Here is a 72089-nt window from a genome sequence, read left to right as displayed (position 1 = left end):
ATATATATATATATATATATATATATTTTTAGTATGGATTTTATATCTTTTTTATCAAACTAAAGTAAAAGTGTGTGTGTATATATATATAGTATACTAGGTTAGAAACCCGTGTATTACACGGGGTTGTACATTAAAAACACTATAATTCAATTTTTTTTTACCAAACATCTCAACACCAAAATTACATATTGTTACATGTAATAATGGTAAAATAAAAGGTATACTAATATATCATAAAATTTAAATGCCTGTTTATATAAAATGCAATATATAGCTGGCTAAACTCATCAAGAAGCAATCTTTTATAACCTCCACGTAAAAAAAAAACTTTTTTACTTATAAAGTATGTTTCTAAAAGTATATCTTTGAAAAACAATTAAATAAAATTTAGAAAAAAGGTATAAAAGTATACCTCCACGTATTTTTCAAGCACCTCATTTGTATTTTTTTTAATTATTTTATTAGTCTCAAGTATATCTATAATATTACCGAGTTAAACTATACAACTTTTGGTGTACATTTGACGAGGTTTTGTTTTTATAAAAGGATGTAGTTGACAAAATTATTTATCAAAATCACTTGTTTCAAAAGTATTTATCAAAATGGGTTCTTTTATAAAAAAAAAATAAAGAAATACTAAAAAATCCCCTAACCATCCTATCTTCTTCCTTGTTAAATACGGGGACTCCATGGTTATCGCCACCAAATCACTACACCCTTTTGAAAAAAACTCTATGTATGTTGTTTTTTAACAATGAATATTTTGTTTTTTCGTAAGACTTGAACCCAAGATCTCACACTTAAGTGATCAAGATTGTAATGAACTAATGATTTTTCAACTAGGAGTGTTACTACAATATTTGCATGCATCATAATATCTTGAGATACATATTTAAAGATATACAACTGATTTATCATTTACTTGCAGTAAATGCATTAATTAAATCTAAATGTTGACCAGTTTACAAAGTACCTAAATTTTTTAAAGAAAAAACATTTCTTACTAAAAATTTAAAATCAATTAAATCAATCAATCAACAATCAATTATTAATTATTATTATTATTATTATTATTATTATTATTATTATTAATCATGAATAAATAAAAGAGCTAATAAAATGTAGGAATACTCACAACATGACACATGGCAAAAATAGTCCTAATAAATGACAAGTGGCAAAAATTAAAGAAAGAAGCCTAAGAATCATCCATGTGTACTTTATTTTTATTTATTAGTATAGAGATTCAACTAGGAGTGTTACTACAATATTTGCATGCATCATAATACCTTGAGATACACATTTAAAGATATACATAATTGAATTTAGGTAATTAACTGATTTATCATTTACTTGTAGTAAATGCATTAATTAAATCTAAATGTTGACCAGTTTACAAAGTTCCTAAATTTTTTGAAGAAAAAACATTTCTTACTAAAAATTTAAAATCAATTAAATCAATCAATCAACAATCAATTATTAATTATTATTATTATTATTATTATTATTATTATTATTATTATTATTATTATTAATCAAGAATAAATAAAAGAGCTAATAAAATGTAGGAATACTCACAACATGACACATGGCAAAAATAGCCCTAATAAATGACAAGTGGCAAAAATTAAAGAAAGAAGCCTAAGAATCATCCATGTGTACTTTATTTTTATTTATTAGTATAGAGATATTAGTATAGAGATTGGGTTTGTGGTTTCTCAGAACTGCATTTCTCTCTCGTCATATTTCCAGACGAGATTTTCTCCTATGCGGCGTATCCTGTTTCCTTCGGCAATCATTTCTTCGCCATAGTGGCGAAGTTCAGCTACATTTTCATGACTCATCGGTGGTAATATGGCTGGTATGGGTTCGTTGTAAGCTGGTATGGGTTCTCCATACGACATGTAGGGACGTGGGTCGTTCATCAGGTCTTGAAAGGCCCAGTCGTTGGTCCACCACTGTTCCAGTGGGTCCGGTGCTGGTAACTGGGTATTTCCTCAGGGTTGAACGCTGGTATTGGTAGTGGGTTTTCTGGTATTGGTTCCGGTTACATTGGTATTGGTGTTATGGGTTGTTCTGGATATAAGGGTAACAGTTGAGGTTCTGGTTCTGTTAAGAGATTAAGGTTAATTTCATTTTCTGCAGGTCGGAACATATCAAGATTAGTTAATCTCCTATCCAGTTCCTCCCACAGAGGTCTTGTCACAGGTATCTATGTAGTCCCTTCTACTAAGCTTATTGTTGCTTCTTTGTTTTACCGTTTTCTTCTCTTTTCCCTTTTTCCTTATTGAACCATCCCCTCTTCTTGGGTGGAAAGGCTCCCTGATTTTGCCTTAAAGACAAAAGATTCTTCGGTATCATCCTCGTATCCAGATGCCGTCTCAGATGGTCCTTCACCGATTTCAGAGTCGGTCATGTGACGATAGGCGTCAGATTTATTTTGATCACTCATACTGTGAACACAAAATTTGTTAAAGTAACATAAAATCATAATATAAATATTAAGATTTATTTACACAGAATAACACATAAGTTATTTACATTAATTTCCTAACATAATTGTTTAAGTTTTAGGTATTATAAGAACACCTAAATGGCTTAAACAAGTGGCTCTGATACCACCTTCTGTTGCAGCCCCCAACCCCACTCTGGGAGCGAGAGCCCGCGAGCCTAACGGTGGTATCGGTGTTTATTAAATTTGCAGCGGAATAAATCATCAGGATCGTAGTTAGAAAATAATTTCAGAGTTTGTAAACACCAAACTTTTTATATTAAACAAAATGGGCTAAAACCCATATTTCATTTCAAATGTATTTCTAGGGATAAACCCAAATTGCTGAAAAATATAAATTTCTTCTTTTATTCATGTAACTATAACCACTTTATTTAAGCCTTCAGTGCTCCATAGCTGGCTTCTTACCTTCACAGTGGGTTACCTGAAACGCGTTTGAAAAACATTTTATCAGCAAGAAATACTGGCGAGTTCATTCCAATTTATAAAAAGACACATTGTTATGACTTTACAGCATCAAGGGTTTTCACATTTGTTTATATCTATCAATTTCTCAACAGTATTGCGACACGGGCCCATTTCCATCGTGCTTGTGGTCATGCTACTATTGGATCTCATTACCCAATAATAACGAGTGTCAAGTAATTTATACAAAACTCCACATACCGGCAACAATTTATAGAATACAAAAACTTAATCACTGTAAGTATAACTGATAAACATTTAGGGTTTTGCAAAGCATTTTAAATAAAAAGAATGTCTCACAATAATGTGAGGAAAAGAAGAATGACTCAGGTTGCAAACTTAGGAGTTCTGGTGAATTTCCTAAGTTCCTAACAAAATATACAATGCACATGTGTTTGAGAATATTTGAGAGTGAAAGAAATTTTGAACGATTTGAAACTGTTGAATGAACGCTCAATTTATAGGAGTTCTGGTAGTCTATCGCGGCCCGTGATACCCTCAGGGTATCCTGTCGCGCCCCGCGGAACATTTTAACTAGGGCTTAGGTGTTAATAGTCACCAGTGTAGACTCGATACGTGTGGATGACACGTGTCCCAAGGTGTGCCCGGAAAGTCACAAGCCTTTTGCGACCCGCGATAGGTTTATATTATTCTGTTGCGGCCCGCGACGGACATGTAATTATTTTTTTTCATTTTTCAAGCTGAATGTCGTCATGCAAGTTCGGTTTTCGATTACGGGATGTTTTACGACATTTTTTATGGTTGTTATAGACTCCTTGGGAATCGGCGTCCCGAGGAAATCTATAATCAAATTAAAGAACTTGCACAAAATAGTTTTCAATGGCACACTCCTAGGGGCTCAAAATCTATAGCCCCGGGCGCCATAAAGTGGATGAAACCACTTCTTTGCAAGACCAAATCGAAGCCTTAACTTCTAAATAAAGAAACTTGAATTAAACAAAATGTCTTCGGTTATGGCTTGCGAAGGATGTGGCGGCCCCCATGAAAACTGGAGTTGTATGAGAGATTTATAAAATTAAACGAAAGTGGTAAATTACCTAAATAACCGGCCACGGCCACCGAGAGCTCTAAGTAACTCTTTCACTCCCGAGTGGCGTAATCATCCCAACTCTAGTTGGAGGGAATCAGGGGGTAATAACCAACAAAATCAAAATCAACGATCTAACTTTCAACTACAACCACGAAATGAGCAACAAGGTTTCCAAACACAACAACAAGGAGGAAGAGAAAGGCTTGAGGATATTATCACTCACCCCTTCTCTGAATCCGATAAAAGATACTCGGAAAGGTTCCTACAAACTTGCCCAAAATTTCGCCAAGAGACCGCAAGGAGCCTTACCAAGTAACACCGAAACAAACCCAAAAGCCCAAGTAAACATAATCAACCTAAGAAGCCAGAAGGTAGGGCCCGAGATTGAATCAACACCACAACAACCCGATCCAATCCCCACTAAAACACCTATTACCAATAACTAAGAAAATACTCAACCCCAAAATACAGACACAACCAAACCACCCCAGTCGTTTACTTCGGGAAAAGACCGACGAGCAATTCACTAAGTTCGTGAGCTTGCTTAAACAACTTCACATCAATCTCCCTTTTGTGGAAGTGCTCACTCAAATGCCAAAATACTCCAAGTTCATGAGAGACTTCCTCACTCACAATTAAAGATTGAATCCATTCAACATATCACCCTAAGTGAAGAATGCTCGGCGGCGCTCCTCAACAAGCTCCCCCAAAAGAAGATTGATCCCAGAAGCTTCACCATTCCTTGCTCTATTGGTGGATCTCCAATAAGCAATACACTAGCCGACTTGGGGGCTAGCATTAATCTAATGCCGGCCTCTATGTTCAACCGACTGGAGTTAGGTAAGCCACATCCTACAAGGTTGAGCATACAACTTGCGGACAGATCGGTAAAATACCCTCAAGGTGTCATAGAGAACCTATTGGTAAAAGTTGGAGAATTTGTTTTTGTGGCCGATTTTGTTATCTTAGACATGGAAGAAGACACTGAAATTCTGCTCATAATAGGAAGACCCTTCGTTGCCACCGCACGGGCTATGGTGGATATGAGCGACGGATAATTGACACTGAGGGTTGGTGAAATGGAGATCAAGTTTGAAGTGGGACAACGAGCAGAGGATGATCTGGTCAAATACCTCAAAGCGATTGACTCAAGCCTAGACGACGCCCAGCAACGATACAACTCAGGATGCGAGTCATCCCGCTCGGGTAACATTTGACCGACTTTGGGTCTAGCCAAGGACCCTTATAAACGTGGCGCACTATGGAGGCATTCCATGAACTATCCTTTAGTTAAGTAGTTTAAATCTTAGTTTAACCTTTAGTTTAATGTTTACTTTTTAAGTTTTATCTTTGTAGGAATAAAGCATGCTCAAAAGAGGATGATAGATGATGAAAAATGGAACCCATGCACGTAAACCAGAAGCCTCCCGACTCAAAAACTGCAAAACAATGTCTGCAGCACGGGGTCATGCCCACCAGGCACGCCCCCGTGCTCAACCTTCTGATGTCCAAAATTTTCTGCTGAGAAGGTGGCACGGGCCGTGCTCGCCCAGCACGCCCCCCGTGTCTACCATACTATAAGTCTTCTGTTTAAATTTGTTACTGGCACTTTGGACACGGGGCCGTGTCCCCATAGCACGCCCCAGTGCTGCAAGTGCCAGTAATAAAAAACTGCTATTTTTCACACACTTTCTACACATTTAACCAAAATAAATCCTATTTGGGACACATTGAGGGCAATGTGTAGCTTAAGTGTGGGGGGATGATAAAACCTTGGATCGTTTGTCCAAATAACAAGCCTTACACAAAACTCGCCTTGGAAAACCGCTAATCACCCCAAACTTTTTCAATTTTTTTTTATTTTTTTTTACTTATCTTTGTTTAGTTGGGTAAAATAAGTTCTAAAAATTATGTTTTTACAAATTTACACCTAATAGCGTCGTGATAAAAAGAATCAATTAAGAAAATTATGAAAACGGGCATAATAAATCTTTGTAAAATTTGATTATATATACATTTTTACACTACAACCCCTTTTCCCACAAAGGTGAGTTTTGAGCCTTTACCAAGTATACAAATACACATCTATACTAATTGCTCAATTTTCGTTTCTTGTGTGAATAGCCCGTTTGGTTCTTATGAATCTAGAACTTGCCAATGCAATACGTTCCAAGTCCTTACCGACACAAATCCAAGTAAGTAAATGATGGAGGCATTAGGATCAAACCATTTTTCACTTCAAAACCTTTATTCTTTTTTCTTTACCAAAAACATCCCCTAGATAAACCCTTTGAGTCTTAACCCTTTCATTTCTAAACCCACAAAAACACCCTCATCCGAAAACCTTTTATTTTCACCTTTTATTTTTGTAAAAATATCGATTATAAAATTACGATTATGGCTCAGTTTCAACTTTGGCAAAAAGAAAATCCAAAGTAATTTTTGCTAAGCCACAAAGCAATGGAAAAACCGATACTTTTTACGCCTTTCGCCAATTCAATAAAACACACCTACCTGGACCACAACCTACCCTTTAAAGCCATCTTGATATTTACAAGGATTAAAAGTCAAAAAGGAGGAGGTTTGATTGTTTGTCAAGCCTATGGTAGAAGTAAGTTCCAAAACCGGGCACGACCGTACTCGCTTACACAACTTCGGCCGAGTGTTGAGCAACCACTTGTGAGGTGTGTAAATTTGTATATAACTAAATGAAATTTTATAAAGGCATGTTATGCCCAAAACAAATAATTTTTCTTAAATTATGTTTTAAATAAATCATGACGAATAAGATTGTAAATAAAATAAAAACAAAATAAATTTAGAACTTGGATTCCTGACACTCTAAAGATAAGTCCAAAACCTTCTCTTCTTCCATTTGGGTGTGTAAGCCACATTATAGAGTTTTGCTTGAGGACAAGCAAAGATTCAAGTGTGGGGGTATTTGATGTACTTAAAATATAACATATAAATTGTATCAAATACGGCGTAAAATCAACCCCTTTTCGGTGCTAATGTTTGAAAAAGTTTGTTTCTTTGTTCCTTTTTAATTTACAGGGTCAAAGGAGCTTAAACGCACAAAAGGAGCAAAATAACAGCAAAAACCAACATAAATACAATAAAGGAGGATTGACACAACTCACCAAGCCCCCATCCATATCCAAACCAAGAAAATGGCAAGATCAGAAGCTCTGGCACGGGGCCGTGCTAAGCCGTGCCCAAGATAAGATTCTCTGTAGAAGAAAAGTCAGCGGCAAAGGACAAACCAGACAACCAACACGGGGCCGTGCTAAGGCAACACGGGGCGTGGTCAACTCTAAGATTCGCAGAATCTAAGATAATAAAACAAGTATATTGGACACGGGCCGTGCCGTTGACACCTGGGGCCGTGTTAGTACAAGACCTGACACTGCAGTTAATGAGGAAGATAGAGAAAGATGGCCACGGGGCCGTGCAAGGTGGGCACGGGCCGTGTTGATCGTCTGTCTTCAGCTATAAATAAGGGTGCTTGGTTCCATTCCAATCCATCTCTTGGCAAACCACTTCTTTCACACTTGCCACCACTCCACCACCACTACAACACCATCATCCACCACCATTATCCATCTTCCATCATTTAGAGTGTGTAGTAGTCTCGGGATTCAAGATCGATTGTAAGAGTTCTTGTCAAACAAAGGCCATGCTTGGCTAAACTCTTACATCACTTGGTGAAGATAAATCTTTTATGTATTACGTTTTGATTTCCAATCTTTGGCTCATTTTTATTTGGGTATGTATTAATGACTTTAATAACTAGTTTTTTATATTGAAGACGAATTTATCTAACCATTCTTCATATGTTGTTGATTTACATATTCGTGTCTTTACGGTCTATATAAAGCTCGTTAACTACTTGGAAGGGGGTTAGAAGGGTTGGGTAATTCTATGTATCGTTTAGTGTATAGATCCTGCGAGAACCTGGTTCAAGCTTAGTATTACTTCACGGTTTGGGCGGGAATGACTGCCCCGGAAGAAAGTAAGAAACCGCTTGAATCCCTTATCTATAAACTACTATTAAAACTTTAAACCAACCCTGCGAGGACTGTATCCCTGCTGACTCAGACCAAAGGGTTGAGGGTAACGCTGCCCGGAAGGGGGCCTACCACTTTTCGCGTTAATAACTTACTTAATTATCTTTCAATAATCCGACCTTGCGGGACTGTATCCCTGCTGACTCTAACCAATAGGTTGAGGGTAACACTGCCTGGAAGGGGGCCTAATGCTATAACTTAAAGATAATCTCTTAAAATTCCCAAAGTGCGGAAATCATTAATGGATACATAAAAGAGGAGTTAGAACCAAGTGATTCTTTCTTATCTATCTGTTTTTCATTATATTTTATTTTTGCTTTTTAGTTTATCTTTTTATAACTTTAAAACCTTTTTCGTCAAAATTTGGTTAGATTAGACGTTAACGATAAGCCAGTATTAAAAGCTCTTGTGTCCTTGGACGACCTTGGTATAGAGTGTGTGTAGAGTGATAGTATTATATCATGTTTTATAAATTTAAAACTTGAAATTGCGAGTAAAAAGAGCTAAAGTATATCTAAAAATATACCTACACCCACACACGTCAATGCTTGAAGTAGAGCCACCATGTGAAGATGGAGATGAATTAGCGATTAGGAGAGATGGAGATGAAAGAGACACTTGTAACTCTTTTTTTATTTAACAAAAATTACATGTTCCTGCGTATGTAATAGGTTTTTGTAAAATTAACCCTAAACTATTTCTAATATGTTTGTTTCTTTTTCTTTTTTATTTATTGAGTTATATTTTTTTTTTGGATAAATGAGCATATGCCCGGTAAATATATTCCAAAGAAAAGCGTGTTACAGGTTTTAGGGGGGCAAACCCCCCGAGACTCCTAAAAGAGGACACCCCAAAACAAGCTTTGGGAACCTCACAAAACGAGAAAGTTTTATAAGACCCGACTAAGCTATCAAAATAGAAAACTTAGTAGGATAAAATAAAACAAACTACCGCTAGAGATCACATTCCAACAAAACACCCATTACAATAAATACAAAGTAAAACCAACCAAAGAAAACAACCCAATGAAAGAGGGCCTTCAGCATAAAAAAAAAAACCAGCACACAACTGGTCCTTTAACTGGAACAAGTTGCAAACAAGGGCCGAGTGGGCAGGAGCCCAGTGCAGAAACATAGCAAAACAGTAGTGCCTGGAGATTAAATAATGGCAGTATAACCTCGGATACCTCAGAGACCCAAGAGCCAGTACAAAATCAACAGCAGCCATGAAGATAATCCACCACCAACCAAAGACTACAAAAATTGACAGCAAAAAAGAACCACTGTCCCGACAAAACCTCATAACGAGATACATAGTTACTTACGATGGGAGGATTTGACCACAACCGGGCCCTCATGAGGCCCGTGAAAAATTGAGCAGACCCGCTTGTATCTTTAGCAACAACTTCAATGCAGAAATCTGAATTTAACCCAAGTTCTAGGCACTGATCATGGAAAAAATCCCATTCCCCAGGTTCCCAATTCTAAGTATCTTCGGCCAACACCGTTTATTGAGTTATATTTGTTGTACCTATAGATCGGTTAGTTGTACATTAAGTGTATTATAGAGATTTTGTGCTTCTAAGGTTGTTATATAGGTTATTTAGATATTAACTGGTACAACGTTCCACATTATATGGTATATCATGCCAAAGCGATCCGAAATGAGCCTACCCCCATACCGAATATAAGGACCTAGCGAGTTGCGATCCTGTTCCACGTTTCCGTACCAGAGCGTACCATGAACCATGTGACTTTGAGCGAAACCATCAACAACCGCGGTTTCCGCCCATTGTACTGGCCATACGGACGATAAGGCCATGCCATACGGTTCATTTGAGACTTAATCAGGATCTATAAATTAAGACCAAGGGGACTCCACCTCTTGGTAAATTCTTTTCCCCTAGGGAGAGAAATCCACTTTTGGGAGTCTCTTTTCCTCTCTCGTATTCTAAACACTCTCTAAGGGTTAGAACAAGTTACTTTTGTTCATTGGATGTATGGCTAGCGGGCATGCTTAGTAACACAAGTGCACCCAAACAAATACTCTTGAAACATCAAAAGTTCCTCTTTAGGGGAGAGTTTGTATTATAGGAATATTTAGCATTAATATTACGATTAATCTCGATTACTAGGGCATGTGAATCACAAAGTGAGTTGCGATTGATTGATAAGTTGTAATCCTTTTCCATCGTGACCTAAGGTGAGTCTCTCACAATACTTCTCCTTTTTCACATGTTTTAGGGTGAAAATACATGCAAATGCTTTTATAAATGACGAATCACTTTGATTTGTGTTATATTACTAAATTATCTAACATATATGGGTATAGTCGGTACCATAACCATATGAAAGTTGGATTCAACACATGATTGGTCCCGAAAGGTTGTGTGTGTGACTGTATATGCTGTCATACATTCAAGTGTGCTGATGATCGCTCTATGGGATTTTATTTGACTTGTGTTTATGATATTTATAATACACTGACATCGCAAAACTTTTATATGTGTCAGTTTGTTGTGAACTTACTGCCTTTATGTTGCGTGTGTTTTTAGTAGTATTACATAATAACAATTGAGGTATGATCTTAGGAACAGTGCCGCTTTTGTTTTTAATGGTTTTTATCTTATTGCAAAGTTTATTTTAATTGTTTTTTAGTTAATTTAGTTAAAGTGGTTTATATAGTCTTCAAGTTTTGTCCTTTTTTTCTTTAGGTTAAAGCTTTTTCTGTCTAAATTCGAGGTTGTCTATGTTTTATTCCAACTCGCAACAAACTCGAATTTTGTACAGAAAAGGCTTTATATTTGTCTACATTTTACGGTGCGTAACGGTATAAATTCACATGGCAGTATAGATTAACTTTTTTGTTATATATTTCTCAATTTTGACCTTCGTTTGCTTACTACTTAGCATGGTTTTAAAAGTTTATTTTAATTGTTTTTTAGTTAATTTAGTTAAAGTGGTTTATATAGTCTTCAAGTTTTGTCCTTTTTTTCTTTAGGTTAAAGCTTTTTCTGTCTAAATTCAAGTTTGTCTATGTTTTATTCCAACTCGCAACAAACTCGAATTTTGTACAGAAAAGGCTTTATATTTGTCTACATTTTACGGTGCGGAACGGTATAAATTCACGTGGCAGTATAGATTAATTTTTTTTGTTATATATTTCTCAATTTTGACCTTCGTTTGCTTATACTTAGCATGGTTTTACGACTCACGTGCCCGCAACGCGGGTTTTAAAGACTAGTTTTCATAAAATTATAAGAGTTGTAGTGGTCACATTAATGGTCTTTAGGAGGCTTGGTTAAGTGGTGTAAGTGAAGTGAGAGAGTTTTTGTATTCCCATTTTGTTATTTCACTTTTAGGATTTATAAATATCTCGTGTGTTAAAAGACATCATTATGTTAATGACGAATGATGTATTGAACTAGTATTCATCTGTGAATATCATACTTTAATAGCTGCTGCGTATTTGATTGATAACAGTCGATCATATATTGACCTGCTAAGACAGGGTGTGAGATTATCTGTAATTTGGAGAGGACTGAATCAATTTTATTGAATGACCAAGTAATACAAGCCCTAATATATATATATACATAACATCAGCTCTCTAACAGATTACCAGCTCACTAACCAACTTATTAACAAACTAACTAATTAAATACATGAGGGGTAAAATAGTAAAAACATTATAAAGCTAGTCAAAATAGAAATTGACTTATATAAAGTCAACATCCCCCCTCAAGTTGGTGGTATAGTCATATAGAAACACCCAACTTGTGCAATAAATCGCGATGTTGTGGTGTAGCCAAACTCTTAGTAAAAATGTCTGCAACTTTGGTATTCGAGTGAGTATGAGATAAGGAAATCAAGCCTTCTTGCAATTTTTCGCGTACAAAATGACAATCAAGCTCGATGTGTTTAGTTCGCTCGTGGAAAACAGGATTCTTAGCAATGTAAATTGTAGCCTCATTGTCACATTTTAAAGGAATAGGAGTTCCTTTGGGGACATGAAACTCATGTAATTTGAAGAGGATTGAATCAATTTTATTGAATGACCAAGTAATACAAGCCCTATTGTGTATACGCATCATGAGCTCTTTAACAGATTACCAGCTCACTAACCAACTTATTAACAAACTAACTAATTAAATATATGAGGGGGAAAATAGTAAAAACACTATAAAGCTAGTTAAAATAGAAATTGACTTATATAAAGTCAACATCATCTCCTTTAATTTATCATATTACTAGGTTAGAACCCCGTGTATTACACGGGTTCAATAAATATAATTTTATATACTAAGTAATAAAATAGTTACATCTTTTAAAAACCCGTGTATTGCACGATTTGAATAAACACATGTCTTACACGAATAATGTAATCCGTTAAAACATTTAGTAATCAAGATGTGTTTTCTAACAAAAGGAACTTTGAGGTACTATTTACTTATAGTAACATCTCACTTCATTTTTAGGGGTAACTTTGTAGAATAGTAACCAAGTTTCAAAAGTGTTCCGATTAGGTCACTCAAATTTCAAAAGTGTTCCAATCAGGTCACTCAACATTCATTTCATTAAAATTAAGGGTATTTTTCATCCATTTCATAGGTAACTGTGGTGATGTGGATTTTTATTTTTTTTTTATCTTTTATTTGATGCTAACGTCAAGTGATGACGTGGACTGTAACTTGTTTTTTTTTAATTTTTCATGTAATTAAATGGTTTTTATTTTTAATAAATATAATTTCATATATTAAAAGATTCTTTTTTTTAACGGCTAACTGATTTCCACGTGTAAACCCACCCTTTCGGAGCTATGTCCAAAGGCCGACTACTCGACCACCGCTAGAAATGTATAAAAAATATATTTGTTCTACATGTATTGAATAAATCCTTTTAACAAAACAGTTGATTAGAATAAATATTTTTATTTTAATATGTGATTATTAGTTATCCTTGTCCTTATCATCAAAATATAAAAACAATTAAAGCAACCAATTAAATAAAATCTTTATCTTTATAAATATTTAAAACGCTAATATATTTTTTTAGATTTTAATAATTAATATATGATTATAATAATTAATATATTATTATCAGTTATCTTTGTCATTATCATTAAAATCTCTTCTAGAAGTTTTAAATTTAATATTATCAATAAATGATTTTCCATAATAAATATTTAGAAAAATAATTAGGACTGACTCATAGAACGCCATGTGTCCCTAATATGGTTTCTTTTATTATATGTATAGATATGACAAGGAATAGTATCTCCCTGCTATTTGTTATGGGCGGGGAAGGCTAGCTTGGGAGACGGTGAAGATATTAGCTTTTGGAAAGATATTTGGTATGGTACGGTTCCTCTTAAAGATCGATGGCCGAAGCTATTCTCTCTGGAAACGAACAAGGATTGCAAGGTTGCCGAGAGACTCTTCCTACAGAACGGGGAAATGTGGCTGCAACCAAGTTGGTCGAGAAGCCCATGCACTGTGGAGGAAATTTCCGAAGGACAGGATGTTATTTACATGCAGAACCGAGTCTCGTTCTCGGCTACTAGGGACAGATGGGTATGGATCGGTAGCAAAGATAACTCCTTTTCGGTTGCGCAGCTCAAAGATATGTTCAGAAAAGAAAGAGACACTCGGAGGAATCAGCTTATGAAGTGGGAGAATTGGGTTCCGGCTAAAATCAACCTGTTCATGTGGAGAGCGGAGATGGGCCGTATTCCTACTCGCGGCGCCTTGGCAAGAAGCCAGGTTAGATTAGATAATGTTTTGTGTGCTCTATGTGAAACAGCCGATGAGGACCATAACCATGTTCTCATAGGATGTGGTTTTGCTTTTGGGGTTTGGGACGCGATTGGGAAGTGGTGCAAAGTAGACCCAATTTTCGCTTTTGATCTTTCGGATGTATTGTTGCTGCACAAACATTTTGACGGTAATAAGTGGGCTAAGAAGATCATTAGAGGCATTGTTATGATCACGTGCTGGGCCATCTGGAAGGAACAAAATAAAAGGATCTTTGAGGGGCACATTCCTAGAGTAACCGAAGTTGTGGCTTGTATCAAAACTGTTTCTTTTCTTTGGCTGAAATGTCGATCTAGATTTAAATCTTTAGATTGGAAGGATTGGAGGGTAAACCCTTTGTATATGATGTAATTGTTTTTGTTGGCGGTCCTTGTATTGAGGTCGCGCCCTTTGTTTTTTTTAATGAAGTTCACAGTTCAAAAAAAAATTTGTTCAAATGGGTGGTCGGCCCTCTCTCATTAGACCAACCAGTTTATTATTTTATACACACTTTTAAATTACGTTTTTGCCCCGGAATATTGTTTACCTGCCATTGGTCCAAATTGGCGGCGAGCAATACCCAATGGACCAACCAGTTTATTATTTTATACTAATTTTAAAATTACGTTTTTGCCGCCAAGTAAAAAATACGGTTTTGCCCCATCTTCAAAATACGTTTACCCTTTTGCCCCGAGCTAAAAAATACGATTTCTCCCTCGGTAAAAAATACGCTTTACCCTCAGCCAAAATTACCTTTTCGCCCCAGTTCAAAATAAATTTTTGTTTCCTCCCCGGCTAAAAATTACGATTTTACACCAGTTTATTATTTTATACCCACTTTAAAATTACGGTTTTGCCCTCAGTTTAAAATTACGTCTTTGCCTCCGGTTTAAAATAAAATTATGCTTTTGCCCCAGCTAAAAGTTACGATTTTCCCCTCGGTTCAAAATTACGATATCACCCTCAATTCAAAATTACGTTTTTGCCTCCAGTACAAAATAAAAATATGGTTTTCCTTAGCTAAAAATTAGGATTTTACCCTCGGGGAAAAATCTGATTTTTCCCCCAAGTAAAAATAAAAATATGACTTAGCCCATAGCTAAAAGTCGTGTTAAGTACTTGCCTAACACTCTTTTTACTTTTTCCTTCTAGCAAAACTATAGTACTGTTTTTTTAGTTGGTTAAGAATTATTCGGTCATCGCCCCACAACGCCTAGTTGTATATATAACATTTGTAATTGTGAACAGTGTTTTATATTAGATTCTATGGCCTACAACTAAATTTGGAATTTTGTGTAATTTAATTAATATTTTATTTTTTTCGGTTTTGAGAAGATAAAAGCAAATACCATATTTCTTTACCCATAATTGTGTAATATAATGCCCCATGTATCGTAACTTTTTTTTTTTTGATTTTCCATTATATTATTAATTATCTATAAGAGAAGGCCTAATATAATGACAAGTGTCCTTAAAGTGTTTTCTTTTTTAAATAATTTTCCTTTGATAATGTTTTAATCCATTTTATGTGTTTAGCATGGTTATTTATTTTTTATCTCAACTTTTTAAAGTTATCTACTTTAGTTCTTTTTAACGCTTTCAAGCATACTTTTGCGACAAATTTTTTTTTCTGTACGTTTTCATATGAATTTTTATTCAAAATGGACGTGCGAATATACCGATGAGTATGTTGAAGTTTTTTTTTGTTTCGACATGAATTTGTCTTCGAAACCAGACCTTATAAATTACCCAACGATGCCGAATCGCACGGATTAATAAACAAAATGTGAATTCCTCAACTGCATAAACCTTTTGATTCTTAGATGATTGCAAGTCATTATCTTTTTCATTCAAATAGTAACATAACTATTGTATATTTAAATATATAAATGATCTTTTCACTTTATTTGAAAAGGTTTTTTTGCATAAAATAATAGTAATGTCATAAAGCAAGTGGATTTGGAATAGAATTTTTCATATGAAAAGGTGTTTAATCTTTATCTCTTTATAATCTTTTTTTATGCTTTACATACAATAACATTTTGTACGCAACCCACCTGTGTGTTTTGTCAAAACGACCCCACCAATGAGACGCCTTCACCAAGAAGATGATGTCCCGGACCCATGTGTGGATCAAAAAGCTCACCTTTTCTACTTTCTAGCTTTCTTGGCTGCTCCAAATATGGAATGGTTTTTCTTTTTCTCCTTTTTGGTGAGAAAAGCATATACAAGTAAGTGTTTAAAGTGTTCACGAACCACTCCAGTGCTTTAGATTTACTTTCACTTGCTTTTTGCTTTCATCTCTCCTCTCTCTCTCTCTCTTGTTGTATATATGCACAAACGGCCTCTTGCAACCAAATAGAACAACTTTCTTTCTTATGTAACATCAAACACAAGAGTTGTATTCATAAAGACTATTGTGTCTCTTTCTTTTAGTAGCTTGTTGGTCATCAAGATCACTCTCTCTCTCTCTCTCTCTCTCTCTCTAAAGCTTGCATGGCGGATGTTCATAAAGGGACACATGATGCTACACGTATCAAACTATTTGGAAAGATGATCAGCGTGCAAGTGATAAGAGAATTAAAAGAAGATCCAGTTAGCAAATCAGAGATGCATAATAATATTAATAATAATGCTGATGATCAAACCCTAGTTCACAAGAGGCCAGACAAGATCATACCTTGCCCTAGGTGCAAAAGCATGGAGACCAAGTTTTGTTACTTTAACAATTATAATGTTAACCAGCCTAGACACTTTTGTAAAGGGTGTCAAAGGTACTGGACAGCCGGTGGCGCCCTTCGCAATGTGCCGGTAGGGGCTGGTCGCCGGAAGGCGAAACCGCCATGCCATGGCCTACTTGGTGACAGTTTGTTCTCGGATGTTTCATATTATGATGAATCTGGTTCAACAAGTGGTGTCCACTTTGATGGGATGATGGAGTGGCACATGACGGCACATGGTAGTTTTCAGCATCTTTTTCCGGCGAAGAGGATGAGGAGTTCCACCGGTGACTTTTGATTTAGAATATATTTGTGTGTTAGGAAAGTAATTAATCTGTCTGGATTTGTAGGACCACTGTTTATTAATTACTAGATATTAATGAAGTAAGTATTGCCTAATAAACAATTACTTTGAATGAGTATACTTTCCTTTGATAGTAAAACAGTCTTTTTTGTACTTTAGTTCTGTTGTAGAAGGCGTTTATTCAATTGATCTGGTTGGCCTAACTAGCACAGACCTGCTGATGCAGTATCAAATACACACAACCATCAAAACACACACATGTATATCTTATGTAACATGTATATAATGAAGGTTGTTCATGCAAATTGCCATATTGCAGGTTACTTGATTCTCCTTTAATTAATTGTTTAATGCACATACATAAAATTAATTTATTGATAGCAATAGTACTTTTTACTTGATTATATTATACTTTTTTATGACTAATTTGTCAGCTTGATTAAGCAGGATTGGTTAGACGTGCATCGCTCTAGGAACATGATCGTTTTTATGACTAAGTTCAGTGGCGGGCCCAGGAATTTTTTCCTGGGGGTGCGGAATATTTTCAAAGATTTTAGGCTTCTAGCTAGCTGTATAAAAATATCGGTTTATAGCGGGTCGGGTGGATCATGTAAGACAAAAGAACATCAAACTAAAATTTATAAATCATGAAAAACACGTCAAACATCATTACAAATTACGAACGTATTTAACATTGTGCCCTACAGGTTTTTTTTTTTGAAATATATCCAAAATATCATCTAAAGATACTAAACACGCCATAAGTTTATTACATTCTTACTCATTGTTCCTAACACATATAATTTGCTCCATAAGTTCATAAAACAACACTAAACACTTAAACAAAATAAACAATCATGTTCAACCATAGCCCATAACTTTCAATTATATTTTTAAACATTCAAGCCCTAATATTAAATGTTGATTAACTGTAACTAATCATTTAAACAAACAAAGCTATAAATAAAACAACAAAATCGTTTAACTACAAGTCTAGAACAACAAAAAAATCAAAAAAATATAAAAAGATTAAACCCTTACACATCTATATTTTCTCCTAATCATCACATAAAACAAAACAAATAAATAAATAAATAAACCATACTAGTTCTATATTGGAATTCTGACGTAATATGGGTCGGTCCAACCGGAATTTTGGTTTTTCCGGTAAAAAAAGTCACCAGGTCGTGACGCTGGAAGTTTTTTTGGGGGCGGGATTTGGAAATGGAATGGGTGGATGGGTTTGGGTTACATTATTTAGTTCAAATTTCTTTAGGTTGGGTTTGGGTTTGTGTTAATAAAAAATGATTGTATTTTGGACTTTGATTGGATTAAATAATTAAGTGAATAAGTGGTTAATAATTATTATTTTTCTTAGTGGGGCGGTTGAAAATTTTCAAGGGGTGCGGGTGAAAAATTCCAAGGGGTGCGGGTGAAAAATTACAAGGGGTGCGATCGAAATTTCCGACGAAAAATAACACTAAAAATATTTTTTTATGGGGTGCGCCCGCCCACCCTTGGCTTAGGGTGCCCCTGACTAAGTTATGAGCTTGATTAAGCATGATTTGTTAGACTTGTATCGCTCTATGAACATGATCGGTTATAGCAGTTCTTCAAAACATTGGATAATGGTTAACAGTTTTAGGGATGTATAGACTTTGTCTTAGCTTGGGCCGGTGCTACTAATATCTACTTTATGTAACCAATATTTTTATACTGTATACAAAAAAAGGAGTTTTGAGTCAGGGGTCTAATTGGGATATGGTCTCGGATAGAGGTAATGGTTTGCCTTCATCTCACTCTTCTAACTTTCTGAGTCGGATATGAGTAGGTGTGTTTGTTTATTTGTTTCTGAGTTTGATACACGCTTACTAATATTCTATCGTAGTTCATAACTTTAGATGCATAGTTTTTTTTTTTTTTTTTTTTTTTTTGAAATGGTAAATTATTGATTCATATATATGAGCTTGAAAAGAATACAACAATAACATATAATATGCCTAAGTACAGAGACGGACCCAATGTAATGGGTCGTAGCACGGGCTACGGCTCAACTCCGTATTCGTGTTCGTAGTGTAATTTTTTTTCGATTTTATACATAGCATACCCAAAAACATATACGAGGATACTCCTAAGAGAAAATTATGAAACTTGATATTATTCATTAAGCCTAAAACCTGTTTAGTAACAAAGCTCAAATAATTAGTTTTATGATAATTAAGCCCAAATTGTAATAACTAATAAAGTCCTTATAATAGAATAAGTGATCTTGCGCGTCTTATGGTTGAAATGGGAGCACATAGTTCTTGTCCTTCGTTTATTGGGTAGTGAAGTTAGCTTTGGTTTTACCGGTTGCAACCGCAACCGTTGAAAGATGTTTTTCGAAATTGAAGATTATGAAGACGGATTTACGCAATCGAATGAGACCGGAATTTTTGAACAATGTCATGTTTGTGCGGTCGAAAATGAATTTTTTTTCATAAAGTAAAAGGCGACGATTTGATGGAACGATTTCAAGCTATGAAAAAAAAGAAGAGGCCAAATCTATTAGGTATTTGTTTACTTTATTTATTTATTGTCTTTTTTTTAATATTGTATGATTGCACGGTAAAAAAAATTGGGATACTCCTGATTTAATGGGCTAGTTCCACCACTGCCTAAGTAAACGGATGTAACGCGTTATTAGTTAGATCTGATGGAATTAATTTTCTTGTTTCTACTATTATAAGTGTCGAATGCTATTAGCATACAAGCCATGCTAGATATTGAGATAAATGTCTGAGGGAATACCTTAAAACATGCTAAGGGACGATATCGTTGCGAAGATTTCAGACATATTATAAAGTGTTAAAGATAAAAGCACTTTAATATTTGATGTCTACATATCGTCTTTGCTTCCGTTTAAATTTCAAAAGTGTTTAGCACTTATGATTTAAGTTCCAATGTATTTTATTGTTTTGTGTTCAATATGTTCGGATAACACATGCAATTTTTTATAAAGAAATTGTGTTCAATATGCTGGTGTTTGGCGTGTGATGACGCTAGCAGAGTTTGCAGTTCATAACGGTTTATACTTACAAGACGAGATCGCTCCAGATGTTTATACACAGGGGCTAGTAGTGGTTGATAGACCCACCCTTTTAGGATTTTGGGAGGTGGTTGTGAGGGCAGATACTTTGGAGCATGCCAGGCCAAGGAGAGGATTTCACATGTTGATGACCCATTATATAGGTTTTATGTGCATTTATTACAGTAATTATTGTGATTCTTATTTTTATATATTAATTTCCTTATTTTGATAACACTAACTGCAGGTATCTACATAAGTTGATCTCCACTTCTATTGTGGCTCGCGGTCACAGCCGTGAGTGGTGTACGAGCACCGACGTCTTTTTCTTTTATTGCTTGTTGTACAGGAGGCCGTGCGCACTTACGTACGGTTTGGCCCAGTATTTCGCCTCCACCAATCACCAGAAGGATCACGGATTTTTGTATGGCGACGCGTACGTGACCGTCATTACCCGTTCATTCGGTCATTAACCAAAGGCGGACCCACACTTACTGCCGGCAATAAAGCCGACGAGGATGGGTTTTCAGACAATGTGGGGGTTGAAACTCATTAAGAGGTTCGACCTACTCGTCGAGCGGTTTAAAACCCGTGCAGGTTATCTATCCGTTCCGAGGGAACTACCAGAGAACTTTGATCCAGTCTATCCTCCGCCAGAGCATGCAGGAGGTGTGCAGGAGCCTTCGGTGGATATTGACGGTGTGGCGATGCCACAACCGCCACCACCCCCCGGGGTTGCCCAGTATCCACATCACGTTATTCCATTTCATGCCCTAGAGCTGCAGCAGATCTGCGTTTACGAGCCGACCTTGACAGGGCTATGCATTTGGTGGGTTGTTTGTTTGGGAGGCGCATGATAGACGAGGGAGAGGGGTGACCTGTCATACGGCTCCCACCACCTCGGACACCATATCATCAGCAGCAACCAGATCCAGATTCAAATTCGGAGCCGCAGGAATAAACCAGCCGCATGTTCATATTTTGGTATCTAGTATTCAGTTGTAGTTTATATTTTGTTATGGATGTACAAACTTATCTTGTATATGTCATATTAAGTTTGTTTTCAATTGTTCGGTTCGGTTGCTTGATGATTGTTTGTCTTACATCGATATTTCGTAATAAATAGTAAAAACCTTGACATTGAAATATAATACGGAAACAATATAATGTTCGAACGGTATATAATATTTAAACAATATAATATTTGAAACGGTAAAATGTTGAAAACGGTATAACATTTAAACGATATTTACATTAGTTGTACTTTTTTGTTATTATCGTAAAAATTGATGATATATATTATATTTTCGGTTATTTATATTTGTAATGTTTGTTTAAATGGTTGTGATATATTTAACATGTTTAGTTTGTTTAATTGAGTGTTTTAGATGTTAGATAGTTTGGTGTCGATTAAATATCAATGGTTTTATTTAAAAAAAAAACGTAATTTAGTTCAAAATAGCTATAAAATTTGTTAACAAAAAACAACATAAGTAATCCTTCACATCACATCTACAAAAGGTCTTTTATTCAATTGCTAATGATTCAAGCAATCACATCTTTGGCACGTTGGTAGTTCATGTGTTGGTTGAAATCTCACCAACCTCAATGACTAAATACTTCTTTCCCGTGGACATTAGAGGCATGGACCATGAGAGAAACAATGTGATGAAGCTTCTAGCCATTGGATTCAAAATTTGTGAAGTTTAATAGGTTAGTTAACAAGCATTCATTTTACTAGGAGCCAACTACTTGTTATGATTTGGCCATTCAGATCTTACGTACTAGGAGCCAACTACTTGTTATGATTTGGTCATTCAGATCTTACGAGATGTGCAATGATACACAAAGACATTTAAGCTAGGTGCGGTATAGTGGTAAGCACCTGATTTCCTTCTAAAAAACACCTAAAGTTCAGATCCTGCTTCCACTAGTTTCCTATATACCATAACCTATTGAAAGGCTAGCACAGGCTACGATTTACCTGATCCGTCCTTTTGGTTAAAGGTATTAGCGGTGGTGTTTCGGGTAATTCAGGTTACAAAAAGAAAATTGACAAATAGAATTGTTTCACCGAAATAAATAAAGAATAAAAATGAAGTGATTGAAAGGAAATAACATAAGCTTTTTACAAATGATTCTAACACATATTTACATTATTGAACAAGCATTCACATTTTCATCACTAAACGCATTGCTAGCCCTTTCACCAACAATGGTCGACGAGTAAGGCATTTCCAGACCGCGATAACCATCATCATACCGAGGTTCATAGTAGTTGCGGGTAAAGATCTGTGGCTGCTGCGCTCGTGGAAGTAAGTAGAGGGGTCGCTGTGGGAACTGTACATGTCCGCGTACTCCTGTGTATACCCAACCATCTCCGGGTTGTTTGGAAAAGGCCATAACTCAGCTTTCTTTCCTGTCCTTCTAATCTTCTTTAGAACCTTTTCTTGATCAACCCATCCAGTCACCGTCACCTTTTGCATGTTCATGTCTATTTCAATATTTTCCACTCCTGAAAATAAATAAAAAAAGAACACTATGTTTATTAATTCTTCCTTCAAGTATAGATTATTAATATGTGTATATATATAGAGGCCAGTTAATGTACAAAATGGCTTAACGTACATTGCGTATACGATTGTTTTCCAACGTACGATTTTATGTCTCAAACATGCAATTTGTGATTTAAAACACCCCCATGCGATTTGTATATACACCCATGTGATTTCACCCATATACACAACATGCGATTTTCCGGATTTTACGCATACGTCTATTTTATATAACATGCGATTTCAAGTCGCGTACGTTCGTACGATAAGGCCTATTGTACGTTACACTTTTTCTATATATATATATATATATATATATAGAGAGAGAGAGAGAGAGAGAGAAGAGAGATGGTACGTACCATCTAAGTTTTGAAGGGCTCTTCTAATTTTGCGTTCACAGCCATGGCAGTCCATGTTCACAATCATCTCCACTATCTGAAAAGTACAAATTAAGTTTTCAGTTCATGGTTCCCTTTACAATTAGAGCATGTCTAATGTTCATTTTTGAAGTCATGTGGATCGAGGATAGCGAATAAAAACATCCAAAAACGGAAGATCTTTAAGGATATTCCTTTGTAACACAACTTGGTTCGATTTAAATTTGCTTAACTTCTTCAAGTTTATATATAATATATAATAATAATGCATCTTATCTATGGTTGACTTGGTTCTTAAGTAATTAATCTGCATCTATTTCGTAGAAACCACTTGGTTATTGAAATGCATAAATTATACAATACTTGCAAGCTACCGGTTTGGTGACAATGGAAACATAACTACACACCTCGGATTAAACTAAAATACGTTTAGTGCACATGCATCAAAAACACATCCAACATGGTGAACCGTTTGTTATTTCCTCATTAATATATCATTGTATATCGCTACACATGCTAACAAATAAGATTCAAACATATTACTTTTTAAAGTTCAACATAATGCTAACAAATAAGATTCAAACACATTACTTTTTAAAGTTGTACATATTCATGAAGATTGTGTGAATTAACTAGAAGATCAATGCATATACGATCATTGCCATTGTATGTATAAATGTTATGTTTGCTTGTGTGGGACTGCACCTATGTTAGTATGCTTATGTTCATGCTTACACACATATGAAGGAGAGAGAGAGAGAGAGAGAGATGCTTACTATCATGTTTTTGAGACTTGGAGAGATATAAACACAGATTGTATTGTCGGAGTGTAATTTTGGTGAATGGAGAGGGAGGAGGTGGAGTTTGTATTTATATGAAGCCCAAAACTCCGCACACGTTTTGTTACTTGCGACCCAAGTTTATGTGGTGTCAATTTTATTTCACATATATTTGAATATTCTCCTCAGGAAAAGGTTTAATAGTTTTCTATACGAATTACGAAACTACGTATACCTTAACTACGGGACACATTAAATAAAATAGAAATATATTATAGAAAACTTACAAAATGATAGGAGTTAATTACATAGTTAGTCCATGTGGTTTGCACAAAATAACATAATTAGGTACTAATAGTTTAAAATCACCTTATAGGGTATTAACTTTTCATTTTGTAACGTTTGGAGATGTTAACTTCTAGGATATTAATATAGTTAGTCCATGTGGTTTGCACAAAATAACATACTTATGTACTAATAGAATGTGATTTTAAACCTACAAATAACGTTAATACAATACCTTCAAACATTACAAAATGAAAAGTTAATACCCTAGAATGAGATTTTAAACTATTAGTACTTAACTATGTTATTTGTGCAAACAATAAGAACTAACTATGTAATTAACTCAAATGATAAATATCTCAAAATCTAGAATATTATATAATCTTTGTAATAAAACGGGTGAAAATGGTGGTTTTTTTTAAATGTCGCTATCAACTTGAAATTTCCAAGAAAATTTGCTTCAAATTTGTTAAGAGTTCACTACATCTCCGATGAAAATGCATTGGCATCATCATTTTAGATGCTGTTAAAATAGCTGTCAAATTGTTGTAAACCATTACTTATTGGATCCAGACCATAGCATGCATATATAGTCTGCTGGATATATATGTTATATACGTTTTCTTAAGAATATATATTTATGTGAAAATAAACGATATAAGTTAGTCACTATTTTCTAAACATTATTATTATTACTATATATTATTACTGTATATTACTGTATATTAAAATGAATAGTGATTTAAATATTATAATTATAATTATATATAGTTTTTTTAGCACTTATATTATTTTAATATTATAACAATAGTTATTTTCTTTACTTTTTAACTTTAATCATTTTTTTAATATCAGGGGTTGGGATAAGCTTGGTGTCAACTAGTATCGAAAATACCGGTACGGTCCTGTTCGGTATCAGTACATGAAGGTAAAAACCGGCACTAATACAGAAAACACCAAAAGTTGGTGCCGAATTGATATTGGAAATCTTTTGGTTCAGGAAATTCAGTGTTGCTCATCCTTGATCACGGTTACCGTACGGTATCGTACAACTTTTTTTTGTTGATTTTCTTCAACTTTTAGTTTTTTCTTTTTTTAGTTTAAGGGGTAGGGATGAGCTCGGTGTCAACCGATACAGAATCGGTACTGGTACCAAAAATACCGGTTACGGTACCGGTATATTAAGGTAAAAACCGGTAGTGAACCGGTACCAGTAACGCCAAAAGTCGGTACCGAATTGGTACTTAAGATCTTTCGGTTCGGCAAATTTGGTACCGGTACCTAGAACAATTTGCTCATCTCAGACCACGGGTTTCATACGAACAACATCGTTACCATACAACTTTTTTGGTTGATTTTCTTTCGGTTATCTTTTAGTGTTTTTTTCTACATTTTCTTTTTATTCTTGTTAGCAGTTCCGTTCGCAACACCTTCGTAGTGATTTCAAAACACATGTAAACATAGACTAAATAACAAAAGAAATTCGCTGCAACGCGTCGAACTTAGTTTATTAAATAATACAAATACAATAGAAGTACAAATTGTTGTAGAATTTTCCTCGTTGTTTACACCACTACTACAAAATAGAGCTTAAGACGGGGTGATATGGGTTTTAAGACGGTGTTTTCAACACCGTCTTAAACTACACTGGTTTAAAATCATGTCTTTTTAGACGGTGTTCAGTTTGAACACCGGCTTAAAATGTTTGAACACCGGCTTATACTTCATGTCTTTTTAGACGGTTTGAACACCGGCTTATACTTCATGTCTTATTAGACGGTGTTCAGAGTCTGAACACCGGCTTATACTTCATGTCTTAAACTGCTAGAAAAGTAAACGTTTTCCAGAAATACATTTGCTGGAAAAAAAAACATATAAAAGGTTTTCTAGGAAATACATCAAGCTTACACACATACACCAATGGAACATTTTCAAATCAAACCAAAACAATACATATTCAAATAAAAAATAAACCCGTAGACATCCAATTCGGAAATTAACCCGTCAAATTACAATCATTTGTGAATATATAACAAACTATGTTAAATTGTATAAATAAACTACATACGCTAACCTCATGAAATACCTAACTCACTAAAAAACTTCGGCATCAACGTCATCAACAAAACATCTATATCATTATCCGTAGCTTCTCTCGTGTCGTGCCACATCTAAAATAAAAGTAGATAGAAAGAGTTATTACAAATATTATAGACTAAATCTAAAGGCAAAGAGAAAAATCAGTAACAACATCGGTAGTAAAGCTATGTATATATTTACATGTTATATACATCTAAACCTTCTAAGTTTTAAAAAAAATAAACGGTTAAGTAATAAATTGATAAAAAGGTATATTTTACTTACTTCATCGGGAAATTGGTTTTGATACAAATTAACAAAGTCAAGCATATGTTGGAGAACCATGTAGCCGCATTCCCATCCATCCTTTTGTTGCTTACACTGTAATAAATTAACAAATTATTATTTAAAAGTAAAGAAAATCAAACAACTCAGAAATAGCAAACACACATATATCAACCATTGTGTAGTTGAACTCGGATCCTAAAGCGGTAGGAATTAGGCTTGAAAGACGATAGTTAGAAGCATTCTTTTCGCCTTTTATCTTTGTTGAATCCAAAATACATACATGTCTTATGTGTTGGGCAATGATGAACAAAGACCAATGGTTGCTACAAAATTAGCGTTATAGAATAGTTAGGTGAATCATAGTAATAATATAAAAGAAAGTTAACTAAAAAAACTTACTTAGCCAAATGCGGTGCAAGAATGAAATCTTTTATCAACAAAGTATGTCAAGCAAGTAGCAACATGTGTATTTTATAATTGTTGTCTATTAAAATGGAAAATAAAGGGATCTTCTAAATCTTTCGCTAAAGGTTACAGATGCTTTCAACAGTTCAAATTGTTGATAATTTATAGGTGTTAGTTAAATCAAATAAAAATGTCTAAACAACTGTTCTAAGACTATGCAGTGTGGGGTGGGGAAGGGTGGCGTGGGGCTTTTCCAATGCCGGTGTTTCCGGTCCAGAACATGGTGTGGAGGCGGCGTGGGTTTATTCATGGGCGTGGGAAGGGAGATGGTGATGACGTGGAGGCTGGTGTGGTTGGTTGAGTTTGGGTGATGGTTTAATTGGTTAGTTTTTCTTAAATGCCCCTTTTCAAGTCTCTCCCAACCCGTACATTTTTGGGCTTGCCCCTCTGTTGACGTGGCAGCCACGTGTCGCTACCCGACCTCTTGTTTCAAGCCTCTCCACACCGTGTAGTCTAAATGTATATATACAAAGATTTCTTTGGTCATTGTTGCAACAAGGATTTTTAGTACGTTCTTATGGTATTTGGTATGTTTTGGTTTGGATCTATATTCACATATTTTATTTTAGTTTGGATATATATTCACATATTTAATATTAGTTTGGATCTATATTCATATTTTTTTGTTAACTAGTCGGGATTTTTACAACCAACACATTTTTTTACTTGACTTATGAAACTATAAAATTCCGGTATCTATGCTGTTATCTTGATTCTTATAAGTGTTTTTGGTACATAGATTCTACTGTTCTGTAAATTTATTTAGAAAAAACAGATGCAAGCATGGATTTTAGTTTTTTATATGCAAGTTAATATGGGTAATGGAAATTGACCTGATATAGGATTTTCTTTGGTTAATTTGTATGATTGATGGTAGTATTTTTTTTTATGTTTATAAGTTATCATGTTTTGATATAATTTTTTTTGGCTATTTCTTATCTATTTTATTCTAAAAAAATAGTGTTTTACTTGTTGTAGTCACAATAAGGGTTTCAATTTGTTTGCTTTTAGCTCAATACGATTGCATTAGTAATTCGTATTGGTTGGGTTGTTTTCTTGTTGGTCTTCTCTAAATATCTTTGTCGAGCATATTTTTCTTAACTCGTGAACTTTGAAGATATAGTCATTCTCAGTTATTATTATGGACTGTTTTTAGATTCACATCTTATTTCTTCGGTGGAAAGAAGAAACGAGAACTTGATCCCTTGAATGTATTTATTAGTGTAACTTCTAATGTGGCTTTCTTTAATTTAGTTGTATACTATTAGCTTAAACGCATGATGGGATTTAATACCGACCTAAAGATTCATAAATTTACAGCTTCCAAAGGATCTGATTATCTGGTAACAACATACTTGTTATTCCCTCATTACTCATGAATATGCCTCAACCTATTATAAATTACATCAGAATTACAAAGACGAGACATACATCAAAAATTATATCATCATTAACCTTTATGCATAAAAAGTTTAATCTTAAGCATACTCAAACTAACCAGTCTCAAAGGGGAATCGAAAAACTAACCAGACTCAAAGGGGAATCGAAAAACTAACCAGTCTCAAAGGGGGAATCGAAGGAGAATGCTTCCGTCGTCTAGCAAATCGAACGGAAATCCTGCGAAAAACTAACCAGTCTCAAAGGGGGTTGCGTCAAACGGGAATCGAACGAAAAACTAACCAGTGGTTGTACGGATTTGCGGCTAGAGGGGTGCCGCTGGAGATTTTTGCCGCGTCTGGAGGGCCTGTGTAGAAGGGGAAGGGGAGCTAGGGTTTTGGTAGGAATGGGTTTAACTTTGTTTTTTTTTTTCTAAGTTAATTGTTATCATAATTGGATGGGTATATAAGACGGTGTTCAAAGGGAACACCGTCTAAAGGGTGCGTATATAAACATAAGACGGGGTTTAAGCATAAGACGGTGTTGTATGGAATTTTATTGAATATTTTAATTGGATTGGCACAATAGTCATGTGAGGAATTGATTTTAAGACGGGGTTATTAAAGGAACACCGTCTAAACCAAATAGTGAACACCGTCTAAAGCTTCATATTGTAGTAGTGCACAAGTTCCACATAAATTACTTACTATAAAGAATCGATGACAAAGAAAATATTAATTTATATACACTAGCCATTGCATCAACAAATTAACTATATACTTGCAATATTGTACATATCTGCTATCAAATATATAAAAACAAAGAAATACGAAAAACACGTTTTCTTGTGAAACTTGAGCGTTTGCTCGAATCGGATGTGAAAGTGAGTTGTCATGAGCCAGAAATTGTTTGGATGGTCGTTGACATTTTAGAAACTTTATTTCATATGTTTTCAAATTAAGTATTTTATAGATTTTATAACAAATTGCAGTTAGTACCATTTTCTTAAAGTATTTGTTGTACATATTTTTTTTAAAGTATTGTTGTACATATTCTTTTAAAAGTATATTAAATTTATATAAGAAAATGCTTGGTAGTGAAGCTCAGTATATAAAATTAGACCTTAGCCTTGAGTTCATTTATTAAATAAGTTTAGCTTTAGGTTAAGTTCAGGTTTGAGATTGTTTGAGAACGATTCGGTTCGTGTTTTTAGCGAGCCGATCGCGGGTAGCTCAAGAACGGCTCGAGGATTCTCCAGAGCTAAAAGTGTGCACGATTCCTTAATGGATGCATCCTACATGTTATGGCTAAATGCACAAAGAGTTTTACAAAAGCTACCATTAATGGCGAATTTTGAAGTAAGTAGCCCACTCGTGATGCCTCAATATCAAACGGTGAATATTGATGTGCATAAGCATTACATGCGTTAAGGGGGTGGTTTGTTGTCATGCTTAAACGATAAGCTAAATGAAGATTATAAAATAAATAAGGCAACAAAACGTATAAAAAGGCAATTCTCATTAATAGTCTATGGAATTATTTATGGCATTGATTTGTATTATTATATACCCTGAATTGTAATTATCATCTCCAAAGATAGGAGATTCCGTTGTAACTTTATATATTGTTTCATTGTGAATAGAAGAGGCCTCTTGACTATCATTCTACATGGTATCAGCCATACCTCGTTCCTAACCCTATTTCTCTTTTTTCGATCCCCCTTGCTCTTCTGCCGCCACTGTTTCAATCAGCAATGGCTGACTCCAAGCTTCACCCAGCCGTCACCGTATCAAATATCAAAGCCTGGATTCCCGTTACCCTTGACAATGAAGCCGCAGACTACAACACGTGGTCCGAATTGTTTCGGATCCACTGCACCGCCTACCTTGTCTCCGATCACCTCTCCCCACGTCCAAAAACTTCTTCCTCGTCTTCAACCACTGACAAAGATAAAAAACCTGCTGACTCCTCTTCGTCTGCGTCATGGGAATGATTGGATGCCATAGTCCTTCAATGGATCTATGACACCATCTCCACGGACCTGCTTAAAACCGTCATCAAAACCAAAACCACGGCCTATGATGCTTGGCCAGCCATTGAATCACTGTTTCAAGATAACAAAGCAATCTGAGCTCTTCATCTAAAACAGAAGTTTGCCAACACCCGGTTGGAAAAATTTTCCCTCCATGACAGCCTATTGCCAAGAACTCAAAGTTCTATCTGACCAACTGGCCAATGTTGATGCACCTGTCGATGAACAGGACCTTGTCCTCCAACCCCTTGCTGGCCTCACCGAACAATACGAGACTGTTGTCACCATACTTCAAAATACCAAGCCTCTCCCTTCCTTCTTTGAAGCCCGTTCACAGCTCTGCATGAACGAAACTACCAAGGCTAACCAGGCTCTTCATTCGGCCTCTCAAGCCGCAATAGCTCGCCATGTTCAAAGCCAAAGCCGCACCAACAACCCCTCCCCCAACCCTTCCCCTGCCGACAATCGGTTAGACTATTCTCGTGGCCGTGGCCGCACTCGAGGCCGTGGCCGTGGACGGTCAGCCTCCAACTCCCAACCCTGTAACCGCAACCCCTCCTACTCGGCCCAATCACAACATCCCTACATTGTCTTTCACAATAATTGGACCAATAGCCAATGTGCCTCCTTACTAACCCAAGCCCAAACCCTCACCCAACAAACCTACCCCTCCCCTCCCCTCCCCTCCATGCCCATACCCGTCAGTTCCCAAGCCCAAGAATGGACAAGGAATTCTTGGGCCACGCCCAGATCAGGCCCAAGTCGCGACATACACTCCCACCCCAACTGACATAGCCCAATCCCTCTACACATTGTCTATGAACCAGCAACCCAACTCAGTGGGGATAATGGACACAGGAGCTATGGGTCACATGCAACAACTAGGTACTCTCTCTCCGTCTGTTTTTAATTCTTGCACTAACAAACAGATTATTGTTGGGAATGGCACAACCATTCATGTAACTGGACAAGGCAACCAAACCTTATCTCTACCCTTTCCCCCTTTCAAACTAAATAATGTCCTCTATACCCCCAACCTTATTAAAAATTTGATATTTGTCTGTCGTCTCACCACTGATAATTTATTGTCAATCGAATTTGACCTATTTGGTTTTCTTGTGAAGGACCTCAAGACCAAGGAACCTATCCTATGATGCAATAGCTCGGGCGACCTCTACCCTCTTACAACCAACTTCATCAAGTCTCCAACCTCACCTACTGCTTTTGCTGCTATCACTCAAGAACGTTGGCATCAACGCCTTGGGCACCCGGGCAACAATCTATTGCAATCATTAAAGTCTTGTTCATTTATTAATTTTACTAAACCAAATAACACGCTTTGTCAATCTTGTGTTTTTGGCAAAAGCGTCAAACTTCCTTTTTATGATTCAGTTAACATGACTCAGTTACCTTTTGACATTATTCATAGTGATTTGTGGACATCACCAGTTTTAAGTACAAGCGATCATCGCTATTATATTTTATTTCTTAATGATTTAACTGATTTTTTATGGACATATCCTATCCCAACTAAATCTCAAGTTTATTCTATCTTCACTCAATTCTATAATCTTATTAACATCCAGTTTGAACGAAAAATAAAACAATTCCAATGTGACAACGGCACCGAATACACAAACAATAATTTCAAACAGTTTTGCCAAGTCAATGGTATGCAATTTCGTTTTTCGTGTCCTCATACATCCTCTCAAAACGGGAAAGCAGAACGCAAAATCCGCACTACAAACAACATGATCTGAACTCTCCTAGCTCAAGCCTCCCTACCCTCCACTATTGGCATCATGAGCTCGAAACCGCAACATATCTACTCAACATCCTCCTAAAGAAAAGCCACAAATTTCTAACTCCCACCACCCTACTTTATAATGTCCTACCAACCTACGAACACCTCCGTGTATTCGGTTGCCTATGATACCCCATCCTCCCCTCCACCACCTCCCATAAACTCGCCAACCGTTCTCAACCTTGTATCTTCCTTGGTTACCCGTCCAACCATCGCGGGTAAAAGTGTTTTGATCTCCTATCCAATCAAACTTTTATTTCTCGTCATGTTCATTTCGAGGAATCTATCTTCTCGTTCTCCATTCAGCAACCCACCCCTCCTCACGCCTATGACTTTCTATCCGATTCCGTCTCCCCACTTCTCTGGCCACACATTCAACACACCACGGCTACTGTTCAGCAGTCGCACCATGCCGCACCCTCCTCAAGCCCAGCCCCCTCTCTAGCCCATCCGTTACCACCCTCCTCACAGCACCGCAGGCCCACGCTCCCCCACTGTTCCCATCTCCGGCCCAAACACACCTGGCCCAACTCTTCTTAACCCATCCCTTACTACTCCCCACACATCTACACCGGCCCACACATCTACACCGGCCCTTCTACACCACCTGGCCCACCACCACCACCACCCCCTACTCAACCTCCCACTCGATCCATGCGCACCCGAGCCATAGATGGCATCACCAAACCCAAGCAATTGTTTAACCTACATACCACCACCGTTGTCCCTATTCCCAAACACCCACAGGTTTCCTTGTCCACGCCAGAATGGCTCAATGCCATGAACAACGAGTTTAGTGCACTTATTAAAAACGAGACCTGGGAGTTGGTACCTCGGTCACCAGATATAAACATTATTCGTTGTATGTGGTTATTCAAGCATAAGTTCCGTTCCGATGGCACTCTAGAACGGTACAAGGCTCGCTTGGTTTGTGATGGCCGAAGTCAAGAAGTGGGGGTTGACTGTGGTAAAACCTTCAGTCTGGTGGTCAAACCCACTACTATTCGGACTGTTCTTATTTTGGCTCTATCTCAGTCTTGGCCAATTCACCAGTTGGATGTAACGAATGCTTTCTTACACGGGCATTTACAGGAGACGGTTTACATGCATCAACCTATGGGTTTTCGTCACCATGACTACCCTGACTATGTCTGCCGGTTAAAGAAATCTCTTTATGGTCTTAAACAGGCTCCGCGGGCTTGGTATCAACGGTTCACAGATTTTGTTTTGCAGCAAGGTTTCTCCCAATGCAAGACGGATCAATCTTTGTTCATCTATGATGTGCTGAAAATGGGTTAATTAAAAACAACTAAAATTACCCTAATTCTAGACTCTCTAAGTTTTAAATTTATAAAACTAAGACTCTCTAAACCCTAAACCACACAACCGGCAAGTGTACCGATCAGTGTAGTATAGCCTAAGGAAGTCCGAGTATCGAACCCAAGAGACTCTACTGATTACGCTAACGACTCTATCTAGACTTAGACTGACACGGACTTAAGTAATTGTTTATTGATAGGGGGGTTTTCTAAATATCCTAAAATAAAATATTAAAATAATGCTAAAAGACTAGACACGAACTCGAACGAAGGTTTTGACCAGTGGGGATGAAGACTACCTAAGCTAGACGCAAGCTAAACTCAGAATGGATTTCTATTCGATGATTTTGTGGTGTGGAACCGGGATCTTTAGATACTAAACCTATTAAGACACCACTAAGCCCCTCAAACACTCTCAAGGCGATTCTTGTGGCACTACCTAGGCTGTTACGCTCACCGGCTTTCTAGATTTCCTTACAGTCCTCTAGATTTCTTGAAAGTGCCTATATAAGACGCTCTACCTTACAGCGCGAACGTCTAAAGCAACTATGGGTTTTAATCTTGGTTTAATAGACAATGAAATGTTAAGGACTTATAACCAAACCGAGACCTATTAATACCCTCGAGCCTCACAGCGACGATGTTTAGCAGCACACTTGATTTTATTAAATTACCGAATATTACTTCTAAGGTTACTTCACGTGACTTTCACCCTAAAGGATTAGAGATTTATTATGTGATATAGACACTCACCAAAACCTAAAACCCTAGACCGACTCTATTCCGTGATAAAGACTGTTACCAAGAATCGAACGAAGCAATAAACAATAATCAAACAATCACAAGCACGCATATGCACCAAGTTAAATTCCCATAGCTTTTACAGTGCAAGAAAGATCCACAACCACGCCAAAAATCGAATAAAAATCCAAACTTTATTTAAACTATTGTCATGCCTAGGTAGTTAAAAGTTTTTAGCCAACAATCATAGTATCACAAGACATAATAATCATCAACAATTCAGACTTCATCATGAATAAACAAAGAACAAACGAACAAGAAGAATAAACGAGAAGATAAAACCCGAAAATCTCCAAACCCGAGTGCTCCCTAACCTTCCACGATGATTCCTTGACTTCAAACCTTCAAAAACACCTTCAAAGATCTCCAAAATTTGTCTCAATGCTGCTGTGTTTGTCTGATCGTGCGTCTGATCTCCCTCTTCACGTCAAAAATAAAATATATATAAAGGGCAGCCTCTTTTTTTTCGTGCGTCGAAGGAGTTGAATGGAATATCTCAAAACAATGTTCAACTAAACCATTCACATGGTCCATAATCCCAAATTCACGTAAACTTTTGCTGGACACTTTCATGGCCCAAAACCAATTATTTTCACAATTCGCTGGCCCTCTATTTATTCGATGATGCTTTGATTTTTTTTCCAATCTGATTACGTCCAAGCTTGTATATGTGCGCATAGGCCATTATAATATATCAACATAATTGTTTCAAGCCCAATAACACAAAATCGCTAGACATAAGCCCTTTAATAAAATATGGCCACCCATGTTATAACATAGAGATAGCGGGCTCGGCCTACTCACAGAAAAATAGCGGAGATTCTACTTCTGTCACTGGCGCCCCACTCTGCCCAACTGGCTGGTTAATTACTTATTACTCATTTTTGCTCCATTTGCACCAGAACCTGCCAAAACACAAAATACTATAATATAATACTAATAACTAAATAAAACAAATAAAAACTATACAAAAAATTATACACTTTACACGGGACAAATATGTATATTTTACCCTACATCAATCTACCATCATGGCCATGATATTGCTTATCTGCTACTTTATGTTGATGACATTATTCTCACCACCTCCTCTGACTCTCTTCGTCGGTGGTTAATGACCACTCTTGCGGGTGAGTTTGCCATGAAAGACTTGGGGCCGTTAACATATTTTCTGGGTATCTCGGTCACACGCACGGGCGACACACTATTCTTATCTCAGCAGGCTTATGCTAAAGACATCATTCACCGTGCCGGGATGGACTCCTGCAAACCGGCCGTCACCCTTGTGGATACCCAGAGTAAATTGGGCAGCATCTCGGATTCCTTGTTTGACAACCCCACTACTTACAGAAGCCTTGCTGGGGCTCTTCAATATCTTACATTCACTCGGCCAGACATTACCTACGCGGTTCAGCAGATTTGCATGCATATGCACGCTCCATGCCTCGCTCATTGGAATGCTCTGAAACGCATCATTCGCTATCTTCAGGGCACTTCTCATCTTGGTCTTCAGCTCAGTGCCGCCACTGCCCTGTCCATTCGTGCCTTCACCGATGCTGACTGGGCTGGCTGCCCAGACACCCGCCGTTCTACCTCGGGATACTGCGTCTACCTCTGCGACAACCTAGTCTCCTGGTCTTCTAAGCGACAGTTTACCATCTCCCGCTCTAGTGCTGAAGCCGAGTATCGCAGAGTTGCCAATGTCGTGGCCGAGTTCTGTTGGCTCCGCAATATTCTCCTTGAGCTGCATCACCCTCTTTCAAAATCCTCTTTGGTCTATTGTGATAATATTAGTGTCATATATTTATCAGGGAACCTAGTTCAGCATCAGCGTACCAAGCACATTGAACTTGATATTCACTTTGTTCGTGAACATGTTCAGAAGGGTCTAGTTCAAATTCTGCATGTCCCCTCTCGCTTCCAGGTTGCTGACATCTTCACGAAGGGTCTTCCTCGGGTCCTCTTTGATGATTTTCGCTCCAGTCTAAGCATCTGTCCTCCTCCCGCTTTGACTGCGGGGTTGTAATAGTCTACGGAATTATTTAAGGCATTGATTTGTATTATTGTATACCCTTAATTGTAATTATCATCTCCAAAGATAGGAGATTCCGTTGTAACATTATATATGGTTTCATTGTGAATAGAAGAGGCATCTTGACTATCATTCTACACTCATATTACGTTTAACCTAATTGCACATAGAAATTGTTATACAATGTAGAATAAATAACATGGTAAAGTTTGTTTTGCATTCAAAAGTAAAAGGGCTAACGATCGATGTTAAACTATTTATGTAACATGTACTTCCTTGTACTTCTTTCATTTGTAATGTACCTAGTTGTAACTTTGTGTATTATATATTTGGGCTCCCCCAATAGTTGCGACACAACAATAATAATCGTAATATGGTATCAAGCCTTTTTCACTTAACCCTCTCTCCTCTCTCAATCGTTCTTTTTCTCAACCTTTAACCCTTCTCTTTCCCTCCCTCACTTGGTCAATTTCCTCATGCTTCCATGGCTTTCTCAAGCTCTGACGGACCCCTTCCACTCAACACCATTCTCCACATGATATCATTTAAACTTTCTGCCTCTAATTACCTTTCTTTGAGAAATCAAATGCTCCCGATTTTATGAGTGAAGAGCCTCAATCACACATCGTTGGCTCCTCTCATATGCTTCCGCCGAAAGTTGTCCAAGGCGACAAAACTATCCCCAACCCTTTATATTCTTTGTGGTTGGTCGCTAACAAGAAAACCATCATTATCTTTATCCGCCATGCCTCACCCTCGGCATATAGTAACACATCTATTACGCGTGTTCAAAACTTGCATGACCAACTTTGCCTAACATTAAAAGGTAATGCTTCTGTCACTAAATTTGGCAAAAATTTCAAGGCCCTCTGTGATCAGTTAGCGGCTATAGGGCAACCGATTGATGAGAATGACAAACTCCATTGGTTTCTCTGTGGTCTTGGGGCTTCATTCGAGACTTTTTCCACTGCTATTTGAACATCTAAGGGGCTATTTGTTTAGCTCTTAATGTGGCTCTTAATGGTTCAGACCACTTACTGGTTCAGAGTGTTTATTTTGCGAGAAGATGTCTAAATGATTCAGACATTTTCCCTCTGAATGGTTAAGCATCATACTGAGTCTGAATGGTTAAGACCACTTATCTGAATTGGTCAGACATTTGCCTCTAAACCGTTAAGCATTATACTGGCTCTTAATGGTTCAGACCTCTTACTTTTTCAGCACTTACCCATTCAGAAATTGCCAGACAGCCCCTAAGCCTGCTCTGATATTTCGTGATCTCCTTGTACTCGCTGAAAACCATGAACTATTTTTCAGGTCTTTGCATGGTTCGGTAACCCCATCAGTGGCCATTACGGCCCAGTAGAATCGGACCCCGCCATCATGGGGTTGCGGTGGCAGTGGTCGCTTTTCACGTGGCGGTGGGCCCAACGGTCGCTCTCGGAACCGCAAGCCTCCTCACGCTCAATTGTGTCGCAAGGACGGTCACTATGCGAACTCTTGCCATGATCTTGGTTCATATGTTTCAAAGTCCACCCACTGTGCTGATGACTTAGCCAAAGCTTTTCTTTCTTATTGTCATGTCACTTCGTGAGGCCCTGATTGAGTTAGTGATACCGGGGCCACTAGTCATATGACTCCTTCCGCGGATTCCCTCAAACATGCTTCTCCTCACTTGGTAAATGCCAAGTCGTCTTTGGAAATGATAATGCTCTACAGTTGGTAATAATATAAAGTTGCGGGATGTTCTCGTGGTTTCGATATTACAAAAAAAAACTTCTATCCGTTAGTAAAAATAACCACTAATAATGGCTTGGATGTGTTATCTTCATATCCTAATTTTTATATTCAGGACCGCACCACACACCAGGTTCTAGCCTAGCAAGATGTAAAGATGGATTATACGTTTTACACACCGGTCCTAATCTTTTTTTTTTTGCGTATTCCCAGACACATTTTAAAGCTTCCTACGAACTTTGGCACTCTCGGTTAGGCCATGTGGCTTTTGATACTCTTTTACTTTTGAATAAAATGGGGTGTTTGTCTGTAACCCGTTTCATGTTCTTCTTGTCAGTTATCTAAAGGACATAAGACTTGCTTTTTTAAATAATGATAAACGTGCTCTGCACCCCATGGATTTGGTGCATTGTGATTTGTGGGGTCCATCCCCAGTGACTTCGATTGATAATTGCCGCTATTATGTTATATTTGTTGATGACTTCTCCAGGTTCACGTGGTTCTACCTATTAAAAAAGTCGGGTTTTTATGATGTTTTATCATATTCATGAGGTTTGTGCAAACACAATCTTCTAGCAAAATCAAAGTCTTTCAAAGTGATGGAGGTACAGAATTTGTAAATCACCGTGTTCGAAAATTGTTTGAAGAAAATGGCACTTTTCACCGTTTCTTGTCCGTATACACCGCAACAAAATGGCCGCGTAGAACGGAAACACCGACATGTGGTGGAAACGGGTTTAGCAATGTTATTTAATGGGAAAGATCCTCCAACTTATTGGGTGGAGGCGTTTAGCTTGGCTATCTATATTATTAATCGACTTCCCTCAACTCTTTTAAAGGATATATCACCCTTCGAGGTTCTCTTCTCACAAAAGCAGATTTATGCAAAATTTCGGGTGTTTGTTTCTAGCGGTTTTCCTTATGTTCGCGATTATTCTAATCATAAACTAGCACCTCGAAGTATTCCTTACATATTATGGGATATTACTCTCAATACAAAGGGTACCATTGTCTTGACCCATCTACTTCTCGGGTGTACATTACGCGGCATGCCAAATTTGATAAATCAGTTCTACTTTTTGCTTAAAACAAATGCTCTCGCCTGTCCAAATAACCGTTACACACTTTCTTGGTGGATCACTTTGCTACCTCGCATAAACCACCCTTGTCCTCAACCCTAACTAAAACTGTTGAACCTACACAAAGTATATGTCATCTCTGTACTGAATCCCATGATATACCGCAACCCACTAGTACCATTCTCGATGATGCCCAAGGTCCATCTCACTCGACCACCCAATTTGACACTAGCTTCACACCTACTGACTCTTCTCCCTTAGAGACTACAACCCATCAGTCTACCACCTCTTCATCTGGCCCAATGCCTCTGCCTGATCCTTTTGTGGTAGAACCCAATCCATTAATGACGGAACCCAACAGTCACCCTATTATCGAACCTGCTGCCCTGCCCTCTCATCCAGCCCCTTCTCATCCTATGATTACCCTTGGCATTTTAAACCCAAACATCATGCCGAACTTGCTCACACTCATCACCATGCTCTTTACTCCGTATTATTTAGTTCCACTGAACCCCGGGTTGTTAAGTCTGCCACTGAAAGTCCTCATTAGTTGGCGGCCACGCATAAGGACCTACATGCTCTTTGTAAAAACAAAACATGGACCTTAGTGCCTCAACCCAAAGACCATAACATGATTGGTTCCAAATGGCTGTTTCACACCAAGTACCATTCAGATGGCTCCATTGATCGTTATAAAGCCCGACTTATTGCACAAAGATTTTGTCAAATACCAGGTCTTGACTATTCTCACACGTTTAGCCCAGTTGTAAAAGCCTCTACTATTCGTTTCGTGCTATTGTGAGTTATTATTAATGGTTGGTCATTTCATCAACTAGATGTGAATAATGCATTTTTACACGGTCACGTAAATGAACTTGTACACATTGAGCATCCACCTGGATTTGTTGACCCTAAACTTCCTAACCATGTTTGCCACCTAAACAAGGCACTCTATGGTCTCAAGCAGGCACCGCATGCTTGGTTCCAGCGTCTCAACTCCTTTCTTCTACATAATGGTTTTACCTGTAGTCGAGCTGATACGTCTTTGTTTGTTTTCAAACAAGGGCCAAGTGTTATGTATCTTCTTGTCTATGTGGATGATCTCATCCTAACAGGAAACTAAACAAATGTTGTGACTGACTTTATTACACGGTTAAATAATGAGTTTTCTATCAAGGATTTGGGTGGTCTTAACTATTTTCTTGGTCTGGAAGTTACTCGAACAGACAACGACGTATTCTTAACCCAATCTAAGTATGCTTTTGACATTCTAGATCAAGCAAACTCCTTGACTCGAAACCTGTCAACACCCTATTGGTTGATAATGAATCTCTCACCACTCTTGGAGAGCCATATAAAGATCCCACTCAATATTTTTCCCTAGTTGGTGCTTTACAGTATTTAACAATCACGAGACCAGATATTTCATATGTTGTTATCCAAGTTAGCCAGCTTCTTCAAACTCTTATGGGTTCACTATAACTGTGTAAAAAGGATTATGTGCTACGTTAAGAGCATTATGGCATTTGTTCACACCTTTTTCTAAACCAAAATCTACCACTATCCTTGGCTACTCTAATTCCGATTGGGCTCGCTGCCTAGAGACCCGTCGTTCGACCTACGGTTACTCGATCTTTCTTGAAGGGAAGCTAGTATCATGGAGTGCGAAGAAACAACCAACGGTTTCTTGATCCAGCTATGAATCCAAGTATCATGCCATGGCAAACAATGCAGTCGGGATTATTTGGCTCATCCATTTACATCATAAGCTACATGCCTTACCCCCCGATCGCCCGACACTTCTATGTGACAACAAAAGTGCTCTTTTTCTAACATAAAATCCAGATTCTCATAAACGGGCTAAGCATTTGTGTAACATGTATTCGTGAGCTAGTCATTTCTAGTCATTTACACACAAAAATTATTCCATCCAAGCTCCAGGTGGCGGCTATTTTTACGAAGAGTCTACCTCGACCTCAATTTAACTTCTTTCGTGTAATTCTTTTATTTGTGTAACATGTACTTCCTTGTAATTCTTTCATTTGTGATGGACCTAGTTGTAACTTTGTGTATTTTGGGGACACAACAATAATAATCATAATAATCAATATCTAAAAGATAATAACTAGATTTAAAGACAACCTTTATTCATAACAATTTATAAGAAAAGATTTACGTGAAACAATTAGTTGGTTTTGAGGTGGAGGGTCAAGAGAATAAGATGTGTCTACTAAGAAGTCATTGTACGATTTCAAACAATCCCCTAGATAGTGGGGCAAACATTTTGATGATTACATGATAGATCAAGAGTTTAATAAAAAAAATCTTATGATAGTAGTGTCTATTTTAAGGGGTATTCAAATTGGAAATTTGTGTCTCTACTTTGTATGTGGATGGCATGCTTGTACAACCAAGTTATACTTGCTTTCTAATCGGACTCCCTATGATATAGCTTGATTGATTTCTGAATTATATTTTAAATATTTGAATCAGATTGATTACAAGTGTACAAATTTCTAAATAGCAAGCTCTAAACTTCACTTGTAATTGTTAACAAGAAAAACAAATTTACTAAATAACCTCGTTTCCTACACCACCATAGATTTTTACTCCCCTCTCAATCGCCTTGTCTCTAATCTCTCCTCCCCCCCCCCATCCCAAAAGTATTCCACGCAACCATAAAAGCAATCATCATCGACCACCACACTACATCATGACGTGTGCCAATTTGAGAAAAACATAATGGTGATTAAAGAGGATCAGAAGAATTACAAAGATTCATTTCTTCACGTAATCGAAACAACAACAATGATTTCCCTTTTATAGGCTTAACCACAAACAAAAACTACCTAACCACTGCTCTTGAGTTATCGAAAAACTAACAAGGAAATTGGTGCAACATAATGAAAAGGGAAGCAAGTAGTGACCCACATGGAGCATGACATGGTTGTGCATGGGTGACGTGGGTTTGGTTACCAAGAGGTGTGGCACGCATCACATCATTTGTCTCTTAACTGAGCTTCAATCAGGAGATTGAGGCTTTGAAGAGAGAAAGCCATTAATGAGAGCATCGCAAGTTGCTCCCTCTTCATCAGGGTTCGATCAGTATGGCCTCCTGGTTTTGGGACTTTTGGCGGCCAACGCCGAATAGTGGGGATTATTAAAATCCAATATTCCTTTAGGTTTTATTGTTGTTGGCTTGGTCAGTTGTCGACCAGCAAACAATGCCATCCTTGTAAGGGTGGGTGACGATGGAAAAGAGGTCAGTAAGGATGGCAGGGGTAGGCAGTGTGCTAGCGTGACTTGTACATTTCATGGTTCTTCAACTGGAATTGCAGCCATATAAAAACCTTAGCACCGATACCCAAACCGGAAAATTGATCATCATTAACACCACATTTATAACAATGCTAGTAAGTAGATCATGCAGCAAAATCAGCAACCTTAACATGTAAGTGGGCAGCAACAACAGCACTAAGAGCATTCACATTAGTTTTATCATCTCCATCTCTGTAATTTAACCGAAAATCACATTTCCCAAAATTTTATTCATCTTTTGAAAACCTCCTAAATCCCATTCCCCGTCTCTATCTCTATTCGACTAAATAACTTTTTGGTATTCTTTTTTTCTCTTTCTTTCGTTTACAATCCTAACTACTAGCTATTTTGTCTTATTACCTTTTTTCAAATATCCACTTCTAGTAAGTTTTTATAGAAGTTAATTTGTCTTTTCTGTAATGCTATCTTTTGTCTTTTCTATAGCGGTAACATTATCCGTCTTTTCTATAATAACATTTTTTGACTTGTTTTTTGGTCTTTTACTGGTATGAACTATCATCTAACCTGGTCTAATAAATAAAATAGAAACAAGTGGATAATGAAATAGGAATCCCCATAAATCTTAAGACTAATTCAACTCAAACAATGGCACTTGCTATACTTGCAGCAATAAACCTTTGCGGAAATGCATAAAAAAGAAGAAAATCATTGAAGGTCACTTAATAAATCACTTATCAAAGTGAGACTTTAATCCCATCACAAACAATATATCCTTTTCATAAGCAAGGTAAAACTGTAAAAGAAACACTTTACATGCATATTGATGGAAGTCTTAACTTTATTAAATGAAACTTATACAGACTAATGAGTAGACAATAGCAACTCATTTCAAAAGTGAAGAAAGCTGGCATAACAAATATATTCAGTTTGATTTTATTGGACAAATATACTAGGTCAATGCAGCTTAATTTCCAAGTAATGTAACTGTTAAAGCAACAAGAGTACAGCAGGGGGGAAGGTCCAGGATCAACTCCAAAAGGTAGCTCCTTGGTCAAAATCTGCAATCAAAGAACACCGTTAGTCTTAACGCGAGAGGTGGCCTCCCGCGTTTGGACTCCGACTTGAGAATCAGTGGATGGTTCTTAAGATTCTAAGCGAAATTAAAGGATAAGAGTTTAGAGTGTGAAAGAGAGAAGTGAACTTACTTTGGGCGGAATGAGACTCTCCTTTAATAGGCAGATTGCTCTGCCTAAGGGAGCCTTGTGCCAGCTGGTACCTTCTAGTCTTGGTAAGCTTATCATCCCTTGAGGTTATTTGTAGGATTAGCATTGCCTCTTTAGGTAAGTTTCAGGTTTGTGTGTCTTAAGGACACCTTTATTTTCTTTAGAGAGAAGTCTAATCAGTTTGACTTGTTGGGTTCAAGTTCCAAGGTTGTACAATAACCTTAGCTCCCTGTCACCAACCATTGGTGTATCAACTTCTCGTCGGGAGCTTCCAGCTTCCGACTTTCAGCTTCTTACTTTCAGTTTTTGTTTAGCATTCTTTATTGTTTTCTTAGGATTGTTATTAACCTTGGTTTTGCTGACTGGGATCTTCGAGTACCACGTCATCAGCCCCCCAGTCATGAGTATCAATGTTGTAAATATCGGTGCTTATGACTCTAAGTCTAAGGTTTTTATCTTCTAATCTTGCTTTTCTCAAAAGTCTTTAGCCACCTTATTTATGCTTCTTTGTTGTTGTGTTTGATATTATGTAAGTGTTTTTCTGAAAAAGAAAAGAGTTTCATATCATCGAACAAGGGAACTAGAAGCATGAGACTTTTATTCTGTGACCATGGGCTTCCCGTCGGGAGGTATTGGTCTACCCTTTGCATTTTATTTTGAGTTTTTATTATTTCATCATGTGCTCATTTTCATTTAAGGCCCACTTACCCACTTGCGTGCCTAGGCGGCCCGAAGGTGATTGATGGGACAGCGCCGCAGGGGAGCTCTCAATTGCCCTAGCCTGCCAGCTATTGGCAGTTACATCTCCGCCCTCCATGTAACACCTTGTAAATTCATGTCCGGTAATGTACTGACACGTGTCCATATTCCCAAATGTGCCAAATGTTGGCCGGGATGGACTATTTTTATCAATAATTGAAAGTATGAATGTGGAGGGACTAAAGGTGTCAACATGCTCAATTTATGCCTCTGAGTTACCCTTTACGGACTGCAAGCTTGATGCTATATGGTCCGCAGTGCTTGTATATTTTTTTGGTCCAGACCATCGTATACGGACCGTAGACCCTTGGTCTATACGGTCTGCAAAGGAGTGGAGAACCTAGTGCGCAACAGGCCTTACGGACCGCAAAGGGTCACCCCTTACGGTCCGTAAAGAGGTGCCAGAGACAAAATTTATGTTTGGGCTCCAAGGAAACCGCCATTTCGAAACCGTGAGCTCATGTGCAGCTGTTGCCACGTTATGGGACACTTGTACTGATCTCTAGCATGTCCCTAACACCTGTATTCATCTGATCAATCCTTCTCAAGTATAAATAGGACTATAAACCTTCATTTTCAAGTGCACCATTCTTAAAATTCTTTCTTACTCCTCATCTGGAAGTTCCTGAGCTATAGGAGCATGCAAATAAGTTCTATTTCGTCCAAGGATCACTTGTAAGTGTTCCTCTACTGTGCATTTTCTTTTTATAGGCTTTTATTGCCAAAAGTCAAGCAAAATGGATTTTTTGCTTTGACTTTCGGTTTAGACCATTATGGTCCAGCCATTGTTCGAATCAAACATGGATACGTGATCGTAATTAGGTAGGTGTTAATCTCTTCATTTCTAGTTTTAGAGTCGGTTCGCAACCGAAAGTCGAGCAGTTTGACTTCTGCTTTGATTTTTTATTCTGACCCGGTTTAGCATAGTTAGCTACTGAATTTAAGTTGTATTATGGTCGCATTATAATGTAGGATGCCCCTCTGAGGTTATACTACATGATCATAATCAAATTCTGAGTATATATGCAAGTTTCTATAATATGCCTAACTTTGCCAAAATGCCCTTTTTGCATAAAACATGGTTTTAATCAAAGATGAACTTACAAAATGAATACCTACTGATGTGTTATTATTATTAACATATTTTGGTATATTGAATCTGACCATAACCTGAGTTTTGATATATGTTCTTAAATTATGTTATATAAAGACCGAAACGCACTTTTGGCGTATAGTATGGTTTGTAACCATAACTATCATTCAAAACTCATTACCTACTGATAATATAACATAATTAAAATGTTTTCACAATAGGTACTTGATCATAAGTCAGATTTATATGCAAGTTCTTAGATTTATATGCAAGTTCTTAAACTATGTCACTTAAAGACTAAAATGCCCTTATTTAAAGTATATTGGCATATAGAACTTGTTTATGACTCATCCGGTTACCCGATATCGCTTATACGCGTACGGTTAAGCTTATGTAACTAGTTTGCGTAAGTTTACCAAAACAGGTCAAATCTAATCATTTTTACTTCAAATTCCAGAATGTATATTGTTTACCCATATTATACAAGTCTTGGTACTTGTTAAGTTTAAACAACATTCTATTCCAGTCATCGTTTAATCAAGCGTATCGTACCGTTTTCTATAATTTAAGTTAATCGGTCCAAGTCTACGACTTGAATAGGACCCGTTGACATTCTAATTGGCTATTTATACCATCATTCCAGACTAGGGCCTTCCCGTAAATTGCAACCAACCTTAGTTAATTGATTAACGGTTGCGCTATTTATAATTCTGGCATAATAAGACGAGTTTTATCCCAGGTAAATACTCTTAACCTATTTTCCCTATACGGGCTTGGGATACGATAAATTATTACCGCTTGGTTGGGTATGGGATCATTTGTGACTACAAAATCTCCATGACCCGTTTTAATCTATTTTGTTTGATAACTTAAACATTGGGGGTTAACGTGACTATGTCCTGGATATCCTTGGCTCATTTAATTGCAAATGGCCACGACCGAGCAAGGGGTGTAGGCATACACCTGACAGATGCTAATGCTATTATAAAATGTTTTTCTTACCCATATTAGGGATACCCCTTTGTGGGTTTAAGTGGCGTGTCAGTTAATCATGTTCTCGGTGTTTAGTACTGGGCCCCATATCTATTGATAGGCATGTAAAACTGTATACAAGATCATTTTGAATTGTCCCAAGTTATTTATAAAAATCATGTGCCTTGTGTACTCAAAACATTTTTGAAATGTTTTCAAAATAAGTCGGTTGATTGTATTTACTAGTGTAAACTGACGTATTTTCAAAAGACTAAGTTACAGGTTGCAAGGATATGTAAATAGGCTGGAAGTTGCTCGGTAATGCTAGAAGAGGAATTTGCAACTCCTTTGCATAAAGCCTAGTAGTCTGTTATATCATTTTTTGTACATTTTCGATCCGCCTGTGGATCTTTATTACAAACGGTCTGTAATTATTATTTTGAACTTTCGGACATTTACGTTTGTAATAATATTTTAAACTCCAAGACTTCCGCTGTGCTATCTGTGTGTTTGTGTATTTAATATGAATCGTCACGATACTCCCCGACCCGGTCCACCGGGCTATATGTTGAAATATCAGGGTATGACACTCCACCTGTCCATTTGTTGGGGATTTGAATTTTTTAACTTTATAACTTCCTTATAACCGCTATTTCCTCCATCTCTTCTTCTTTACTTTTCTCTTTTCTTTGAGTTCTCTCTTTGGTCGACGGTTTTTTCAGTGATATTTTCCTGCGATCCCTCTTTATAAACTTGGTAAGTTGCTTCTTTCTTTGTTTACTTTTTCAAAATGGATTCTATTAAGAATGATATGCTCATTCAATTTTCAAAACTTACTAGATCGGAAATTGATAAGTTTTGTCTGGATCATGGTATTAATCCTTCCCTTGAGACTGAAGTTCCAGGGGACATGACTGCTAATCAATGTCCGAATGGGTTTTTGGTATTCTATACCCGTATTCTAGATCAACTAAATTTGAGGTACCATTTTACAAACTTCATTTTTGCAGTGTTGAAATACTATCGTCTTACTTTGGGTCAATTAGCCCCTGTTGGTGTTGCACGTATAATGCATTTTGAAATTCTTTGTCGTGCACTGAGTTATGAACCCTCTTTGTTGATGTTCCGTCGTTTTTTCCATCTTGCACGGAATGGGGATTGGTACACCATTGAGAAAACTCAGTGTGAGGCTCCCCTTCTTTCTACCACTGTCGGTCATACATATGCTTGGAAAAATCAGTTCTTTTTCATTTCCGATCGGTTATTTCCCTTTACCGTTGTCCGTCGTAAATTTTTTGAGGGTTTGACTGAAAAAGAGTCGGAGGTCCATGAACTTGAACAAGGGTTGCTCCTCTGGCTTCGTTCTTACCGTACAAAGCTAAGGGCTTATCTGGAGGAGCCTCTTGTGGTTTTGGGTATTAGTCAAGATTGGGTTGATTCTAATTTAGAACCAATCTTTTGTGTTGATCAGAAGGGTATGTATTTTATGTTCCCCGTGTGCTTATGTATTGCCCAAGTTTTCATTATTGTTGCATTTGTTTTTTTTTTTTTTTTTTTTGCAAAGATGAGTGCTTTGGATTATATACTTTTGGGTGATCCGTTTGGTGTGGAGATTGATGTAACACCCCAAATCTCGTATGCCTTAATGTAATATTAAAAGTTTGATGTTAAGATGATAAGAAATAGTAAATATAGATTTTTACCATTTCCTAAGTTTTATAAACTATGGTAAGTCAAAAGTTTATGTACACATGAAATTTACCAAGGGAAAAGTTAACTTAGTTAGTATGTGAATATAAGTAAAGTGTCATGTTTTAAAAGGATGAGGGGATTAAAACAAAAAAGGTTAGGAAATTGAGTTAAATAAGGAGTAAGTAACAAACATGAGGGGTGGTTTTGAATAAATGGAAAGATTAAATATAAAACAAAAATAAAAACCCTCAAACACACACACCTGGACGTGTGTGTGTTTGATCAGAGAAGAGAAAGAAAGGGGGAACCCCTCGTGAACCCTAATCAACGAAATTGGATGCGAATTGGGCTGAATTCGAACTTGCATGAGTCGAAATAGTGATTATCTAAGCAAGCTTTAGCCAAGGTATGCCTTAATTCTCTGGTTTGATGAACAACCATGAAGTGGGTTTTGATGAATTCATGAGTTTAGTATAATTGGGATGAAAGCTTGCTAATATTATCTTGTTTAAGTTAAGTCTTGGTTGAATTTTGAGGTATCTTGATGATTTAGTATGAAACCCACTTGTATGTTAAAAGATGGTTATAAAGTTGTGAAATTCTACTTGCAAATTAGATAAATGTTGATGATATTATGATTAATAGGTGATTTAGAACAATATGCATATGGCTAGGGTGGCAAATTGTGAAGTTGGGATTGCTTATGTGAATCAATGGGTGAACTAGGAAGAATGTGCTACAATTAGTTGTACAACGTGCACCAAATGGTGTACGCACGCCAAGTGTTTGATGGTGTCTAAGTGACGTTTGGGATATGAGAATTATATGAAACGACATGGGATTATGAATGAATTGTGGAAAGACGAGGTTAGTAGCAAACTAACTTGAATAGTGTGCTTTAGGTAGAATTCGTATGAGTATTCGGAAGAATGTATATTTCGATAAAGGTTATGTATTAGGAACTTGTATCTTGTGCTTGAATGGTGTAATGCTCGCCTTGTATTTAATGCGCTTGAATCAAGGTAATTAAGAGTGAGTGTGTATGATATGTGAAACGAATAGTTAATTGGTAAGTAATAATGTCGGAAGTTATGTCATATTAAAACCATGGATTTTATTGTCAAATGTAGAATCATAAAACAATTACATGTGAAAGTATATGTAAGCAAATGTGTATGCGAGTATGATTATGTGACCATGTGGTTGTAAGTACATTTGCATCATAAGTACGAAATGTATATAGTGTCGTATGGTATGCGCTAAATTAATATGCGTTTTATGCGTTAACATGATGGAGTACATGAGTTTGAAAATATTTGATTTTGGATGTATGCTTTATGTTTACTAAACTTGACCATGAAAGTCAAATGTGAGCTATGCTTTTGATATGATCATTTATATGCAAAATCGGGTACACTAACAAGGATGTGATTGCGGTGACACGAAAGCATTAGGGATCACATGGAAATGGACTCAAGCAAGAAAGACTAACGGGTTAAGAGGGGACAAGGAAGCCAATGAGAAAACGGACGCTCAAGTTAAGTGACTTCCATAATCGCTTCTTAGTTTGTTTAAGTAATATAATGTCTAATTATTAAGTTCATATGAAGTTGAGGTCAAATCAATAGATTATTTTGATAAATGCATGAACGGGTCGAATAATTCGTAAATGAATAATAAGCCGAACATGAATAAGTTAAGAAATTCCTTAACTCAGATGTTGGATTTCAAGTTCACATGATAGAATGTTAATTTACAATCATGTAGGAAGAAACGGGAGGTTAATCGGGTGAACGGTTTGAAAGTTACGCAAGTTTTAGCGTAAACGGACGAAACAAAGATGCAGGTGCCGTAAATTACGCCCCAGGCCGGAATTTACAGCCTCCCCTGCATCAGAATCATGTTTGAGGCTGTAATCAGTAGGTAGGTCATACTTTAGGCCGTATTTTAGGCCGTATTTTACTGGGCAGGCTGTAATTTATGTTCCCCGGAGGTTTGGGCGGTTTCCTTTTATTAGATTGTGACCAAATGTGCTAAACATGCGAATGGGTGGGAATTGTTTATAAGTAGTCTATTATCGAATGGTCATATGCATGACTAGGGAGGTGTGTTAATTAAGTTGAAGTGAATAGGATGGTGTGTAGGTATGAATAATTGGTGTCATGGTGAGTTTAAATCGTATAAACTAGTATGCATGATGTGTATGGAAGATATATATATATATATATATGCATGTTCATAGTTATGCGAAAGGCGTGCATTGTGTGATAGTTAAATAGATGTATATAAACGGTTGGCATCCTTTTTACGAAGATGTAGTACTTGAACATGTTGAGATTACGGGTTTGCTAACCAAGTTATTATTGAGTATGTTTGAAAGTGCAGGTTTATGTATGTCGGACTTTCGAAGTGTTGATATAGAAATAAAACGATTGAATGTTGGAAGGATAATTGGGTGGAAGTAACTTATGCGGTTAGAGTACGCTATGGACGTTTTAGTTTATACAATATTTTATGCTTGGTCGTCATCATCTACTAACGGGTGAGTTGTATGACAATATATGTCATACCCATTTAATTGGGTAATCGAATGCGTAAGAAAAATGAAAGTACATACACGAATGGAACTAAAATGATGGTTTTATAAGCAGATAAGTATATTGACTAACTTTTAAAGCTTTGTTGTTGAATGTAGGTAAATCCTCAATTTAGGCGACTTGGAGAATCGGAGCGAGCGCGTGTTCATGTTATGTCATACCAAACGCTTCCGCTAGCTTGTCCAAATGTTTTTGGTCCAAAATTTGTTGTAATGGTTTTTAGTAGTATTTTGTTGAACAAATTGTAGAATTGTATCTAGTTTGATTATGATTAAAACAGGGGTATGCCCGTTTTACGGACGGGTCATGCCCAAATTTTGTTAAAATTAAAGCATATGTTATTGATATCATCGTTTTAAATTGCGAAAAGTTGGACACTCTTAAGAAATTTTTATTCTTTTAGTGTCCCTTAGTCGTCTTTTATTAGACGCAAACGCGGACGTAACAATTGAACAAAAAGAGAGTCATGAGGGTGGTCCATCCATAGTTCGGTGTACTGAACATGTTCGAACTGTTGGATACTTGGAGAGTGTTCCCCTTCAGCCTATTATGGATGGCTCCTCTGCTAAAAAGCTATATACCCCGGTCCGAAGGTCCACCAGAGGAACTGCTTCTTCTAGCGTTGCTCCTCAATCTTCTGACCCTATCTCTATTGATAGTGGTGATGAGGATGATGCTAGTGTGGTTGCTTCTGTTACTGGGGTGAAGTTTATGAAGGAAGAAGTTCTAGAAGCCTCTGGTGGAGCTGGTGATGTTTCCCGTCTGAAGATATCTGCTGTTGTGAAGGAAGAAGTTTCAGAAGCCGTTGGTGTATCAGCTTCTCGTCGGGAGCTTCCAGCTTCCGACTTTCAGCTTCTTACTTTCAGTTTATGTTTAGCATTCTTTATTATTTTCTTGCGATTGTTATTAACCTTGTTTTCTGACTAGGATCTTTGAGTACCCACGTCATCAGTAACCCTCACATGATCGAAGTTCAAGAAGATCCATCCATAAAAGTAGCTGTAATCAATAACATGCAATAAACAAATGTGCACATAATTGTTCTTGACCTGCAAGTTTGCCGCTACATCATATCGATCCCTATATCTACAAACAATTATGATTTTACCCGTTTGAAGATTTTTTGTAATTGCAATTTTAGGTTTGAAGCTTGATCACCTAGAGGTCAATTAAACGAATCAATTAACCATCTTTGAATCCCTCCATTTTCCTCTATAAGTGAAATGGTAGGCAACAAGTTTGTAGGCAACATGTTAGAATCATTGTGAAGCATAAAACAATTGAAATGGCAGACAACAAATTTATAAATGGAGCCACATGAATGGTATGCTAAACAATTGAGCTAGAAAAGAAAATAAAGCATTCCTATTGAAATCTGCAAGTCAATGGTTTATTTCTTTTATCAACTAAGGCACTAACCTTGTATCCAATCATCGTTCCATATTTCAGCTACTACATAAATTTTCCCCTAGTACGAGCCTAACCCATCCATGTGTTTGGATCAATATAAGGAAATGGAAGCTAGATTTTGTGAATTTACCTTGTTGCAGCAGATGACAAGCATAGTTATTAATGGCGAATAGCGACAAATAGCGATAAGATACCCATATACTACATAGCGAATAACAATAAATAGCAGACGTTATTTTATAAATAGCGATAAACTAGAAAAATATTAAAAAAAATTATATATGTATTATATCAAAATACCCTGGTATATATGCTATTTTACATGTATATTTAACAAAAACTTAAAATCCAGCTATTTTATAGCTATATTTAATTGTTATTAATATTAAAAATAAATAAATAAATAAATAAATAAAGTGTCGCTATTCTTGCTATCCATCGCTATAACCGTAATAGCAACACTAGACCTATACGCTATTTAGCGCACTATAGCGATCGCTATTGACAACTATGATGACAAGCAGGGGCGCAACTTCTAGTGGGCGGGAGGGGGCGGCCGACCCCCGAACTTTTCGTTCAGTAGTGGAGAGTATGTAGTTTTGGTATAGAAATTTTGGATATATACGTTTTTGACCCCCCGATCGGAAATCTCGCGCTTTGCCACTGATGACAAGAAGACTGTTTTGAAAACCTAGCTTCAAATGGCTATTGTCTGCTGAAATTTGGAATGAGGAAAATCGTTGGGGGAATATGGGATGCAGGATGCACAGTGAGTCCTCAAATATGATTAATATGTCGTTCAACTTCAACATTATATATTCTTGATTACAATGCACAAAGGATTAGGATATACATTTATCTATAGCTCAAACAAAAAACAACATATTCCAATGTATATCAACCCGTTGTGACACGATACCCAGCCTGACCCGACCCGTCCATTTTGCCAGGCAAACTTCTGCAGTTCTACATGACCTATAAAAAACATTTGAGTACTAACTTCAACTTGAAAGTTACAACATAAGGAGTTCAAAGAAGGCCATGGTTTAGTAGAGTAAAAAAACAAAAACTTTACAGACATTAATATACCAAATTACATCTCGTATGAACGAATACGAAACCGCATTAGATTATCTATATGATTCAGTGAATTTCTAATCCCTCACATCCTAAGTTAAAGGGTCGTTATGTAATTAGAGTATAAATAGTTTATATGAGGAATAGATTAGTTATGCAAGTACGGGGACTTGAAGTGAATAAACCAAAGGTTAGAACCAACAACTTAAGGGATCGACATATCCCTGGAGATGCATCTGTTGGATGGATCGATGACTTCAAGTAACACCACAGGAGACACACCTCTTCAAGATCAATCACATCTACAAGTTCAAGAGTCACAACCGTTCATGAAGAGACACGTCTCTACAATCGCACCTGTTCGTTTAGTATATATAGGGCTTGTTTATTTCAATTGTAATCATGAGAATCACTTATACTTCCACATTCAATATAGTTATCTATTTGTAGATTATCATTGTGTTAGTGTTTATAAGGGTTCTGACCAACAGTGGTATCAAAGCACATGTTTCAAATCTGGGAAGAAGAAGAAGCCGATTGGAACATCATAACCAGGTTCTCTCGAATTTTTATGGTTTTCGTATTCATTTCAAAATTGAATTGCGGATTGATTGATTGATTGATTGCAATCAAGATTTCATTTGTTTGAATTCTTTTTGAAATTCAAATCTCAAATCAAATCTATTTTTCAAAAAGAACATAAAATATGTTTTAGAAAAGAACGCAATTCAAAACGAATAGCAAGTTAGAAATTCGAGAAAATCTTGTGTAGAAAAAAATCCTGTGTGGTACAAAACCTTCGTGGTACATAACCTTCGTGGTGAAAGACCTGTATGACAAAGACCTGTGTAGCAAAACAAAACATGTGCGGTGCAAGCAAGAAGAAAGATTGAAGTAAAGCAATGAAGATAGGAAAGAAAAAGTCTAAGAACGTAAATCAGAAAGGAAGTATGTCAGGAAAAGATGACAAAGAAAGCACGTCAACATCAATCCGCGATCAAGGAAATATATCCCTTCAATGCCCAAAGTTGACTGAATCAAATTATACTCAATGGGTAATCCTGATGGAAACGATCTTGAAGACATATAGTCTTTGGAATACGGTCATTTCAAAAGAAGGGGTAGATGAGAAAAAGGCGCATACAACGAAAGCAATGATCTTCCAAACGTTACCGGGAGATATTCTAATGCAAGTTGCGCAATACAAGAGTACAAAGGAAGTTTGGGATGCAATCAAAGTTCGATATCTTGGAGCCGATATGGTTCAAAAAGCGTGTCTGCAACTTTGAAAAGTGAATTAGAAGCCTTAAAGATGGGAGAAAACGAAACAATAATTAGTTTCGCAAGCAAGTTGGGTGGTATAAAATCCAAGTTTAAAAGTCTCGGTACCACCATTAAAGATAAGAAGATTGTAAGGAACTTTCTTATCTCTGTTCCGAAGAAGTTTCTACCGATTGTGGCATCCATCAAGCAGTATTCAGAAATAGATAAAATGACGTTTGAAGAAGCAGTGGGTAGGATTACAGCATTTGAAGAACGCCTCAAGAGCCAAAACGAACCAGAGAACAATAATCTCTTAATGGCAAGTTCAGACAATCATTCCGGAAATTGGCATCATGGAAAAGGACGCAGCGATCAAAATCATGGTAGAGGACGTGGAGGAAGTTCGTTCAGAGGAGGAAGAGGATGTGGACGAAATATAGATCGAGGAAATAGAGACAAGAGCGAGTTCCAGTGTTACGAATGTGGTGAATTCCGTCACTTCGCATACGAGTGTAGCAAGCGAAAAGATGAAGAAAAGAGAGACGAAGAGGCTCATCTTGGGTTGGAAGAAGAACCAATGCTATTGCAAGTCAAGCAAGTTGAAGACCTACAACAACTCAAGGATGTTCGTGATTAGGGGGAGAATGAAGTTCTAATCCCTCACATCCTAAGTTAAAGGGTCGTTATGTAATTAGAGTATAAATAGTTTATATTAGAAGTAGATTATTTATGAAAGTATGGGGACTACAAGTGAATAAACGAAAGGTTATAACCAACAACTTAAGGGATCGACATAATATCCCTGGAGACGCATCCGTTGGATGGATCGATGACTTCAAGCAACACCACAGGAGACACACCTCTTCAAGATCAATCACATCCACAAGTTCAGGAGTCACAACTGTTTGTGAAGAGACACGTCTCTACAATCGCACATGTTCGTTTAGTATATGTAGGGCTTGTTTATTTCATTTGTAATTATCAGAATCACTTATACTTTCACATTCAATATAGTTATTCGTTAGTAGATTATCATTGTGTTTGTGTTTGTGTTCATAAGGGTTCTCATCAACATTCAGAAGGTTGTAGTTTTGTAGACATCAATATCCAAATGGTAGTCTGCAATGGCCAACAGTCTTGTTGTTCTCCAAAATTATCCAAGTATTTATCAGTTTGACATCATTTGTAGATTTAAGTTCACTTATATCCGAGACAACGCAACATTAATCGAAAAATAAACACATGGATGTGCATCTTTAAACATTATCGTAATTTAAGCAAATGAATGAAGTTGAGATTCGAGGGAAACAAGTTAACTTCAATGGTACAGATACTCTAGCATTAGAACAACTGAAGAATGAAATAAACCTTTATGTATCCAAAACAAACTTATCAAAATAAACCATGGGAAATGCCACCATAACCATTGCTCAAGTTGAGTTTTGTACAAAACTAACCTATATATAGGCAGATCATGCAATATATAAAAATAACCAAAGCCCCTACAAGTACATTAAATTAGTTTCCTGGACCGTATTCGCCTTCGGCTATTGTTTTAATCATGTTATTGACCTCTTCAAATATCTGTTCTAGATCAAGGCGTGATAATATGTCGGAGTTTGCCTAAGCTAAATAAAGTTTGGTTTCATGGTATGACTAGTCGTACCCAGATCCTGATTTGCCTAATTGCATAACAAATTGTCGGTTTGGGTAGGGTTAAAACCGATTTGGGTCATAAATCGAAACCCAAAGGCCAAAATTGGTATTTGTTATAAATGTTAAGATTTTTTTATTTGGGTGAGAGAGATGAAACATAAATGAATCTTCATTACTGGTAAGTGATAACTTGAAGCGTGAGGTAATAAAACAATAAACAAATTTCATAATTATTCATTTAAGTCAAATTAAAATATATTAATCACTAAAAATAACCAAGAATAATATATCTTTCACTTATCTAAATTAATTTTAAAACTTTTTAAATATAAAAAATAGACATGATTTAAACAACCATTGAAAGTTAAATAACTTTTGAGAAATATAGAAAAGGAAACTTAGTTACTATTTCTTGTTAAAAAAGGCTTGTATTGTTTCTATATTGCCTTTGGTTACTTTTACTTTTTTTTAACGGCTAATTTTTTTTAATCCCTGTTGTCTGTGGGATTTGAACCCAAAAACTTCTCAACTTTAGTGTTTTAAAGGCTTTGCCTTTGTCAATGGACCACCACCCCATTGGTTTTGGTTACTTTTACTTTACTTACTAATATATAATACGAATTTACTTATTAAGGTTAATATTTTTTTAATGTGCTTTTTACATTCACATACGTAGGTTATGCATGAAAAACCATCAAAATGATTTATTCATACATGTTTTAGTTTGGTATGGTTAGCTACACATGTACAGTATATACATAAACGAACAACAAAACTAATTTGACCATATTTCTTAATGCTTTTATGGAAAGGAAATAGTAAACAAGAAGCATTATATTTATACAAGTTTCTTCTGTTTTTTTAGAAAAAAAAATGAAATACAACTTTTACTTTATTATTATTACAAGGTTTTAACCCCATATAATACACGGGCTCTGCAATAAATGTAATTTTTATATAACAAACAATAAAAAATATAACTTTAAAAAAAAAGATATCTTTGAAAGAATTGTGCGACTATAATGGTGAGTTCAAACCATTATAGCGATGCATCTAAAACACGTATATTTTGATAGAAACATATACCCTGGACCTAGAATAATTATTTAGTCTAGTGAAAAAAATAATAATACAATTATTAAGTATATATCAAACGGGAACCTTTGATTCCCGATTTACCATAATTTCAATCACCGAACTCCAAAGTATATTCGGCTCATAATACTCGGGATATAACTTCATGATTATACAAAAAAAAAAAAGACAAACGTTTATCTGCATCTAGCTTTTTGTTTAAAATTATTTATAGAAAAACAAATATTTATTCTTATCTAATTTTTATTTAAAATTATTATTATCATTAATATGAGAGATAAATAAGAAAATAAGTTGAGAAAGCACCAGAAAGTGACACGTGTCCAAAAAAGATTTTCATTAATTAGTATATATTCTTATTAGGTTAGAAACCCGTGTATTACACGGGGTTGTACATTAAAAACACTATAATTCAATTTTTTTACCAAACATCTCATCACCGAAATTACATATTGTTACATGTAATAATGGTAAAATAAAAGGTATAATAATATGTCATAAAATTTAAATGCCTATTTATATAAAATGCAATATATAGGTGGCTAAACTCATCAAGAAGCAATCTTTTATAACTTCCATGTAAAAAACCTTTTTTTACTTATAAAGTATGTTTCAAAAAGTATATCTTTTAAAAACAATTAAATAAAATTAAAAAAAAAGTATAAAAGTATACCTCCACATATTTTCAAGCACCTCATTTGCATTTTTTTTAATTATTTTATTAGTCTCAAGTATGCTTGTAATATTACCGAGTTAAACTATACAACTTTTGGTGTACATTTGACGAGGTTTTGTTTTTCTAAAAGGGTGTAGTTGACAAAATTATTTACCAAAATGATTTGTTTCAAAAGTATTTATCAAAATGGGTTCTTTTATAAAAAAAAATAAAGAAATACTAAAAAATCCCCTAACCATCCTATCTTCTTCTTTGTTAAATATGGAGACTCCATGGTTATCGCCACCAAATCACTACATCCTTTTGAAAAAAAGAACTCTACATATGGCGTTTTTTAACAACGAATATCTTGTTTTTCGTAAGACTTGAACCCAAGATCTCACACTTAAGTGATCAAGATTGTAATGAACTAATGATTTTTCAACTAAGAGTGTTACTACAATACTTGCATGCATCATAATAACATACGCATTTAAAGATATGCATAGTTGAATTTAGGTAATTACAACTGATTTATAATTTACTTGCAGTAAATGCATTAATTAAATCTAAATGTTGACCACGTTTACAAAATACCTAAATTTTTTGAAGAAAAAACATTTCTTACTAAAAATTTAAAATCAATTAAATCAATCAACCAACCATCAATTATCAATTATTATTATTAATTATTAATTTATTAATTATTAATTAATCAGGAATAAATAAAAGAGTTAATAAAATGTAGGAATACTAAGAACATGACACATGGCAAATATAGTCATAATAAATGACAAGTGGCAAAAATTAAAGAAGAAAGCCTACAAATCATCCATGTGTACTTTATTTTTATTTATTAGTATAGAGATTACTATTATTATAACTAATGTCTTCCCTAGTGGATACGCAAGTTCAATTCCCATTTTTTCCATTTTTGATGAACATCTGGGTGAAGGGCGAATCGAGGCTTTAATCCAGGTTTTGAACCTCACAGGAACCCTCCTAAGTGGACCAAATCCCATTCCCAATATGACTTGCTTAATGTAGACAAGTTCAATCTGGACAAGCTCAAGTTAGATATGGCCCATTAGGGTTACATCCATCACACCCTTATAAATTAGGGGTGTGACAACTCGTAATTCGAACCTACCTTGTGTAACGTTACGTGCTTACGTGAACTATGTTAATTGAATGTTGTGTTTTATTATATGTGAATGTGTGTTATACATGTTTGGTAGAAACCCGGATCGCACAACACAAACTTAGTCACGAGAGAAATCCAATCGCACAAGCATTGGGCCGCATATTTGGCCCATAAACCCTCACACAAACCTTCGGCCCAATGTTACCCATATTGCATTCGTGACCCCAGGAATGGGTTCGACCCCTCCCTTTTATACGCATACACCTATACCTTTAGGGAGTTTTGTTCTCATATATTACAATTACAAAACCCTAAGCTTCTCTCCTCTCCTCTTGCAAACCGGCGGCTGCCTCCTGTCACTCGAAGCTCTCTTTGCTTCATTATCCAAGTCGGTTAGTATCTAATGTTCCTTTTTGATTTGTATAGCATGTAACTGTTATTATATGGGAATTGTCAATAACATGTAGTAGTTGAAATCTTGATGAATGATGATTATTCGCATGCATATAATGAACGGATTAGATAAATTGATAGGAATAGCTTTGTTGTTACTAAAAAGGAGGTAGGGTTCATGTAAACCTAAAGAATTGATTTGTTAATCTGATTCGTACATGAATGATTATGGGTGGTTAATGATTAATGTCACAATAAAGTATATGATGGATCGCGTGAACCATGTTAATGATTGTAATTGTATGAGCATTAGGGTTATGTGATGATGGCTACTTAGTGAAAACTTGGCCTATTGAATCTGATATAGCCATTGATGATTAACATGTAGTTATTAATTGTTTATGATTGAGAATAATTAGGGTTCATATGAATAAACTCATTAATTGGTGATTGTTGAAATTGATCAAATATTGCAAGGTTTGAAACTGTTAAATTGTTTGTGTGGGTCACATAAATGGAAACAATATAACTGATTTCCTCAAACTTTGAGATTTGGTAAACCGATTGCACAAGAGGAACTAAACGCACAAGTTCGGTCGCACAAAATACCAATGGTCGCACAAGACCATTGGATCGCACAAGTTATGTCCTTTTGATAACCGTTGGGCCTTGAAGCCCAAGTCACAAACACACAACCCAACCCGCTCGTACAAGGTCAGTTGGATCGCACAAGACCGTTACATGTTATTAGACTGGGCCGAGCACTTTATGTTTAGACTTCTTTATTTTTGGGCTTATTTACTTGTTGGGCCGGAATATTAGCCGGATCGCACAAGGCTTTTATGTGTTATCGGATTGGGCCGAGATGTGTTACTTGGCTGTATGATAGTTGGGCCGGTTATTTAGTTAACCACTTAATTTATTGGGCCGGGTTATGATGGATCGCACAACATGTTGTGGATCGCACAACATGTTGGGCCGATTACATATGGGCTTATATTTGAGAACGCACAAGTATGATTATGTGGTGCTCTTGACTGTCAATATGTGATACGTGTTTGCCATGATCTCTACGTGTTTGTAACGTGTTAACTCTGTGTAACCGTACGTGCTTTACTTGAACCAAACCTGACTTGTATGATAAACCTGCTAGGACGTGGTTGATCACATTGTAGCTTAACTGAACCTTTTCGTGTATCATACCGAGCAACCCCAGGTGAGTTCATTGCATTTTCTCAAGCATGCGTCCCGGTGGTTTGGGACAACTGGTAAACTTTTGGAAGGGAAACATTGGGTAAACAACTTAATCGGTTTTGGTTATTGCCTGGAGGGCAATGGGGGTAATTAGTTGATAGCGCTATTAGGTGGGAAACCTCACACCGGGCCGTAAGGACGGGCGTGAACTAATTATCTGGATAGGGCTATGGTTGTTAGAGGCACACTCCTCGGATACATATGGGCACACTCCCTAGGGTATCTAACGATGGCAACATAGCAAACGGTCGTTAAGGGGTACCCACTCCCCGGATACACATGGGCACACTCCCTAGGGTATCTAACATGAGCAACATCGTAACGCAACATTGAATCGCATTGACATACATCTGGTAACTCAACACGTTAACAAAACCTTGAACTCACCAGCGTAGTCTGACACACTTGTTTGCATGCTTGTAGGTCATTAACGTTTGGAACATGGACTTGCTATCTGGGAGTGCTGGAGTGGTCATGGATCGAGACTTTTGGATTGACTTATAAACGAAACATGGATTTTGATTATTATCATGAAACTATTGCTAAACGATTTATTACATGCTTCCGCTATACAACATTGTGGGATTTGATATCATGTTTGACATTTTCAATTGGTAATTAATGGTATGTTTTATTAAGTATTTAACATTGGTTCAATGTGATTGGTGGCTCGAACTCTGATGCGTAGCACGCCTCGCGGGGCTCCCGCAGGTGGAATTTTGGGGGGGTGTTACAAGGGGTTTCTCCTCAACTTATGCAGGAGCCTTCCTCCCTACAACCCAGTCTATCTCTCTATTCCTCTCTCTTTCTCTCTCCATACTATCATGTGAATCCAATATCAATGGTGAATCAAATACCGACTTAAGTGTTAGAGGGTGGTCTCTGACCCCTTCTAACGAGTTCTTCATGCCTTGCAGATTTGTACCTGTACGGGAAAGACGAAGTGTGGTAGTGTTCATCTTCATTATCACTAGAGTACGTACCTGATCTAGTATTTGATTCTTCAATAGGGGTTCTCAAAGTTCCCTAAACTCGGTGTGGTTCTCATAAGATCCTGATCCTATATATTTAAGTATTCAATTATATTTTGATTTATATAAAACATGTATTAATGAATGTATATCAAAATGTGTATTTTTCTAGAAAATAATAATAGCAAAAAAAAGATATCATCGGTCTCAAAATATCAATCTTTTGAAGACGATTTCAAATCTAAATGGCATTCATTCCCAAACGGTTAAATTATCCCAATTTCTTGATTCTCAAGATTTGATTCTTAAATTAACTCTTATCATTCTTAAAATAACTCTTATTGTCCTATTTAACACCATTTGATCACCACCAACTTCTACACCCTCTTGTTTTACTGCCATTCACAACCTGCAACTTTTTCCTTAATTTCCTTCTGTCGTTGACAACCTGCAACTTGTCTTTAACTAAAAGATTGCAACTGTTTTTAAATTTCAGTGGATATTAAACCATACGCACTTCACACACAGTATCAATCAATACCATACCGATATTACTTTGTTCCCGACATTGTTATGGGTCATTATCTGAGTATACATATCCTGACTAATATCCCACTTTTAATTGTTTATTTGTAATTAAGATACTAGACGGGGATATTGTTAACATCCTGGGCGATATCCTAAGGTTGAGTGAATTAAACACGTGCAGGTTAATGGCTGTAAGTTACTAACGGTCATCAGGACTTCTTCTCCTCAAGACTCGGGCGTATTTGTTATAAGGAAGCCGTTGAACCCGAAAGACTTGGTCCTCAACGTTCGAGTGGGAATATTCGCTGGATCCCGGAAGTTTAGGATAGTTTGTTACATTATCTTTACTATAAATAGATGGGGGCGGATCAGTTTAAGGCACGCAATTTTACACTTACACTCTCGAACACCTTTACTCTCTAGCTCACCGCAAACACCACACTCAAACACTTGTATTCAAATTACATTGTAACACATAGTCGATCCGCACCACATCCTGCACTGTATCCTGATATTTGAAGCAATAAGAAGAACAAGGCAGCTGCGATTGTTAGCTCCCAAGGTTTTATGCCGGCGATCTAGATTGATTAAGGGCTTTCCTCGTACATCACGTGTCAACCTTTACTTTTTTGCTCATTGTTTGATCATTGATACAGCTCTATATCCCGGGCTGTATCCTGAAACTGTTTTCATATCTAATTTGGCCAATACATTTTTCACATATAATTTTAGCACACTACCTCACCTAACTAATTTGATCACTTAATTGCTTAGGTAATTTTTGACCAAAACAATTTGGCGCCCACCGTGGGGCAAGTGGTGCTAGTTTTACTAAAAATCTTTGTAAAATCATTAATCGAACTTTTCTATTTTCTAAATTTTTTGCCACATTGTTTACAATGGCCTCCAGATCAAACATGAGCTCTTCCACTATGTCTGCTACGACGTCTGCTACTACTGGTTCGGTGCTTCCACCACCTCCTCCAAGGATGTCGTTTTCTTCCCAATCTCAAGATGTTATCCCTACTCGGAGTGTCCAGGGATCTGCTCCCGTTTTAGCCTCTAACGATGAAATTTTGACTTTATTTGGAAGTGTGCAGGAACAAATGAGGCAGCAACAGGAGACTAATCAAATGCTGTTAAGAGAAATACAACTCTTAAAAGCTAGCTCGAGCAGACCTGTTGAGGAAACTGTCACTCCTATACAGCCCGGGGCTTTGAACTTCAGTTCCGCAATTTACACTAAGGATAATAGGGGGAATATCGTCTCAAGCCATTCTCAGAATCATACCCCTGGGATACCCTCTTCGGTCAGGATATCGACTGTGAGAAGTTCAGGATATGCTTCAGGATATGGCCAAAATCCTCAGGACGGTAATGTGTCAAATAATAATACTCTTGCTACTAACAACAATGGCTCTTTGCAGGATGCAGGTATGACGTCAACATTTAGCAGGGAGCTCCAGAAATTGAAGGACATGATATCAGTGTACCTGGAGTGGTCCAGCCAATTCCGGAAGTATCCCAAGACAGCCATAGGATATCCCGCTTTGCATATCCTATCTGTGATGCTGAAATCCCAAAAAGATTTCAAACTCCCAACATGAAGCTGTATGATGGGACTACGGATCCTGAAGAGCATATTGCCCAGTATAGGGAAAGAATGGAGATTAACCCTATCCCTCCGGAGCTCAAGGAAGCATGCCTATGCAAGGGATTTGGTTCTACTCTGGCAGGATCAGCCTTAAAATGGCTGTTAAACGTTCCTCCTCACTCAATTACTTCGTTTGCTCATTTGGTTAATTTATTTAACAGTCAATTTTCTTGTAGTCGGAGTTTTTAGAAACTAACCAGTGATCTTTACAGGATAACTCAAGGGCCTCAGGAATCCTTGAGGGATTATGTGAACAAATTCAGTCGAGAATCCTTGGATATCCCACATCTTGATGTTGCAACAGCTGTGCAAGCTTTTAAGATGGGGTTACAAAAGGATTCTCAGTTTTATCAGGATCTTGTAATGAATCCCTGCAGGAATCTCGACAAAGCTCGTAACAGGGCTTTGAGATATATCCGTTTGGAAGATGACAAGAAGATGCAGGAGAGGATGAGTTCTACCTCAACCTATGAATCAACTAACAGGAAATCAGAAACCTCATATAAGCCATATCGCTCCAAGCCATATGGCAGAAATGATAACAAGAAAGTGAATGCTGTTGAAGACGAGGATCCTGAAGAATATCCTGACTTATCTGAATACTGCTTTGTTAATATACCTGAGTTAATGTATGCTATGCAGGGTTTAGGGGACAAAGCTAGGTGGCCTCGAAAGAACCAGCAAAAAGCTGATTGGAAGGATAAATCCAAATGGTGTGCCTTCCACGAAGACTTCGGACATATGACCGAGGATTGCATTGCTCTAAGGAAAGAGATACGTTACCTGTTAAGCAAGGGGTATCTGAAGGACTTGCTGGGAAAAAAGAAGAATAAAGGGCAGGATCCCGAGAAGGATCCTGAACGAGCAGCATCACCCCCAGCAGATGCCAAGATAATTAACTTTATTTCAGGAGGATCCGATATTTGTGGAACTTCGTATTCGGCGGCCAAGAGACATGCAAAGGAAGCTAAGAGTGAGAGGGGAGACAGACCAGTCAGGATGACTACCCTCACAACTGATAAAGTGATCACTTTCGATAGTGATGATAGGGATACTGTTCAGGATCCTCACCATGATGCTTTGGTAATAACATTATATGTGGCTAACCATTTTGTACGCAGGATACTGGTAGACAACGGTAGTTCTGTCAATATAATTCAGCTGGAAACATTGAAAAGGATGAATGTATCTCCGATGGACATTACTTCGAAGTCCACTGTGCTCGTTGGTTTCAGTGGAGAAGCTAGGAATACCGTAGGGGAGATAAAGTTACCAGTATATGTTGAAGGGGTCAACTCCATACAACGCTTCTGCATGATGGACTCCTTATCCTGCTAAAACATCATACTGGGAAGACCATGGATTCACGATATGAAGGTTGTGCCATCAACATATCACCAATGCATCAAGATCCCTACCCCTTGGGGAGTTGTCAAGGTTGAAAGTGATCAGCAGGAAGCGAAAGAATGCTACTCATCCTTGATGAAATCCTCAACTAAGCCTAGTGCAGCATAGCAATTAAAGATGCGGGCCCATAATATCGTGGAGGATTCGGAGCAGGATGTGAAGAAAATTATCCTGGATCAGGATAATCCTGATATCTCGGTGCTCGTAGGAACCAATATCCCTCAGGATATTGAAGAGCAGTTAACTAACTTTTTGAAATGCAGGATGTCAACATTTGCATGGAAGCATGAGGATATGACAGGCATATCCAAAGACATTATCACTCACAAGCTTGGAATTGACAAATCATTCAAGCCTGTTCAGCAAAAAAGAAGAAAATTTGCTCCTGAGCGGAATAAGATTATCCAAGAGGAAGTTGAAAGATTGTTGAAGTCCAGGATGATCAGAGAAGTCAAGTTTCCAAGATGGCTAGCAAACGTAGTTGTGGTACAGAAGAAAAACGGGAAATGGAGAGTCTGTGTAGACTATACGGACTTGAACAAGGCTTGTCCTAAAGACCCATTTCCTCTCCCTCATATCGATGCAATGGTGGATGCTACTGCTGGACATGAAATGTTAACGTTCATGGACGCATCCTCAGGATTTCAGCAGATTCAAATGGAGCCTTTGGATCAGGAGGATACTGCTTTCATGACACCAACAGGTATATATTGCTATACTGCTATGCCTTTCGGTTTGAAAAATGCAGGTGCAACATACCAGAGATTAGTAAACATGATGTTCAAAGATAAGCTGGGGGGACACCATGGATGTATATATCGATGATATGGTGGTGAAATCTAAAAAGGCTGAGGATCACCTCCAGGATATCAAGGGAGCATTTGATATCCTGTATCAGTATAACATGAAGCTGAATCCTGCTAAGTGCCATTTCGGAGTGGGGGCAGGAAAGTTTCTAGGATATATGGTGACAAAAAGGGGGATAGAGGTAAGCCCGGAGCAGATTAAAGCTATCCTGGATATAAAGTCACCCTCGAATATGAAGGACGTACAACGGTTAACAGGCCGAGTAGCAGCTTTGAATAGATTTATTTCTAGATCCTCGGAAAAATGCAAGGAATTCTATGATATCCTCAAGAAGAATAAGAAATTTGAATGGGGAGCAAAGCATGAAGCAGCCTTGCAGGATTTGAAGCGATATCTCTCAACTGCACCTCTATTGATGAAGCCTGAAAATGGTGAACCACTATCCCTATACCTCGTTGTATCAGGGAATGCTGTAAGTGTCGTTCTTATAAAAGACCATGAAGGTCAGCAATATCCTGTATATTATGTTAGTAAAAGTTTGTTAGATGCTGAAACTAGGTATTCTCATTTAGAAAAATTGATATTAGCTCTAGTCATGGCATCGACAAAGCTTAGACATTATTTTGAAACACATAGGATCCATGTTAAAACGAATTATCCTGTCAAAAATGTGCTTAGGAAACCAGAGATGTCAGGCAGGATGGCCAAGTGGTCAGTAAAGTTGGGTGCTTATGATTTAGTATATGAACCTAGAAATGCCATAAAGTCTCAGGCTTTAGCTGACTTTGTGGCTGATTTCAGTAGTGATATTCAGGATGAGGTAGACCTAGAAGTTCAACAGTTAGGAGAATCTTCAGGATCCTGGACATTATATACTGATGGTGCATCCAATATAAGAGGTGTAGGTTTAGGTATACTACTAAAATCGCCACAGGGGGACATATTACCCCAGGCCATTAGGTGTGAATTTCCTGCTACTAATAATGAGGCAGAATATGAAGCTTTAATTGCAGGATTAGAATTGGCTAAGAGTATGAGTATCAAGAATTTGCGAGTATATGTTGACTCCTTGTTAATTACTAACCATTTTAATGGATCCTATGCAGTTAAGGGTGAGAAATTAATCGAATACCTCAATATTCTCAAAAAGTTAGCAGAGTATTTCGATGTTTTTACACTTGAACAAGTACCAAGAGAGGATAACGCCGAAGCAGATGCCTTAGCAAATTTGGGATCATCGATCAGGATACCAGAAGGAACCCAAATACCAATAATACATGTCTTGTATTCTGCAACGAATCATCGGGGTAAAGAAGTTGCGGCTATTCAGGATCCTGGAGCAGAGTATCCTGAAGAGGATCCTAAATCTTGGACGGCTCCAATTGTGAGATATCTCAAAGAAGGACACATCCCCGGAAATGAAAATCCTAAGGCATTTAGGATGAAGGTATCATGATTCACTATTATAAATAATGTTTTATACAAGAAATCTCTTGCAGGACCGTATTTGAGGTGCTTGGAGGATCCTGAAGCCAAAGAAATACTTCAGGATATACATGAAGGGGATTGTGGTAACCATACTGGGGCAGGTCGTTATTCTCAAAAGTGTTAAGGACAGGATATTATTGGCCAACAATGAGAAAAGATGCCGCAGAATATGCTCGAAGATGTGACGCATGTCAAAGACATAGTAACATATTGCATCAGCCTGCTGAACCATTATATCCTATTGTTTCCCCTTGGCCATTTATGAAGTGGGGTATGGATATAGTGGGAAAGCTTCCAAAGGCTCCAGGAGGGAAGGTTTTTATGTTGGCAATGACAGATTATTTCTCCAAATGGGTTGAAGCCGAGGCATTTGTTCAAGTTAGGGATCAAGAAGTAGTATCCTTCATAAAGAAATATCCTGACCAGATTTGGAGTACCATCCGAGATAATCTGTGACAATGGTTCTCAATTTATAAGCAAAAGGACTACTGACTTTTGCAAGAGTTGGGAATCAAAATGATAACATCTACTCTAGTACATCCTCAAGCGAATGGACAAGCAGAATCCTCAAACAAGATAATTGTCAATAACTTAAAGAAGAGGCTTGGAACCAAAAAAGGAAGATAGGCAGAAGAATTACCCTTTGTTTTGTGGGCTGATAGGAAAACGGTAAAGAACGCAACAGGCCAAACCCCATTTTCCTTGGTATTTGGAGCAGAAGCAATGATTCCAACGGAAATGACAATACCTACTGCAAGATCTACCCTAAGTGATCCTAAACAGAATCCTGAAGCCTTGAGTCAAGATTTGGATACTATAGATGAAAAGAGAGATGCAGCAAGGCTAAGGATGGCAGCATATCAACAAAGAATATCCAGAGCATATAACAAGAATATCAGGACCAGAAGATTTAAGGTTGGAGATTGGGTGTTAAGAAAGGCTTTTCAGAATACCACTAATCCTGCCGATGGCAAGCTAGCTCCAAAATGGGAAGGACCATATGAAGTTGAATCAGAAGCAGGGAAAGGAGCATATAGACTCAAGAATATGAAAGGGGATATGCTACCGAGATCTTGGAATGCTATACACCTTAAGCTTTATTTCAAGTGAGTTTAGAATTTAATTTCTAACTCAGGATGGTATGAATTCTATCTATTTTAAATATGTTTGGTTTAGTTTATTCTTTGAAACCCAATACTAACTTAAGCATTGGAGGGGTGTTAGCCAAGCTAACACCCACCTTAGTGTAAGGATGTTTTGCAGTATATGCTTCGGGATATAGCTCCAGGATGCTCACTCGGGATACTTCAGAAGATTAGAGGATTGGCCCCCTCTCTCACGTACAAGGGATCCTGATCCCTTCACAGGTTTAAAGGTATTCACCTTTCTTCTGAATTGAGTTTAAACACTCCGCCTGGAGCGCAAGTTATTCAGGGATAGTTCAAGGTGGCGGGAGCAGTCCATGTAAAAGTGGCTGACAATTTCGTTACTGTTGGCTATATCCTGAATCCTAAAGGTATATGAGGATTGATCACCCTCTCTCACGAAAGGGTATTTTCATACTCTCTAAGGTTTAAAGGTTTTCACCTTTCTAAGTCTTGGAGTTTATACACTCCCGCCTGTAGCGCATGAAAATTTGGGATTTTCCCCAGGATACAAGGAATTTATCTCCAGTACATTCTTGTGTTTTACCCCTGTAACATGAAAAATTGTCTATACAATGGGAACCGATATCCAGAAGATTTTTAAGTGTTTGAAGACATTGTACACAGGGGACATTCCCACTAAAGCAATGATGTAAAGCTTAAAGAGTAAGGCTCAGAACTAATGCACTAAGTATCTCACACAGGGGACATCTTCATTGGAAAAGTTGCAAAGGAATTGAGGTTTGATAATAGGGTTATATCCTATTCCTGGTATGATCTTTCCTTTGTAGCCGTCGCTTGAGTTTTTGATAATATTAGGTTGGGTAAAAGGTTAAACATCCTGATTAGGATCAATTCTCGGGATATATTCTCAAAATATATTTTCAAAATACTTCTCAAAATATTTGAAGCTAATACTAGTTTGAAACTTTGATCACCCAGGTATTATCAAAACAGGTTTTGGAAAGTGGACTGTTTTTCACTCTTTAAAAAGCTTTCTACAAAGTTGAAGGAATTATCTAATAACAGTTTTTACAATATATTGCTAAGCATATTGATCAGGATATTTCCATAAGATAACAATACAAAATTTTTGCAAAGCTAAGATTTATACTAAGAGAGACGGAAGATAATAGCAAGAAAAATGAAAGATGAAATTATTCTTGAAACAATCAATACTAGTTGATAACCGAAGGTTTCATCCTGAAACCCAGGACCCATCCACCTTCGGCTATCAAATTGTTTCGATACAAAAATGAAAATTGTTCATAAAATAGTTCAAACAATTTAAAGGAAATAAACTTTAGGGGGCAGTATCTTCTTCGTCCATAATGATTTTAGCAGCATCCGTCTTGGGATCCTCCTCAGCATCCTTCTCAGTATGGGTTGCTTTTTCAACTGCTTTGGAAGATTCAGCGATAGCTGGTTTAGAAGAAGTGTCGCCAAGGTTCTTTAGCTTGGTCTCCCAAGCACCGACGTCCCAAGAAGGGCATTCAAAACCTAATGCTTTGGCTTCATGGGCCATCTTCAACCTGGCTTGGAGAAGAGAAATGACGACGGAACTCTTAAGGCTTTCCCGGTAGCTGACCATATCCTGTTCATGTTGCATATGGACAGCTTCAAGATCGGCCTGGGCTTGAAGGGTAGCTCTGTTGAGAGCAGTCTGGTGTTCTTGAGTAATAGCTTTGAATTTCTCCTCGTAATGACGGGATTTGGCGGCTGCAATCATGCCTTGATCAGAGATTGTGATTTCTGCTTCCTTTAGCTTGGATTCAAGCGTCTTGTTAAGCCTGCAGGATTCTTGATATAGGTGAACCAGACGCTCAAGACCCTGCGAAGGTAAGAGGACAGGTACTAATAAATCTTTGTAAATGATGTAAGCCGCAGGATATAATATGAGAATACTAACCTGGTTAAGAAAGGAAGTCATAAACCCGCTAGCTTCAATGAACCCGTGCTTCTCATAAGGAAAGGTGTCAGAAATGACAGGGGAATCAGGCTCCTTCCTTTTGCGGGAACTTGAACTCCGGGGCTTGGTAGCCGGTGAAGGTTTGGGAATAATGATGGCTTTGGAGCTGCTGGGTTTGGATGAGGCTGTGGCCATGGGACTAGGTTCCTTCTTGACCTGAACCTGATCAGAATAACTGTCCAACTCGTCGAGGTCAAAGACTTCAGGGATCTTGGCCGGTGCTGCATAAAGGGAAAAGTTTTACATCATTATTACTCTTCATTTTATTATTATACTGTGTTAGCTAATTATTTTAAAAGTAATCCTTACCAGACATTTCAGATGACGAGTATTGACTGGAACTCGGGACGTGTGTGGAGAAGGTCCTGTCTATTGCAGGTAATCGGTAAACAGTGTTGACTCTTTCTTCTGATTCGGTGGTAGGGGGAGCTACTTCCTTGAAATTCACTGCATAGGGATAAAAAAGAAGGATATTAGTAGAAGATAAAAACCAAACGGTCCATGAGAATATTTATAACCCTACCAGTGGTTAACCACTCCACCGGAAGTTTGGCACCCTCAGCAATGGAGTCTCGTTTGACAAAGAAAAACTTGCGTTGCCATCCATCCTCGTTTTTGGTGGCTTTAAGAATAAGGGGTTTGCTAGAGGTCGAGAAAAGCAAGAAACGGCTAGAGCCGTGAGATCGGAGGCGATAAGCAATAGGCAAATCCTCGATGCAGAGGTCGGGGCAATGAAGGTTTTTGATTTGGTTAAGTACAATTAATACTCTCCAAACCATGGGCATGGTTTGAGCAAAAGAGATGCCGGTGGTTCGAAAGAATTGCATCATGAATTCAGGAAAATGGTATCGAAGACCTAGCGAAAAAGGATATGCTGGAAAGCAAACCCATTCAGCGGAAGAAACATCCGATCGAATTGACCGATCGAACGGTCTAAAGACCGTGTTATCAGGGAAAGCGCCGGAAGCTCTCAAAGCCGCAATGTCTGCGTTGTCAAAGGCACAGACCTCCTTTTCGGGATTTTTGAGGAGATTCTGCTGGGTGAAGGTTTCGGCATCCATTACGAAGAAGGCAATGAAAATTGATAGAAAGTAAATAAGAAATGAAGAATTACCTGAAAGCTCTGTTGAAGATATCTGCTTTTCAAACAAGAAGAGAGAAGATATAGGGGCATTATGGATCTCCATTGAGCAAAAAGCGCGTTGGAAGTTACGATGTGATCTCGACCGTCGCTTCGTTTTAAATGCCTTGAGTTATGGGATAAGACTTTTGAAATATATCCGTTGGATTGGTATACCAACCGATATATTTGGGGACAATTGTTATGGGTCATTTTCTGAGTATACATATCCTGACTAATATCCCACTTTTAATTGTTTATTTGTAATCAAGATACTGGACGGGGATATTGTTAACATCCTGGGCGATATCCTAAGGTTGAGTGAATTAAACACGTGCAGGTTAATGGTTGTAAGTTACTAATGGTCATCAGGACTTCTTCTCCTCAAGACTCGGGCGTATTTGTTATAAGGAAGCCGTTGAACCCGAAAGACTTGGTCCTCAACGTTC

The 72089-nt window shown here is 37.2% G+C and overlaps 4 protein-coding genes and 2 long non-coding RNA genes across 9 annotated transcripts; 4 read left to right on the top strand and 2 right to left on the bottom strand.

The window, feature by feature from the left end:
* Positions 1–16128: 16128 nt before the first annotated feature.
* Positions 16129–17031, top strand: LOC110917509 (cyclic dof factor 4). The gene has a single exon (XM_022162050.2). The coding sequence runs from the start codon at positions 16386–16388 to the stop codon at positions 16905–16907; it is 522 nt and encodes a 173-aa protein (XP_022017742.1). The 5' UTR covers positions 16129–16385; the 3' UTR covers positions 16908–17031.
* A 5009-nt stretch (positions 17032–22040) lies between these two features.
* LOC110916114 (heavy metal-associated isoprenylated plant protein 45) lies at positions 22041–23742 on the bottom strand. 2 transcript variants are annotated; one of them, XM_022160872.2, is made up of 3 exons: positions 23689–23742; positions 22895–22970; positions 22041–22495 (listed from the first exon to the last, which is right to left on the bottom strand). In XM_022160872.2, exons 1-3 carry the CDS (start codon positions 23692–23694, stop codon positions 22152–22154), a joined length of 426 nt encoding a protein of 141 aa, XP_022016564.1. In that variant the 5' UTR covers positions 23695–23742; the 3' UTR covers positions 22041–22151. The 2 variants fall into 2 exon arrangements, with proteins under 2 accessions (XP_022016564.1, XP_035841191.1); XM_035985298.1 differs by lacking the exon at positions 23689–23742 and adding an exon at positions 23320–23389.
* Positions 23743–25938: 2196 nt separating this feature from the next.
* Positions 25939–28632, bottom strand: LOC110916549. 2 transcript variants are annotated; one of them, XR_004883960.1, is made up of 5 exons: positions 28489–28632; positions 28365–28425; positions 26506–26666; positions 26341–26436; positions 25939–26147 (listed from the first exon to the last, which is right to left on the bottom strand). It is a non-coding gene; the product is annotated as an uncharacterized LOC110916549 (long non-coding RNA). The 2 variants fall into 2 exon arrangements; XR_002579830.2 differs by having other exon boundaries at positions 26516–26666; positions 28489–28631.
* A 6623-nt stretch (positions 28633–35255) lies between these two features.
* Positions 35256–36167, top strand: LOC110919771 (uncharacterized mitochondrial protein AtMg00810-like). Its single transcript, XM_022164029.1, has one exon. It carries the CDS (start codon positions 35256–35258, stop codon positions 36165–36167), a length of 912 nt encoding a protein of 303 aa, XP_022019721.1.
* Positions 36168–48274: 12107 nt separating this feature from the next.
* On the top strand, positions 48275–50930 carry LOC110917290. Of its 2 annotated transcripts, none has more exons than XR_004883959.1 (3): positions 48275–48413; positions 49456–50480; positions 50703–50930. It is a non-coding gene; the product is annotated as an uncharacterized LOC110917290 (long non-coding RNA). The 2 variants fall into 2 exon arrangements; XR_002580462.2 differs by having other exon boundaries at positions 49456–50549.
* A 3473-nt stretch (positions 50931–54403) lies between these two features.
* On the top strand, positions 54404–54991 carry LOC110919770. The gene has a single exon (XM_022164028.1). It carries the CDS (start codon positions 54404–54406, stop codon positions 54989–54991), a length of 588 nt encoding a protein of 195 aa, XP_022019720.1.
* The last annotated feature ends 17098 nt before the right edge of the window (positions 54992–72089 follow it).

This window comes from Helianthus annuus, chromosome 16 (assembly GCF_002127325.2).
Source record: "Helianthus annuus cultivar XRQ/B chromosome 16, HanXRQr2.0-SUNRISE, whole genome shotgun sequence".
In the NCBI taxonomy this organism is placed as follows: Eukaryota; Viridiplantae; Streptophyta; class Magnoliopsida; order Asterales; family Asteraceae; genus Helianthus; species Helianthus annuus.
This window is presented reverse-complemented; position numbering and strand designations above follow the sequence as displayed.

Bases quoted from the DNA above. Each gene is read 5' to 3' on its own strand.
- LOC110917509 (XM_022162050.2), top strand. From the start codon at position 16,386: ATGGCGGATGTTCATAAAGGGACACATGATGCTACACGTATCAAACTA.
- LOC110916114 (XM_022160872.2), bottom strand. The intron at 22,496-22,894 runs GTACGTACCATC...ATTTATTTTCAG, and splicing joins AGCCCTTCAAAACTTAGATG to GAGTGGAAAATATTGAAATA.
- LOC110919771 (XM_022164029.1), top strand. From the start codon at position 35,256: ATGACCACTCTTGCGGGTGAGTTTGCCATGAAAGACTTGGGGCCGTTA.
- LOC110919770 (XM_022164028.1), top strand. From the start codon at position 54,404: ATGGGAGAAAACGAAACAATAATTAGTTTCGCAAGCAAGTTGGGTGGT.